At 37.8% G+C, this 61,214-nt stretch overlaps 1 pseudogene; it reads right to left on the minus strand.

Moving 5' to 3' along the window:
• Positions 1-8,960: 8,960 nt before the first annotated feature.
• LOC114639278 lies at positions 8,961-59,020 on the minus strand (annotated as a pseudogene).
• Positions 59,021-61,214: the final 2,194 nt, after the last annotated feature.

A 61,214-nucleotide genomic window follows, 5' to 3' on the forward strand; every position in this document is an offset into this window, starting at 1 on the left:
AAAGGTATAAAAGGCTTCTTAATAATCTTACTAAAACACACTGTCTGAATAAGAAAAACAATGTTATAATTTTTAATGACTTTTTAAAAAAGACTTGCACTTACACAGAATGATATGGTAGTTAGAAATAGATGGAAACTCAAGTATCCATATGTCAGCAGGTATCCCTGGCATGAAGCTGAAAAGATTTCAGTATGAAAACATGATTTTTTAACTAAAGGAAATAATCTAAATTTCATATGTAAAGTTAAATAAACTACCTGGAAAGGATATGCTAAAGAGTGACTAGCCTATAAGATATTAAGTTTATCATAAAACCATGTTAATAAAAAGATGACATACATAGCAAGCAGACTTATATTTATGAGAAAAATATAAACAAGGACATGCAATAAGTTAAACAAAAACAATGTAAAGTAATAGAGAAATGATGAGTTATAAAGTAAATGCAGTTTTAAAGTGTAACACAATGATAAGAAAAATTTTGTACAAGTATAACTTTCTCACTAGGATAAGCCTTCTCCTGTGAATAAAAGACATAATTGTGGTCTTTATTTTTGTTTTTATAACCGAGAGCCACTTGAATGTGGAGAATATTTCTCAGTGAAAGTGTATGTTACACCCGTGCATGTTATTAATGCTTCCTCTTCTGTTAAGTATTTGAATCAGTTGATTTCTGGCTCTTGGAATGCTACTTATTATAATCTTACTTGGCAACTCTTTAATAAGATCGTATTAGTTAATAATACTAGAGTTGATCCTATTGATGGGTCATTTATTTTGAGCATGTTTCATCAAGTGGGAATGCTGGTGAAAGAATGGGCTGGAGTTATTTCCTTGGCAGTTTTTAACCTAATTTTGCTGATGCTTGTTTTTGGGTGTCTGTGCCACCTTCAGGCATGACAGGTACAATCTCAAGCTGTTGTGCGAGGATTGGTGCTTTTACATGGTCGAGAGGATCCCTCTGCCCAAGTGTGGCTGACCATGTTACAAAAAACGTAAATATTCACCTAGGTCCGAGCTGCAGCCAGGACTGCAAGGGACTTTCCCTGAGAGACATGCCTGGCTGCATAGGGGTTGGTGTTGATACTGTTCCCTTCCTCAGGAAAAAGACACCTGGATGGTTATGACCATACCACCTCACTTTATAATGGCAGGGGGCTGGGGGTTATTACAATATCCCCATTTTTCACTGAGGGTCTGGTCTCTGTCTCTGCTCAGCCTCTAATTAAAAGAAAAAGGGTGAATTGTGAGTCACCATCCTCTGCATCTGCACTGCTATGCCCTCCCCGTCTCTATGCACCCCCCCCACAAAAAAAAAAAAGACTGCTCAAGGAGAAATCAAAACTTAGGTGATAGGCTGCTGAGTATATCTCCTTGTTCCTGTTTTTGTTCCTGATTGGTGGAGAGTATAAAAGGGAGCTACGCAGTTGAAAATATAGCATTTGGTTTTTTTAAAAAAAAGAAAGAAAGTCTTAAATATTTTAAGAAAGATTATCATGCAATAATCTTGTTTTTATATTTAAAATCATGAAAAGAAAAAGAATAAGGATATCTGAATATAAAGGATCAGTTACAGAACAACTCACAAATCATATTGCAAGAGAAACTGTTGTCTGTTTATGAAAAATGCTTCCATGCCTGGCTCTTAGTACTTGGCACACTGAGCCAAGGAGGGTCTCAAGTTCCAGGCCAGTCTGTGATCCATTCTTGGCTGTTATTTCAAAGAGAAAAATCAAACAAAACAAAATGGAAGTAAAACAAAAAAACACTAGATCTGCAAATGCTAAATATGAGACAATGTGAAGATGTGTAATAAAAAGAGTAATTTATCATACATATCTAACATAAGAATTCATGGGTCCAAGAGTTTCATGAATGAGTCAGTCATCTTGTGAGTAATAACCATGTACTTGAAAAGAGGAGGGAAAACTCATAGCACCATAAAATCAAATTAGAACAGAGAGTAAAAATAGGAAATCATCAGACATTAACATGAGTGGGGGAAAATGTGGTGACAAATATTTTGCAAAGTCACAATAAATTTTCAGAAGATGTCATACCAAAGGAAAAATGCCAACAGTGAGAAACTTAGCTTATACTCTCTGAACCAGCTCATCAAGTTTGACCTCATCAGTAAGTCACAAATTGACAGAACAAGCTCTGTGAGTCTCTACTCTAAATAGAGAGAATCCATGGAGAAACAACAGTCAGGACAAAAAGTGGAGCAAAAATTACCAACTCAGCCTTCTTTGAGGTGTCAAACTATTAAAAAAAAACTGCACTGGTTTAGAAAGCTCCTACAGGTTCAAGTAAGCTGCGTCATGAAAACTCAATAAAAATCCTTTTTAATGTAATCACATCAAAAGGCATTGTAACTGATAGAATGCAAATGAGTTCAAAATTAGCTTTGTAATTTTATGATATTCATGTTAGTTTCATGATATTGGGGAATTTCCCATGTCTATATATGATATTCATATTTCAGGAAAACATGATAAGTATATAAAAATTCCAAGGTCTTTTGAAACACATTTTTGTAACTCTTTAACCTTTTTTAAGTGAAAACGGAAAATCTGAAGCACCTTGAAAGACAAAAGACAATGTTCATTTTTATCTACAGATTTGTTGACTTAGATAATCAAGTAAAGGAAATATAGTCAAAGCCAAAACACCAATTAGCTGAGCATATGGCCCATGGAAGTACTGGCCACGATGGTACTAGAAAATGTCTAAAAATATGTGATGAAATGGAACAGGCAAAAATTCATGAATTTGCAGTTCCTCATCTAGGTAATAGGATGAAAATGTTAAGCAACATGTAGATTTGTATCACCTTACTAGCTAGTAGCCAGGGAATTCAATTCTGATCTCCAGTGCTGATCCCTACTGTGTAACTAGTGCCTCTGATTGCCTTGTAGAGCCTCAGGTTCCCCTTTTGCAATGTGGGAAAAGAGCAGCTGCTTCCTGGAGAGCAGCAATGAGGACAGAAATTTGTTTACTTTAGGGTATAAAAAGGTTGCTTTGACACAAGAAGTTAAGACAGCTACTTTTCTTCATCATTTAGCAAAAAAAAATGTGTCCAGTATACAAGAAGATTTAGATAAGCGTTTGAAACAATGAATTGATGCTTTTTATCCTATTCAAATTACTAGAAGGAGGTTCAGAGTTTAAGTGTAAGGAGTCATCTCAAGTGTCATGCCTAATACCATTGGATTTGTGTTACTTCTAAAATTTACAAGGATAGTCATTATAATTAGGAAAAAGTTTAAAGACATTTGCAGTGTAGTTGGCATAATTCTAACACCTCTTTGGATGTCTTATCTTTGCATTGTGAGATTATGAATTTAAAGAATGGTGCTCTGCTGAGCATTGATGTGATAGATACAGCTGATAAAATTACCCATGGCCTGAGGTCAGTATTTCTATTTTGATCAAGCTACAAGAATAGCATATATAGCTTGATCATGCTAGCCCTTTTTGTCCTGGAAACAGTTTTACTCCTGCCCATCATGTTAAAGCTTGTCTTTAACAACATCAACATGTTGGCAGCCAAAGTACATGGCTTGAGAACATGAAAATGGACCCCCAGACAGAGTTATTACATTAACAAGCTGGCAAGCCAAGGACAGAGCCTTAACAACCTAAGACATAAGTGCACTGCTTTAGGTAATGCATATTCCATTACAGGTAAGAAAGGAATTCTTGTTCGAATGACCTAAGACAGGCTCAGGCTTGTTTATGACCTAAGACAGGCTCAGCCTTGTTTATGAAACAAAAAAGGGGGAGAGGCTGAGAGCTTTTGGGGCTGCTTGGCAAGAATCTGGCATGGCCAAGGACAAGGAAATGGGCTGCTTGGCAGGAATATGACATTGGACAAGAACAAGGAAGTGGGCTTCAGACAGGAAGCTGACATTAGGCTAGAACAAAGAAATAATTTCAGGAAGAAATCTAAATCTTAGGCTAGAACAAAGAAGTAATTCCAGACAGGAATCTAAATTTTAGTCTTGAACAAGGAAGTAGGCTTCAGACATGAAAATGACTCTAGGCTAGGAGAAGGAAATTGGATCAGATATTTTGGTCATCCTGATAAGCCCTTAGAAACAGTGATCACAGGAGTATTCAAGGAATTTTGTTTATTGCCTTCCTTATTCTTTGACTATTTGTGTTTATTGTCTTGCTTGTTCCTTGATTATTTTCATCTATTGTATTGCTAATTCCTCAAACTAGAACTGACTTTAATACTTGCATGTAATTAGAATGGTATAAAAACAAAAAGGAGGAGGAGGATGGGATGAGGTGTTCTAGGGATGGGAAATGTGGAAAGAGGATGGCATCTGAAATGTAAATAAATAAAATACCCAATTAAAAACAGAAAGAAAAAGCAGTAAGCTCACTTAATTCTTTTATATCAAGCCTGTACCAATCAATTGTAAAGTGTTTGACATGGAAACCTACTTCAGAAGATTAATAAACAAACAACATGCTTGAAAAAAAAAGAAAGGTGCATAAAACAAACAGATCCAAGGAGTTTATTGTATCCCTGTCATTAAGGAAAGAATGTTGTTTCCAAGGGAAAGCCAAACTGTACTGTACATATAACTTGGATTTTAAAATTTGACTTTCATGATAGTATTAACTACAAAAATGAAGATGAAAAAATCACTCAAATAAACTAGGATTGTGACATTTATAGGAAGTATCAGTTTCTCAATATAAACTCTACTTGTTATTTACTTGTATTCTGATGAACACTTCAACACAAGTGTTTGCATGTTTGTTCTTTGAGCTAAAGAATCACCTTTCTCTCTCTCTCTCTCTCTCTCTCTCTCTCTCTCTCTCTCTCTCTCTTTACACACACACACACACACACACACACCCTTGTCAAGGTCCTATTCGGGACTTCCGGTCTGGGCCCTGGGCCCAAGCATAGAGCAGATCACAGGCGGCAGCTCTGTACCCAACCACAGAAAACCCAGAGGAGGAGGGCCTCCCAGGAGATTTAACTCAGGCAGCGTCTCAGGTAAGGAAACAGCAACACCCACCCCAAACAGGGGGTAACTGGGACCCACTGGGACCCAGGAATTCACTCCTGGCCCGGAGCGTGGGTTCCTTCTGGTCTGGGCCCGAGCGCTCAGCAGATCCCAGGAGACAGCTCTGCACCCAATCTCTCAGAACCCAGAGAAAGCGGGTCTCCCAGGAGCTCTACCCCAAGCAGTATCTTAGGCAAGGAGGTGGCAACACTTGCTCCAAACAGGGAGTGACTGGGACCCACTGGGACCTAGGAATTCACTCCTGGCCCCTAGCATGGGTTCCTTCCTGTCTCCACCTGAGCACTGAGCAGATCTTGGGCCTCAGCTCTAACCCCAGCAGCAAAACCCATCCCAAAGAGTTCTGACACAACCTAGATAATAGGAAAGACAGGCTCCAGTCAGGGAAAGCACAGATAGCACAAAGGAGATCCAGATGGCGACAGGCAAGTGCAAGAACGTAAGCATCAGCTACCCAAGGTACTTGCCATCATCAGAACCTAGTTCTCCCATGTTAGAAAGTCCTGAACTCCCCATATCACCAGGAAAGCAAGAACCAGTCTAAAATCACTTCTAATGATGATGATAGAGGACTTTAAGAAGGACATAAATAACACTCTCAAAGAACTTGAGGAGAACACAGGTAAACGGGTAGAAGCCCTTAAAGAGGAAACATAAAAATCACTTAAAGAATTACAAGAAACCACAAACAAACAGGTAAAGGAATTGAACAAAACCATCCAGGACATAAAAAAGGAAGTAGAAACAATAAAGAAGTCACAAAGGGAGACTACCCTGGAGATAGAAAACCTAAGAAAGAAATCAGGAGTCATAGACAAAAGCATCACCAACAGAATACAAGAGATAGAAGAAAGAATCTCAGGTACAGAAGATACCTTAGAAAATATTGACACAACTGTCAAAGAAAACACAAAATGCAAAAAGGTCTTAACACAAAACATCCAGGAAATCCAGGACACAATGAGAAGACCAAACCTAAGGATAATAGGTATAGAAGAGAGTGAAGATTCCCAACTTAAAGTGCCAATAAATATCTTCAACAAAATTATAAGAAAACTTCCCTAACCTAAGGAATGAGATACCCATAATCATAAAAGAAGCCTACAGAACGCAAATAGACTAGGTCAAGTTCCTAATCAGATCACGCTGGCCTCTAACTCGATATATAGTTGAAGATGACTTAGACCTCTTGATTCCCCTGCCTCTTTCTCTGAGTACTGAGATTACATGTCTTTCCTTCAAACTTGCCTAATGCAGTACTGGTGGATTGTGTGGGCTTCATGATAAGTAAGCTCTACCAATCTAGCTACACCTCCAATTAAAACCTAATGTATGAGTATATACAAAATGAATTTTTGCATACTTATTTTAATTATTGACTTTATGTTATCATCTTATTTATTCTGACAAGATGTCTGTCTCTCAACAATGTACTAAAGTTTGAACACTTGTTAGTTTATTGATGTAGAACAGAATGCATTTTCTAGAACAAACTCTTCATTCCAAAACAATTGTTTTAGGTGGTACAAATTCTAAGTGTTTTTATTAACATGAAAAAAGTAAAGATTTTGACTCAGTATTCAAGTTGACTTAATGATGGAGAATTGATAGGCACATTTATGGGTACAGGCTCCACCCCACAGTTACATACCAACAGCTAGGTAGACCTGACCCACTATAAAAGGGCCTGCTTGCCCCCTCTTCGCTGTCTTGCCCTCTTGGTCTTTTGCTCTTCCTTTCTTGCTCCTGCTCTGTCTCCTTGCCCCTTCCCAATTCCCTTTCCCCTTTCTCTTCACATGCTCATGGCCAAATATATATATATTAAAGGTAGAGAATAAGATGAAATGTGTTTGGGAGAAAGAAAATTTTTTTCCTTAAATGTACATTTGAAACCCAGAGGAATCCCATCCTCTGGAATAGGTAGTAAGTGGGAACTCTAGGCAGATGTACTTATCTGGAAGGAGCCTATTTGGTCCGTGAGAGGTAGATCTGAGTGGGTTTCCTGTAGCTTATAAGTTTACAGAAGATATAACAATATGAGTTAACAACATGAACAGTTTTTAACCTGAGCCTTTTGTGAAGCAGAAGGAACAAGAATTTGTGATTAAAAAGTTGGACTGTATAGTGGAATGTTTCATTAGAGTTGGGCAAATTTATAAGAACTTAAACAATGTTAGGACAGTGGCATAGTAAGAAGAGGAAACATGAAGCATTAATTGTTGGAAACTGAGTTTAGGTAAGGAAGCAACAGATTACATCTGTGAAAGCATTTTCTAGCTATCAAGTTACAGTTACCTTAGCTGTTAATGTAGTCAGAAATATGAGAAAGAATAAACAATAGATATGGTACAGAAAAGTTAACAAACTCTGTAAAAGAGGCGTAACTGTAGATGAACTGCACAAACAAATACCATGCACTCATTATCTTGTGAATAATTATCTAAAGTGGTGAATATGTGCCAAGTGCAACCTTTGATAAAGGAGGGTTTGATGTGATGAAATGCATTTAACTAATTTTGTTAAGTTTTAAAAGCTTTATTACCCTTAATCTTTGATTCTAGAATTGGAAAATGAAGCAGGAATTTCAATTTACATTAAAATCTTCAATAGTGTGTTCATATACTCTTGAGGCTTTCAGCTCACAAATTCCATGCTCTCAGCCAAGACCAACACCGTCAATGAAAACTAATTTGATATAAAAAGCTCTAATTGTGTTGCAATTAAAATCCATCATTACTTTACATATTAGGAAGGGAAAGTCTTCAAGATCTCCTTGTCAGCATGTGAGTTCTATAAGATTTTTGCATTAAATTTTTTTCAGTTGGAGTTCTCCTAATATTTAAATACAAAAAGCAAGTGCTGACTTCTTTTTTATATACATGTCAGTCTAAGAGCCAAAATGTGCAGAGGAAGTGAGTGCCTGCCCTGTCCAGAGTCCCCAGCTGGCTAAAGCTACAGCCAGCCTCACTTTTCTCCAGCATTCATAGGGATTCCTGGTGACTGTTTTGTATGGCCACTGTAATGGATTTTGTCAGTCCCACACTGTTGTGTTTTATAAAGGGAAGAACCAGGATATGTTTTGTAGAGCCAGCTATGGTGCGGTGGGATGGGTGCCCATGCTGAGGCATCCCTTCCTCTTAAGGTTCCAGCCATATGATTGGTTTAGTATAGAGTAAGGTTTATTTTGGGCATGGGAAGGGGAGTTGAGAAGGGATGGGAAGGAAGTAGAGGCAGAGAAAGACAGGGGGGGTGGGAGGGGAGTAAAAGGGAGGGGGAAAGAGGAGAGACAAGCAATATGTGGAGGGAGAGGGGGGAGGGAAGAAAGGAAGAAAGGGGTCAGCCAAGGAGAAGAGAATCAGAGAGGATAAGACAGTGAGGAGAGGGAAAACAGCCCCTTTTATAGTAGTAAGCTAGGCCAACCTGGCTGTTGCCAGGGAACTGTTAGGCGGAGCCTAGAAGGAATGTTAACACATGCTAACTCTTTACACGTCTTAGACATTTCCATTCCTTAAAAAATAGTCCTTAATCTTCAGTGATGTTTAATTTTTTCCCACAATGGGCATAGAAGTACTTCCTTGGGAGCAATTTACTAATGGTATAGAGTGGAATAGCCTCCACATGGCTGTACTCCAGCATCGAAATGAGAGCAGGAAGTAGGTGGCGGCATAATGAAGGACACAGGTGCACCTGGGGTCTCTCCATAAGAAACAAAGTTCTCACCAGGTTCAAATAGATCGAGGAGAAAGAGGAGGAGGAGGAGGAGGAGGAGGAGGAGGAGGAGGAGGAGGAGGAGGAGGAGAGGCCAACAACGACGACAAGGAGGACGAGGAGGACGAGGAGGAAAAGGATGGAAGAGAAGAAAGGAGGAAAAGAAGGAGAAGTTCAAACAATCAGCACTTCAAACACAAATTAATTCCAAAGTTCTCCCACCAGGACAAATACTCCAGTAACAATGTAGATCTTTCCAGGAAGTGGGGGTAAAGCCCCAGCATTCCTCCTGACAGCCCTAAAAGTAACTTCCATTGCTGCAGCTGCTGTAGTTGCTCTATTTGCAACTTTTGTGTCTCAAAGACAAGAGGAAGAACCAGGATCATGATGGAAATGGTCCCAATCCACAAAGCTGAGCTGCTCTAGAAAATTTGTACATCTTCTGAGTCACAAAGAGAGATCAAAGGTGGCTCCTGTGTCTGACCAAACCCTCTCAGGAAACATCTCTGTCAGACCCCAGAGTCTTTCCGACATGCTCTTAACTTGTTCATCATCTTCCTCCTCTTCCAGCTCCTCCTTGGCCTTGTCCACCTTGACTTTTGGGACTAATTTTTGAGGGGACAAAGGCTCCCCAGCACCGGCTGAAGCAATGGTGGCAGCCCTGGCTATAGGACTACATTAGATTATTTTAACATTTGATAGACTAATAAGACTTTCCTCACTCCCCAAAAACATAATATGTAATTTTTGCTGTAATTTAACATCACCTTGTGGAGGGCTTGTGAAACCGACCAGCATGGCACTCAATTTGTATAGTGAAGAAAATGACAGCAGTGCCTCAATCTCCTACATATCCCCTCACTTGCTGCAGGGTTATTGCAGATTATATTATGTAATTTTCCACCTATTAATGCAATTATTGGAGGCTATTTGTCACATTTATAAATAAGGACACTGTCAGTGAAGTTATATAATTTAGGAAAGGTTACATATCTAACACACACCTTCTATGATGCCTTATACTGCCCCACTTTGTATTTATATGGCTTTCTTCCTCATTTCTTATGCCTCTCAAGCCTCATCCACTGAATGCAGTTAGGGGTTGCATTCTTGTCTAGAGTAGAGGGTATCAAACTGCCACATTCTTGGGTTTCATCTAGAGAGCTGCTTTCACTGTAGATTCTGATTCTTATAGTCGTTCTGCCTTCAGATATTCCATTTTTCTGTATAAGCTCCCTGGCAATGGCCTTCTGCTGCCTCAGGGATTGCCTTTCAGCTGAGAGGCATTGCTGTCTTCTTGCCTCCCTTTGGAATACTCTAGCTCTAAGCAAAAGCTTTTTGAGACAGTCATATGTAAATCCTCCCCCCACCCCCGGAAATGTTCACACTGCAACCTCCTCCTCAGGTTTGCTCTGAACTGTGCTACTTTTGTGATAAAGGATAACAATGTCCGAATACAGTTTTTCTTCTTTTACTACACAGTTAAGGCATACTTACTATTAACAAAAAGTAATGACCAACAACAGTGAACTATAAATGATAAAATATTTTGATGATTATATTTGAAAGACAATTATAATCCAAAACAAGGGAATCTCAAAAAAAATCACTTGATTTTTTTTTTGTTCCAGAATTTCAAGGAACGTGTCATGTAACAGTTTTTAAAGGATTAAATTATTTTCTTCTTCAAGTTTATTTATTATGTGTGTATAAGAGAAATCAGAGAGAGAGAGAGAGAGGGAGAGAGAGAGAGAGAGAGGCAGAAGGAGGATGAGACAGATAGAGAAAGAGATACAGAAAGACAGACACATACATATGCAAGTGCACGAGCGCGTGCACACACACACAGACACAGAGACAGAGACAGAGGGGGTGGAGAGGGAGACTATTCTTGGGATGTAGACAAATATGTTGGGGATTGGTTCTAATGCTTTGTCTTAATTTGGCTCCCAAAATCATATGGGAATTTGCATGTCCAGATGATGAAAGGTCCCTGTTACCAATTAGTTTGTGATTGATCAACAAAGAGCCATCAGTCAATGGTTGGGTAGGGTGAAAAAGGAGTGACTTTTAGGACTACTAGGCAAGAAACGCAGAGGAGAGAAGGGGGAATTCTGCCATGAGAGGGGCAAAGGACTGACCACACACTGAAGGAGACAAGGGAGAAATGTCTGAAAAGTAGGTACAAAGAGAAAGTGGCTCCAGGGGAGGGCTGCCCAGAAGGAAGCAGTGCAGCAAAGATAAAACACAGATTTATAAAGTGTTAGCTCAGAAATACTAAATGCTGGAGGGGAATGTGTCCTATCCTCAGTCAAGTTCAGGAAGTGCCCAACCATTGAGGTAGTAAGGCATATTAAAAATACCACTGTGTGTGTGTCTTTAATTCATGAATCCAGAGCTCTTGGGAAGGTACAGAGTGCAAGAGACCCACTGAGAACTGAGTGCTGATAAACAAATCACTGGTACACAAACATCAACTCATCCAAAATAGGGAACTAATGACCAATATATAGATAGCACCCCAACTTCATACACAATGACTTTTATTGGTGGTACTTACAGGGGAATGAATAAGAGGCTACTTACAGAAGCAGAAATGGCTCAAAAACAGCTATTTCACAAAATCCCACCCCTACATGGATGACCACTCACATGAGTTAGAAACCTAGAGCACAGAGGACAGCCTACAGGCAGCTCAACAAATTGGAAGATAACTTTTTCTTGTGACTTGGTTGGTCTGAGACTTGTATAAACGACTTGCCTGCTTTCTGCTTTTTAAGGAACTACTTGGTTAGTCTAAGAGTCTTCTTTGAATCTTAGCTTGTTTGAGAGTGAATCTTAGCTGTCTTTGTATTTACATAGTGTAGGGAGGAAGGGGTCTTGTGAATGTAGTCATTTTTAGGAACTTTCTAAAGCTTTGGTAAATTTACCTCTTGTCACACTAACCTACTCACAAAACTTTTGACCCAAAATTTGTCTTGTCCACGGGAAATACAGGGATAAAAATATAGCAGAGACTGAGAAAATAGCCATCTATAACTGGCCCAACTTGAGACCCACACTATACATGCATGAACAAATCCTTGACACTGTTAATAATACTCTGATATGCTTGCAGACAGAGGCCTACTTCTCCTCTGAGAGGCTCTACCCAGGAGCTGACTGAAAACGATGCAGAGTTCCATAGCCAAACATTGGACAGAGCTCCAGAAGTCTTATGGAAGAGTTGACTGGGAGAAATGAGGGTCCCGGAGGCAACAGGAACTCCACAGGAAGACCAACAGAGTGAACTAACCTGGACATTGGTGGCTTTTAGAGACTGAACCACTAACCATCAGAACATACACAGGCTGGACCTAGGACCCTCGTATATGTGTAGTAAATGTGCAGCTTGGTCTTCCTTTGAGTTCCCCAGCAACTGAAGCAGTCATTTCCTGAATCTGTTGCCTGCCTGTGGATCCATTCCCTTAATTTGGCTGATTTGTCTAACCTGACTGAGAGAAAATGTGCCTAGCCCTGCAGAGACTTGGTGTGCCAGAGTGGAGGAATACCCAGGGAATGCCTCCACCCTCTCAGAGGAGAAAGGAAGGAAAATGGGGGGGGGGAAACTGTGTGTATGGGGATCTGGAAGAGGGAGGACAATGATCAGGGTGTAAAGTGAATAAATAAATAAATTAACAGGAAAAAAAATCATCTACTGTCTTAATGGGTTTCACTGAAGGACGGAACACATCCCCATTGTGCCACTTCCTTATAAAACAGCCTGTCCTAAAATATCCCATTTGATTTCACCTCTGTTTTACATCCTACATCAGTTGGGGGGTCTGAGGGGGACAAATACATGCTATGATGGACATGTGGAAGTCTGAGGACAACATGTGGGAATTGGTTCTCTTCTTCCGCCATACATGTTCTAAGTATAGAATACAGGTTGTCTGTCTTGGTGGTAAACATCAACATACATATATAACATCATAAAACCACCAGAGGAAGCTGCTATTAGTCGTATAAATCTTTAATCTATTGTTTATCTTGCCTTTGTGTGCCCCAGTTTTCTCATTTGTGTAAAAATTCAAGTAGGGTAGGATGACAGCTCTTACTTAGATAGAGTAGAGATCATCTATGTTCACTCCTCTATCCCAGGGTTTTGAATTCTGTACAACAATGTCTCTCTGCAGGTCTCAGGAGCTTACTGAGGAGTAAGGTAAATAAAAGAGTAGATATCTAAACTTCTACTGTCTCAAATAGATTAGCCTTAAAGAAATCTTCAGACTGCAACAATGCCTCTGGAGGGATTCCCTGTTGTTTATGGACTGAAGGTCAGGCATGTCTTTACAAAGGAGTTCACTAACTCATTGGCTTAAGTTTTGCAGAAGAGAATGTAAAATGTACAATATACCGTGACAATCCATTCCTTCTGCAAAATAAGAGGCCCTAGATAGTTGTGTTCTTCTTTCGCTTTATTTAAATAGCAATTTAGTATAAGTAACAAACTTTCTCTTTTGTTTTTCTGTCAGCAGGTATTTTTCTTAAGTACCATTAGTCTCTGCTTAATAAGAATGCCACTTTCATATGTGCATTGTGCCAGCCTAGCATAGCCCACAGAGAATGCAAGTGCACTGAACTAGGAAGGAGTGGGTGGAGAACCATAGCTGTGCAGATTGTACCTCCCTTCCTTTTTGTCTGTCTATTCTTTTTCTATTTTTAAAAATTCCCCCATCACTTCCTTCCTTCCGTCTTTCCTACTCTTTCCCGCCTTTGGAGAATGGTCCTCAGAATTCTCTCCCACAAATTGACTACCTGATCCTATAATATTGAGAGTCCTTCTACTGGAGAACTGTTGCACCTAAATAATCATATTCACACCTGCAAGTTCCTCTACAGAAGTACTGTTAACAAGTGTTTTCAGAACACTAAAGACATCTTCACAATGCCACACAAAAGTGTATACTTCTCTTTCCTTCTGTCAGGTTCAGTATTGAGACTTTGCCAGCTCTTATGCTTTTCAAGGACTTGACTTCTTATTTCTAATGCCATCTGCATTAGCAGAAAAGGGCATATTTATCAACAAAGTCTTTGTTCTCCTGGTACTAAAGAGGTATCTGTTCCTTTAGTCTACCTTCCAAGGAACCAGAGGGACCTGAAAGTCTTGACTTTTATTTCACTGTGTTCTTCACTGAGAAACTGTAACATATTGCTCTGCAAGAGATGGTATCAGTCAATCACACATTTCTGAAAATGTGCAACATAATAGACTTATGGGACAGTAATAATAAGCCTGGCTTATTTTCTCAAAATCATACCTTACAGGAGAAAGAGAGTGCCAACTACTCAGTCTAAAGCCAGACTATGAAAATTTAACATCCACCACTGATCGTCACTGTATAAACCTGTAGGACTTTTGACAAACTATGCCATTTCATTGTGCCTAACATCCCACTACTCCAACGTTACATCAGGCTTAAATGGTTCACATGTAAGTTGACATATTTTACTGTTAGTCTACTCCCTCACTTATAATTCTGTTATATTTGTTAATTTATTGGAAAGAGAAATAAACATCCAACTCATGTATTGTGAGTTGAGGTTTGTTTTTCTTTTTTGTTTGTTTTGTTTTTGTCTTGTTCAGCCAATTTAATCAGAACAGTTGCCCCGTTGCTTCATAGGTTCATAGGTTCATAGGTTCATAAGTTCATTGTTAGTTTGCTCTCTTGGTGAGAGGTTGCTGCAGTGCTACAGCTGAGCCTGAAGAACATCGTCATAATTTACCTTGTTTTCATTGTTTACTTTCCTTAAGAGACAATTGGTGGCCATCATGCTCACAAGCTGAGGACCACTGAGAATGAAATTCTCAGAACACTCAACTTCTGTTTTATACATCATCAGGAGGGAGTTTTGTTAAAGGTCATCATACTAAGAAGCTATCCAAACTTGGGTTTTCTGTATTTTGTCTCATCCTCTGAGTTTCATAACTATGTTTCTAATGAATTGTTTACCTTGTTAAAAAAATAAGAAATTTAATCTCTTCAAATCTAGAAATCACTCACATGTCTGAGTACCATGAGAGACCTTGAAATATTCCATGAGGAATTATATTACACTACCAGTGCAGATGGTCTTTGAGAGTTTCTAATCCTGGAGCTACATGGGTACTGGAGATAAGATGCACAAGACAAAATTAAGGCTACTTTATTTATATGTCAAAATGAGGGTGTTCTTTTCTTAAAGAGTTCCCGGGGAGAAGGAGTTCAACATCTTATTTTTACTTCAGTCATGTTTTCTAGTCTGTTCATAGTGAGACTGTTGATGAGTTTGGCCGCTGAATCATGGACTTTTCCTGTTTTCCTTCCTTAAAAACAAGCTAAGAGAGATATCACCAAGCAAGTCAGGAGCTAGTCATTTGGAAGAGGTGCTCAGCAGCATCTGGTTCTATCTGCACCTTCCAGGACTACACGAAGCAGGGAGCACATGGTGGCCATGGAATACTTTCACCAGAGATATATTCCCAGACAATCTATAAGGGTACTCAGACTGCCCTTAGGGAATCAATTGGGAAGCCAGAAACAAAGACGACCGCTACATACCAGCCCATTGAGAAAGACTTCCTTCCCATGACATGGACTTTCATCCCAGCATGGAAAGATGGCCCTCCCTCTCTCCCTCCCTCCCTCCCTCCCTCCCTCCCTCCCATTTTACCTCTTCCATCGTACATTCAATTAAATAAATAAATAAATAAATAAACAAGCTAAGAGCATAAATTTGTCAGTCTTTAGAGTATGATGCACCCAAGGTTAGACCTGATGTTCTCTCCAATCTCCAAATAAACATCAAAATGCCAAAATAGGCTTTCATTCTTAGATGAGGGTAAGTTTGTCTCACCTCATACTTACTTTTTGAGGTTAGAAAACTTTTGGATGAAGGCATCCAAAAGCTTTGGTTGGAGCCTTAGTTTTCAAACTTATAGCTTGACAATTATAACAAATGACTACAAAAATGCTGTGATCTGTGTAAGGAAGGCACTAGTCCTGGGACTGTGAGGAGTCAGTGGCTGTCACTCATGACAGGAGTGTGGATTCAGGGTGGGAAATGATGCTAAAGTCAAATGTTCACATTCACATGTGGAGAACTTTATGTTCTCACAGACTATTTGGAGTTCCTGATCTGTTACTAGTTATAAGGGAAACTATAATGCTTAATACTTCTTCCTATTTCTACCAATGACTCCTGTCAGCTTCACTCTTCCAAGTTTATTTTTTTCTGGTTTGAATAACTTCCTGAGGCTTATGGTAAGAAGAGTCTCTGAATTTCTATACAGAGACAATTTGTGCCCTTTTAAAATAAAAAAGTCAAAATACAGTATGCATATTGTCAGTTTTCTTTCTTCTTTGGTACAAAGCCTTGTTGAAAATTCTATTGATTGTCTAATTTTATTTCACTACTGTGTCAAAATTGTTGTTTCCTATTTCATCAAAAAAAATTTTGCTTTAACTTTCAGTAATTATATTACAATAAATCTATCATTTAACAATAATGGAGACATGTTTTGAGAAATGCCTCAAAAGTAGAAATATATCATAGAGTACTTTTTCTCAAAACAAGATGGTATAGCTTCCTGCACAACTAGGCCATATAGTACAGCTTAGTATATGGTTAAGCTGCAGAGTACAGCCTACTTCATAGCAACACACGGTGCATGTTTATAGCCTAGGGAATTATACACATAATGTAGTAGTTTATTGGCATTATCAGCTATTAGTCATTGTTCAAAATTATGTGTGTGCTGTACAATTTTACAACAGGAAATGCAATTGTTTTGTTTTTACCAGTATCACCATAAACAAGAGAATTCATTGTGATGTCATGCTATAATGGCTATGTCAATAGACAATAGAAAGTTTACTGCTGCCATATAATTTTATGAGATCACTCTCATATATGCGCCTGTCCTACAATACATGATTATATATCATGACAGTGGGTATTTGTAGGTATTTATTTTCAACACACACATGTTGAAATTTCAGAACTTTATCCTGGTTACTCATTCCTTCTCTGCATTGGCAGACATAATTTAATGCAGAAATAAATTTTCTGAATACCTGATCTAGCTACTTATTGATGGATTGATCGAATAACACGTGTGTTGATTAAGTTAATAAATTTCACTAATTGTTTATTTTATTGAATATTTTATTTACATTTCAGATGTTATCTCCTTCCCCCATTTCCCTCCACCCAGAAACCCCCTATCCCATACCCCCTCCTCCTGCTTCTATGAGGATGTGCCCTCACCCACCCACCCACTCCCACCTCCCCACCCTTGAATTCCCCCACACTGGGGCATCCAGCCTTCACAGGACCAAGGACCTCCTTTCCCACCTATGTCCCAGAAGGCCATCCTCCCCTACATACACATTTGGAGTCATGAGTCCCTCCCTATTTGCTCCCAGACTGGTGGTTTAGACCCTGGGCACTCAGGTTGGTATTGTTGCTTTCCCCGTAGGGCTGGAAACCCCTTCAGCTCCTTCAGTCTTCTCTCTAACTCCTCCATTTGGAACACCATGATCAGTCCAGTGGTTAGCTGCACGCATTTGAAACTTCTTTTTAAATATTATTTAAAAATAAATTTGAAAAGTTTTTAAAATTTTTATTTGTGTGTGTGTGTGTGTGTGTGTGTGTGTGCGTGTTTGCATATGTATGCTCATGAGTGTGTGGATTTCTGTGAAGGTCAGAAAACAGTCTCTCTGTAGGTGGAGTTATGAAAGACTGTGAACCACTGGATTTGTTTGGCCCTTAGAAAGCATTAAGAATTCATAACCATGCCATTTCTCCAGCCCTAGTTATCTGAAACATTTAACTCTTGCTGACAACAGCAATAACTTAATTATTTACAGAGAAGGAACGTGAGGTTCAAGGGTAGATTAAGACTCCCTCAAGTCTCCCCATTCCATGTATTTTACTACTTTTACAGTCTCATTGCTTTCTTATAGATCATTATTTTTTAGGTAAAACTGGAAATTCATCTCCCTGTACACTAGCTTAAGAAAGGTGTATGTAGACATCATATATATAAAATTGCATTTTCTTCTGCTTATGTCTCATATGATCTTTCATCAATTTTAATTATTTTTTAATAAACACCCCATTCTAGAAACAAATTCAAACGTCTTTCCCATATAACATCGAACATGAAGCATATGGCAATTGACCACCTAACAAATGCTAGGCCCTGCACTAGTCTTTAACAGACTGTTTCAGCAATAGCCACATCAACTGTTCACCTTGACAACTTTTACATTAACACTTCATTTCTTCATTAGTTGAAGGTGTCAAATTGCTTTCCATGGTCACATAATTTAGTGAAAATCCAAATGCAAAATCAGACCTGAGTTCAAAGCAATGCAACTCTGAAATCTTGAGCTCCCTCACTGGTTTGGAATGCAATGGACCAGACTTGTGACATTCTGCTTAAACCCTACATTTTTCTATTCGAAATTTTCTTTTTGTGCTTTATCTCTTCAATAACTGCTATGGGTGCATTTTTATCAAAAGAAATCATTTTTCTTTCTTCCTTTCTTTTTTCTTTTTAAAATTTTTTTCTTCTTTTGTCCTCCTCTTTCTACTCTTCTTCCTTGTCCTCCTCCTCCACCTCTTCTTTTTCATCATCGTTAGATTTTGAAGAGAGGGTTTCTCTGTGTAGTAGTCCTAGATGTCCTGTAACTCACTCTGTACACTAGGTTGACCTCAAACGTTCAGAAATTCACCTCCCTCTGCTTCCTATGTGCTGAGATTAAAGGCTTACACCACCAAACTTCAGTTTAAATAAAATTTTTGAGGCACTAACATCTTTGTACAACTGTGAAAACTTTTCTTATCGTGTATGCTGCATAAAACACTTAACTGTAGTAGGCAGTCAAATGTTTGGCTTTGAATCAGCAACATTTCCCTTTGACAATGATTTAAAGCTTTTATTTCAAGAATATGAATGGCGCATATTTATATACTAGCCAGTTCTGAGTCATTACTTTGAGACTCAGAGAACCAGATTTTCACAGAGAAATTTTATGGAACTGCAGGTATTTTGGAGGGTAGTAAAATATATGAATGTGTGAATTAGCATTTGAGCTGCAGGGGAGAGTCCAGTAGAATGTAAAAAGCAAGAAAAAAATGATACAAGAAGGAACTGGGACAAGTACCTGTGGTTCAGGGAGTATAAGGGAACAATTTTATTAGCTACTTGAGTTTCTCAGTATATCCATTGATTTCTCATGAGACATATATATATATTTTATACATCATATACATCATATACATATATATATATGCATGCATATCTTGCAGGTAAAACATCATTATAGCTCAAGTGTTTACTTTTTGCATTTAGTGCCACGCTTAGTACCTTCCTGTACCTGAGACACTTAGGGTGAAAACTCTATGTGGGGCCAGCTCAACTTCTCCATGTACAATGTTTCTTTGGTGTTGTCTTCAGCAATGGGGCCTTGATGTTAATTTGTGGAAAGCAACCTATAATCTTGGCAAAATTTACACAATGTAGTATTTTTCAGTTATTGTTTTTTAAATTATGAAATTTGCAAATCAATGGATAGAACTAGAAAAAAATCATCTTAAGTGAGGCAACTCAGACCTAGAAATACTAAGTGAGGATGTATTTGTTTATATGTTGATGTCAGCACTTAAGTCAATGATAACCAACTATAATCCATAGAACCTCAGATCTTAGGTATAGAGTAAGGGACCAGGGGCACAAATAGATACCCCTAAGAAAGGGAGATAGAATAGATACTTGTGGATGGATGGAGAGTGAGGGTGGGCTGGGACAGGAGGATCAAGTTGGGAGCGAGAGACATAGCAGAGAATCTAGGGAGAGACAGCTAAATTTAGAAGCCATTTGAGGGGTATTATGGGAATCTAATGCAACATAAGCTTCCAAAATACTGACATATATAAAGGCAATTTAAATGAAATCTCCAAATAGTGGGGTAGACAGAGTTTCTCTTGGCCATCTCATGTCACCAAATAAAGCTTCCAGTACTGGGACTAAGTGGCATCTAGTTTATTTGTTGCCAAAAGGGTCTCATGGGAATCCACAAACAACCAAAACTCTTTAAAAAGAAAAAAAAAGAAAAGAAAATCTAAACAAAATACATAATAGGTTGCCATCTTTGTCTTGTATGTGCTATGCTAGAAAGATGAATGAACAAGTTTGGTCTCTTCAGAATGTCACAATTTATTAAGTGTTAAAATATTCATAAGGCTCAATGGTTTCAATGGCAAGATTAGTTTGAAGGTCTTTCCACAGAGGTCAATGCTACTTGATTCCATCTCCTTACTAAATGATATTAACATTTACTTGGCTAGAGAGTTTTTCAGTCTCACATTTTGATTGCAGATAGTTCACTTTAAATAGAGCATACTGCAGAAACTAGAATTTATGGACTTGAGGGTTTGGGTTTGTTTGTTTGTTTTTTGAGTTTATTTTTTATTATGATGAACTGTATGAAAAACATAGATAACCAGAAGCTTGGAAAACATAAGAGCTAGTAACAGTCAAAGAACCCTAAGGAGACCATGAGAAACATCCAAAAATTATTCTGTTCTTCACAAAATATATGAGAGTAAAAATTGGAGGCTAGTATTGTGCCAGTAATAATCATTTCTCCAGGGATCCTACTCTCTATTGTAAAGGTTAATACAATTAGAATCAGAATCACATATCTACATATTCTTAGAAAACTACAAGATTGTGTAAAAGAACATTGTAGGAACATCTAATAACATCAAGGGATAGGCAGGGATGAGTTAAGAAAATGCTGGACATGGACTGGAAGTATGCAGTATCCCTATATTCTATAAGAGTACAGGAGAGGAGTGGTAAGTGTGTACAAGTTCCACTCTAAAGGCACAGAGGTGAATTCTGTCAAGCATCTGAGGTTACGGGAGAATGGATTGGCACTCAGATAGCTTTAAAGTGACAGGTGAAATATTTGCATGAGAAGAAATAATTTTGAAACATAATGAGTCTGAGATACATGGAGAGAATATCTAAGCCACTGAAACCGAACAGGGATGAGCTATCCATTAGCTAATTCTAAAATTTCTAAAGCAATTTGTTCTTGCTGATGGAATGTGAACTGCTACTGATCTGCGCTGAAGTCATCCATGACCTGAACACACACACTGTGCCTCTGAGGAAGTTAAATCCTCATGCTATTCAGTCATGTAGCAAATCTGGAGAATTGCTTATAAACTGTAAAACCTAAGTGTTTCTCGTGCAAGCTGTTCTGAGACCTGGCACTCTGACCCCACACTAACTAATATTTAAAAGTTAATCCCTCCAGATACAAAGGAGGGCAATATGTAAGGATAAAAATTTCTGAAAAGAATTGAAGATGATTTACGCACATATATTTTAAAAGAGGAGAGTTAGTCCAAATAGATTTGCTCACTTCCTTTTCCAACAAGTTTGATTCCCACACCAATATTCTTTTACTTTCTTTTGAATTTTCAATTTTTCTTTTACAGAATTTAATAGCATCTCTAGAGGATCTATTATATGATGCCCAAGGTGTTAAGCATTGAACTTACAAATGTCAATCAACCACATTTCTTTGACTTTGTATAACTTGCCATCTAATAGGAGAGCTATATAAATGAATAATCTTAATATAATATGCATTAAATATGCCTATTAGATATGAATTATTTCTGAAAGAACACATAGTTATACACTCACCTACCCATATGTCATGCCTGTCAGTACATATATATTTTATCTATTATTTAGTTATTAATTTTTTATGATGCTAGTGATTGGACCCAGGGTTGAGTGTATATTACTTTAATATGGCAAAATAAATGTATACTCAAAAGACACATGTGCCTTGTACTTTTAATAAGTTTTATCTTAGCAATATAGTGTCCCTCCAAACTGGCTTTCTGTAGATCATACTTTTGGAAAAGCAGTTTTAGATCAAAAGTCCCGTGGTGGGGCTGGGAGATGCTTTGGGTAGTAAACTTCAGCATTGTAAGCCAGAGGGCATGATTTTGATTCCTAGACCCAACAAAAAAGAATCTGAATGAGGTAGTATATGCTTATTGTCCAAACACTAGTAAGGCAGAGACAGGCACATGCCTGGAACCACTACTATCAACATAGGCAGCTGATGGGGATGAATGTATATTTTGTCTTACTCCTGAAAGCAAAATCCACATATGGTATCACACAATCCACTGTAGTGAGTTCTGTGGCCAATGTATTATTATCTATTTGTATTTTTGAAACATTTCATGTTGCTCACTCCTGAGTATTTAAATCCAATATGTTGGTAAAGTAGTTCTCAGTTCTTCCAGCACATACATGCAGATACTCAGGAACTCAAACACAATCTCTAAGCTGAAGTATCAGCTCACAAACATACTACTTCATTTTCTCTTTACTCTATTTTTTAAGAAATGGAAGTTCCTTCTTAGCTGTGGCATTGTTAATCATATTTTCAAACATATACTTCAAGAAAAGGGTGAAAATGACATAATTATAATTTAATGAAAAATGTATATTAAAAAAGTAATCATCAGTTACCATTTTCAGGTTTTCATTATAATAAAACCCAATTACTATGTTTTCTAGATAGTGTATTTTATCAATTCTGAAATGATTTTGCAAGAAAATTAAGTCATTCATATTACTGAAATAGGATACTCTTTAATAGTCTAAATTTCCATCCCTCTATGTCAGCATTAAAAGCTGAATTCGACCTGAATTTTGGCATTTTTTAGTTTTCGGTTTGCTCTTTTCAATTTGAACCATGAGGCCTGAAAATTAAGGACTGTGAGGTCCAATTCAGGAGACATTCCTGGACTGCAGCCTGTTTTAGCCAAACAGCCAAAATCATTCACCCACATCATTTATATGACAGCTTTTTTCTACAAGAGTTGATTGTCCTCAGGGAAACTGTAAGGCTCCAAACAACCTGAAGTGTTTACTATCTGACCTTCAACAAAAATTAGTGTTTCCACTCTCTCCAAAACCTTGGCCAATTTTACATTTTGTTTTTAGAAAATACCTATGTAGTGTACCCAGCCACCAAAACAAGCAAAGATATTTATTGATGATTATTCTTTACTGTGTTTCAGACAGAATCTAAAACATGCATTAAAACAAGTTGTCAGGAGCAATAATCCCTTCCATCTTTCCAAGAAAAGTCTGAACTGCAGGTGGCCCTAAAAATGTGTCACACACAACAGGAAGCAAGCCAAAGAGAAAAAAGTTTTAAGATCTGCTTTTAGAATTTGTGGGCAATCATAAATTACTGACAATAAACAGTCAGGGTTTAAATGTACGCACATTGTTAAAGCAGGTAACATATTATTTCCTTCACATAAGCAGGTTGGTTTTCTCCCATAAGAGATAGCCCATTGGAACATCACTGAAAACATCTTATCTGACACATGTTTTATTAGTAATCTTAAATTGCATTTTATAATCTTATCCAATCTATTTTGAGCAATCATATAATGTAAATCTGAATGAGGCAAGCCATTTTATAATCAGCTATATATATCTAGGTATACAAAGCCATGAAAATACATATAACAATAAGCAATGTGTGTAACAATGTACACAAAATCTTGCTCATTATTTATCTCTCTTACCTTGTTAATATGTACTTTTTGGGCATCGTGCCCTTTGTCTACATGATTACTTGAATGAGCAGATTCCAACTCAGATTAGCCTATGTGCTTTCTTATAAGTTGGATAAACTCATGGGTTTTTACTTCTGATTATATCCATTGAGTAGACATGACTGATAAAATTTAAACTTAGAGCCTTAAACTACAAGAATTGTTAGAGAATAGAAATTGTTAGAACAGTTAGAGAGCACTCTCTATGGATTGCTCAATAAGGGAATCTGCCTCTACTCTAAATTGTATTTTGAAAGACTCTAAGTAGAGAAAATATTTCAGAATTTGTTGATTGACTAAATCAAACTACCACTGCTGGAAATTGCTGCTACAACATCCAGGAGGAATCCTATCCTGGGATTCTTCCTATGAATGAAAGCATTATCAACCTTGAGCTGCCCTAGGAATTGGTCATTGGTGAAAACTAAGAGCTGTCATAAAAGAAATCTCTAGTAAATTTCTTTTAATTTGCTCCTTCCCTTGACACTTGCCATTCTATACAAAAACTATATTGATTCCTCTCAAATTTCTACTATTTATTCTCTTGCATGTTGCATCTATAAAACACAAGGTATGTAATTACTACTCCACTGAGGACATGCATCCATCCTTTTGATACTTATGAAAAAATTGACATTTTACATGTAATATATAAAATACAATATATAATATTTATTTTATATACTAGTATATATTATGTATGTATATACAAAAGATATATATATATATATATATATAAAATAAAAATATCTTTACCTATAAGTGGGAAATGTGCTATGGAAGCATTTGATTATGTGCTATATTTATAATTTCCTCTTAGCACATAAAATTTTAAATATGAAATTTTGTCCTTTATCTTCCACTTATGGCAAATAATTTTTTAAGAGTTATCTTATATGGATACATACAATTATACAGCAAAATTTACATTCTGTCAAGGAAGGATGATACTTCTTGACAAAGAACAAAATGGTTCTACAGAGGTTTTACTATAATTTCTATTCATAATATGTGTTACTCTCTTCTTCTAAAAATTAATTTGTAAGATAATAGCTCAAAAGTGTTGTGGACAACGTAATAAACAGAAAGTGTGTCTTCTTTGCATTCAACATAACTAGAAAGTATTTTGATTTTTTAAATTTTGTAATGTCTTATTTTCATCAGGTATCTAATATTTCACACTTTTACATTGATTTTATTAATCTATAAATAATATATAATCAGCATTTTATAGTTTTGATATTCAAACGTCTTTGTTCATTGATATATCCTTGGTTTTTTCACTAATTTATGGTTGTGAACATCTGCCTGCATATATGTGTACACTTATCAGCCAACAAAAGTATTATTCTTACCAGACATATATCTTAAAATTATATGAATATGTTTCCTCAATTCTAACTAAAATTTATTAATGATGGTGGGGATAAAAATCTGGCTTATTTTTTTAAAAATATTTACTAAGAACCAACATCATGCCACATGTTTTACAAACAAGTATTTTCTTTGTCCTGTGATAAAGCTACATCCAGCTAAATATATAGAATGCAGAAAAGCTCATGAATCACCGTGTATTTGAAGCACCTCTGCTACTGATCAGCACAACTTAATACCACATTGCACTGAGGAACACTGGTTGTCTCACCTTGACAATGGCTCATTGATAACTTTACCTCACTACTGCTGCCTAACATCACATGAAACTATTGTGTCAGGCTATATGCCTGGGGACAGATCCAAACTCAGAATAAATGTGTCTACTGAATGTGCATCATGTTTGCATCATCATAAAGTTAACAAATTTTTAAGTTGAACCATAATAAGTCATGGACATTCTATATTATCTTTCTATTTCTTTAACAGTAATACCTAATTATTTATTTTTCCATATTTGTGTGTGATAAAATCGAAATTGATGGAGCTTGTGTCATTTATTCAATGTCATTTACCTGGAAAAGAGCACTAGGATTTCAATCAAGGTCAATCATACTCCGAACTACTACAGTATATTATTTTATTCAATTATAACACTGTAGGCTTAGATTTTTTTCTAAACTTACTTTACTTAGTGTTCTTGAACACTTCAACCTTCCTTCCAGCCCACCAACTGGAAGCATGGGAGAAAGAAGATTAATAGGGAAAGGAGGTGTGGACCTGTTCGGAAGTAGTTCTATGGGGCAATTTCAGTCTTTGTTGTCAGGATACCAGCAGTCCAATCCAATAGAAAACACCAATCACAAATCAGTGGCAGTGGCTTGATCCAGCAGAAACTACAAGGCTCTGCCCAATTGTCACGAATCAGCGGAAGCAGTCAGGATCAGCCAGAATACCACAAGAAGTCCTTTGATGTATTTCTCTTTACAAAGTGAAGATCAAGGAAGACTGGGGAAGAAGTGAGATTGATGATGTATTGTATGGCCAGTGAAGACCATCACAATGCATGAGCGATCTCTCATTGTTTATGGGGTTCCATTTATACTCTTCAAATATCGCATGCCCTCTCAAGCAACCATGCCAGCAAAACATCACATGCCATCTCATATAACTGCTTCAGCAAAACATCCTTTCACAGGACAGCTTCCAGAAAAACATCACCTGACATAACTGAATTCCCAAAGAAACCAGAAACTTCCACTCCAAAACACACTTAAATTTACAACATTTTTTTCTATATTTTCAGACACTACCTGTTCCATAATGGCCATGAGGCCCATAATCACTCTCCATCACAATCATCACAAACCATCATTAGCATCCATTACTGGTAAGTAACAATGCTCTTTTCTACATCTGAGGTGCACTGTCTTTTACTCACATTTACCAGTCACTATTTCAAGTATCTATTGGAAGTCATAGAACATATAAAAAAAGCACATATTCCTCAACTTAAGGAGGGACCATAGCCAAGGAACATTGTACCATAATCTCTAAAGACAAAATTCTGAGTACTACAATTCTAAGTGTAGAATGTAATTCCAACATCCTAATGAGTGGGATTATGGTAGAGCAAAAATCTTTAATATTGAGTCTGGAAAGGAGGAGCATGAAGAGAACTTGGGTTTGATTCCTAGCACCCACATGGCAGATCCATTTTCAGGGTAGCTAATCCCTTCTGGCCTCCTCAGGCAACAGGCACACTAATGGTACACAGAGTATACACAGGCCAAGCAGTCATACAAATAAAATAAAAATAAGTAACTTTTTAAAAAAATCATTAATGTTTGAAATCCTCAAAAAATGAAACTGCTGAAATAGAACTCTAGCAAAGATAATTTTAAAATTCATCAAAAGACATTTATTTGCATTTAAAGGAATTCATTCGAGAAACATTGAATCATGACAGAAGACCTCATAGGCCATTTGAGACAATCAGCTTAGTGATGACAGCATACATATTTGGAAGAGTAAAAACATAACAATACTGACAGTTATATGAACAAAACATTTATGAGCAAATAAATTATATTAGTAAAAAAAAATGTCCAAAACCAGAATGCATAAACATATCAATGTGCTTGATTGCTCGGCAACATGCAGTTTTGTAACTGTGGTCATCTGAAATACAGTATCAATATATCTCTGTCTTTGACATGATCAGAAAACAAAGCAGGCAACCAACATTTCCCCAAAGGCTGAGACCTTAAGACATCTACTGAACCATTTACAAGCACTCATATACACAAGGCCATTGGAAGACATTCCATTGAACTGAGACACAGTGTTTGCACACAAGGTCAGTACTGTGATGATGAACTTTTGAGGAGTTGAATTTGCAGAAAACACACAGATGTGTTAGACTACTCTGTGAGGCTTTAGACAATTCATATTTGAAATAGTAGGAATGATAAAAAGATTTAAAAAATACATAGCAGAAAACTATGAAACAATACTGACAAGTTAAGACAGTGTAGAAAAATGTAAATATTCTTTCAACACATAAGAAAAGCACATTATAAGAGTAAGATATAGTGGATTTTATGAAGTTATCCCAATGGACTTAGCCAACCTTCATAATGAGGTTCATAACTCTGTGGGGTGCTGGGTTGGGAGAAGCAGCTGGGAACCTGGTTGAGCGAGTCTTGAACCCTGGACCATTATCTGGACAGCAGGTGTTTGGCTTTTGCCCCCAGGCCCTGGTTCTTTTCATTCAGCTTCAGCCCTCCACAGCCCCTCCCAAAGAGAGGTCTGCGACCGTCAGGTCAGTCATGAGGAACAGTGCCTCACGCTCTCCCACATGTAGATGAGGTTTCTCCAAGCTCTCAGGCCAAGCCAATAGGCGTTATCTGCTGCCAGACCCTAACCCACCCTGAAACTGTATATAAGGGCTCTATTCTGGAGAAGTAAAAGTGAGTTCGAGAATCATCCTGGTGTCTGAGAGTCTCTGAAGCAAGAGCTGTAACACTAGAGCTGTAACACTTGGGAAGAGATCTGCTCTCCTTGAACTTTCCGGCTGGCTCAGCACTGAGAGACAGGTGCAGCATCTGGGAGTGACCAAGCAGCGGTAGCGGAGACTTGGGCAGAGGCAGCAGTGTGGGCAGGCAGTCTCCCCTCCCTGCTCAAGCTCTGTACCCTTTGGCCAAGACCTTTCACACCAGACTTGGCCGGAGATCAATGGACATTGGAGACGCAGGCAGAGGCAGTGGCAGAGATGGTAGCAGACCCTCCCTGCTCTCACTCTGCCCTGAGCCAGGAGATCATCGTAGGACACCCTCCAGAACCGGGGACCCACATATCTCCATTTTGATGTCATGCACTTAAAACAGTAGCTTCTCTTCTTCTAGATTATGGCGTTCCTTATAGAGAGCGATGACATTTATGATGTAGTACTTCTATTGCTGTTTGTGGAGTTCTGTGCTTCGATGTGCAGTAACGGCATCCTGCTTAATTTCCCCATTTTTTATGCCACATCTATGTTACTTTGGGTACTGATAGTCTGTATCCTCAGTTCTTGTTTACAGACTATGAATCTAGCAAAAAGAATGCCAGTGACAGAACAAAAGCCTCAGGCTCAGTTTGTCCACACTGAGTGTAATAAATCTAGAACTGCTTCATAACTTTACTGCCTTATTTGGACCATTGCTGTTTTAAGTCATTAGAAATCCCTGAAATCTCATCAGCTGGATTCAGTGTCTACATAGAACAAAACAAGAGGTTTTTCACTGTTATGAGTTGGCCAAGCACTTTCCTAGATCTGTTTTCAATACCTCCTATGTGGCCTTTGCTTTTTTTTTTCCCTCAGTGTCCATTGTTTTTTTTTTCTTTTTTTATTGGCTATTTTATTTACATTTCAGATGTTATCCTCTTACCCCATCCCCCCTCCTCCTACCCAGGAACCCCCTATCCCATCCACCCTCCTCCTGCTTCCATGAGGATGTGTCCCCACCTACACCCCCTTTCCCAACTCCCCACCCTCGAATTCCCCCACACACGGCGCCCACCCTTCATGGGACCAAGGATCTCCTCTCCCACCTATACTGGACAGGACCATCCTCCCTTGCATATCCAGCTGGAGCCATCAGTCCCTCCCTAAGTGCTCCCAGGCTGGTGGTTTAGACCCTGAGGGCTCTGGTTGGTTGGTATTGTTGCTCTCCCCATGAGGTCACAAACCCTTTCAACTCCTTCTGTCTTCACTCTAACTCCTCCATTGGGAACCCCAGGAACAGTTCAATGGTTAGCTGTGAGCATCTGCCTCTGAATATGTCAGACTCTTGTGGACCTCTAAGGAGACAGTTATATCAGGCTCCTGTCATCACGCACTTCCTGACTTCAACATCAGTCTCTACCTTTGGTGACTGCACATGAGATGGATACCCAGGAGGAATGGTCTCCAGACGGCCCCTCCTTCAGTTTCTGTCCTACACTTTGTCTCCATATTTGCTCCCTTGAGTATTTTGTTACTCCTTCTAAGAAGGACCGGAGCACCCCCACTTGGTCCTCATGACCTTTATGTGGTTTGGGAGTTGAATCTTGGGTATTTCAAGCTTCTGGGCTAAAATTCAATAATCAGTGAGTGAATACCATGTGTGTTCTTTTGTGATTGGGTTACCTCACTCAGGATGATTTTTTTTAAGGTGCTGGGGGTGAAACCCAGGGCAAGTCTTCTACCTCTCACAAACAACTTCTATGGGACTCCTATTTTGGAGGATAGACAGGATTTACTGAGGCTTTCATTGTTTCAATTTCAGAACTTGAACGGGTTAAGATTTCAATGTTCAAGATGATTGCCTTGGGGACTGTCTTTTGGGATCCGGAGAAATGTATTAACTATTGAGATTAACATTAAATTCAGGCAACTATTCTCTGTTTTCCTTGAATATTTTTATTAGAATTTATACATTAGAAAGAAAAAAATGAATGATCATAATTTTTCCATGCTCTTAAGACTAGTAATGAGTAGGAAGAAATGAACTTGAAAAGCAACCAGAAACAAAAGGCAGTTGAAAGATGATCATCACATACCTGCTGGCAGGCATGTGCTCCATGACCATGTGATAGACACATTCATTCCTCAAGTCTCAAAACAACATAATATTTTCTATCATATGTATGCTTCTATACTAAGATACGATTGTTGAGTTTGCTTTTAGACAATATAAACTGCATGACATAAGACAAATTTGTGGCTGGACCATGTTGTTTTTTATCCTAATGTAAGAAACAGTTGTATAGAAATTTCACGTCAAATTTCTCAAGGCCCCAATGAAAAGTAAATAATTCTCCTGAATTTTGTTCTTGTCAACATCTTAATTCTGTTAGATCATTAAGGATTTTTGAAGAATTTGATTGACAGATAAGAATGAATACTGTTAAATTCTAATGGATAATCTCCAATTATAGCTCTATGTTTTTGAAATATGCAATTAAATAACTTCTGAGGAAAATACATTATGTACCCATCTGTTTAGAAGCAATCCTTTTTACAATCTTATTATCCCCCCAAAAATCCAGTATGTTGTACTTGGAATAACTGTAGTGCTAGATAAAAATTTCTCCACTCAGACAAAACAAAAAATAAAATAAACAATAGAATCTCAGAAATTAAACCTCAATGATAGTCCATCTAAGGCTTTTATTGCTTCTTCCCCCAATGATATTCTACAAATATTATTCTACAAGTATAATATAAATATTGATGGAATATTTTACAAACTTCAGAAAGATATTGAATGCTCTTGCTTGCTTAAAGCAAAATGAAGAAACCCCTTTTAATGAATGACAAGTGGAAGTTTTATTGGGTCAATTTTAATTGTTTAATAGCTTCATATATTCATGTAACAAATTTAGCCATTTTCAGGCTCAATCTCATCTCTTGTGCCCCATTTCCTGATTGATCCTCTCCTACAATTCACCTACCATGTGTTTTTATGTCTCCCTTTGAGTGTGACCCACTGATCTTAATTAGAGTTGATTTCATGAGTGGCTTGGAGTATGAAGAACGTATCTGTGGCTACATCATTGAAAACATTGGCACATTCCCTTTGCAGTTAGCTGATGATAGTCTTTCAGGGAGGACTGAGACTTCATCGGCCCCATACCCATCCAGGATGAAATATTAAGGGCCCAGTCTTGTCCAGGACTCATGGGGACCACCAGTTGTAGTGAGTTTATGAATGTAGTGACTATAACATATCTGGAAAATGTCTTTTTTTTGACATCTCGGACCATAGGGCTCACATAGTCTTTGTACTTCCTCTTCCATGGTGTTTCCAGAGCCTTACAAAGGAAGATGTAGCTGTCACCTTTAGAGACATGCATTCCATTTTTAAAACGGAATATGGTTTTGCTAGTTTAAAAGTGATCTTTTATTTTTTTACATTCCTCAAAATGCTTATCCAAACATGAGTTTCTGTCTTGTTTTCAGAAAAAAGACCTAAAATTGTATTCAATGTAGATGGAAAATAAAACGAGCTGGTCATAATATAAGGACAGTATTGATAGAATTTATAATTTTTTTTATTAACTAACCTGTACTTTACTGTGAGAGGCTTCCCTCTCATCTTATACACTGGAGCACTAACAGGAAATAACCTGCCAATACTATATCACTGCATCTTGTGTGCCTCTGCTCCTGGTACTAAAACCCAGGCAGGCCTAGAGCATGAATTTTTCTAAGTCCATTAACTCTAGAACCTGCTGTACGCTAGCCAAGGTGCCAGTTCTCTGAAGAAGACAGCAATGGGATACCGAGTCAGGGGTAGGAGAGGGGAGCAAAGCTGCTTTATTTTAGGTGAGTCTTCTGTCTTTAACTCTTTCCTATTCTAAGATCAGAACCTGCTGGCTTCTGGTGATTAACACCTGCTGTTGAGCCACAGGAGATTAAGTAAAGGAATTAGCTTATTCTAGCTCTTTGTTTTTTAACTCAGGAGCCTCTTGCTGATCAGGTAAGAGGTTCAAAGTTTGTTAACTCTATGTGAATCAGGAAGAAAAGAAAAGCAAAGAAAGAGAGAGAAAAAGGAGAGTCATGAACACAGAAAGGAACACACACTTTGGATGTGGTGGAAATGGTTGCACTCAAACTATATTATTGCTTTCAGCCTTTTATAGCTTTTAGACTAAAAGTATGTAAGAATTTCTATGTAAGAAAGAATTACCTCAAGGATAAAATGTTACATAAAATGGACGTTATTTAGAATGTCTATAGTTCAAAGCAGTGTTTCATTCTATACACTCATTATAAGTTCAAAGCAATGGTTTCATATGGCTTTGCTTCATTGTAGTGTATACCCGTGGCTTCATCCTTGGACCTGACTGAATAGTTTTCCTTGATCACACATCTGTCTCAAGCCTGTTTCTCATCTCAGTGCAATTAGCCTGTGGCACATGAAGGTTTATAGAGCTCTATTTGTAGCTTTCGTACTATAGAGGGCTTGAAATTACTTGCAAAATTTTAGGAATTCTATAAAATTATTGTAAGGAATTAGGAAATCTTTAATGTGTCTACACAGCTTTACTACATGAGAGTTCATCTTTATATTGATCTGCAAAAATATCTGCCTAATAGAGTGGGCTAATGCCCAGGAATAATTAGGCTATGTATTAGTGACAGGAAAGGCATATCTGCAGCAAGAAGAAATTCTGGGATGAAATCTCTGAAGGCCCTACAATTCAGAATTAACACATTGCAGCCTTTCCATACACTGGGCCATCTCCAGAAAATTTATTTGCTAACCTTAATCTCTCCTACATGGCTTCTGACAAGAACCTTCATAATACTAGTTCTAGAATACAATTTCTCATATTATAGTAACCCCTAACCATAAAATTAATTTTGTAAAATTAAACACATCATACGTGTAATTTTGGTACTGTTATGACTTATAATGATGTGTTTCCCAATGGCCTAGGTGACCATTGCAAAAGGGTCATTTAACCCACACGTTGAGAATCACTGCTCTAGAAGTTCTAGATTCTAGCTTAAAACAACAATGAATAAGTCACTGGTGATTACAAATCACCCAAATTTAATAGCTTGAAATGAAAACCATTTATTATCTGTTCATAGCTCTGAGTATCACAAAATCACCACTGATTATATTGGATATTTTTCTTGTTGCTGTGTCAAAACACCTCATACAAGCAGCTTAATGTGAAGACAAGTTTGTGTTAGCTCACATTTCAATAGTTTCAGACCACAGTCCTTTCCTCTATTGATTCTGCACTTACTAACAGAAGAGTCCAGGCCAGGAAGACACTATGAGAATAAAGGCTGATTACCTAGGAAGAGTGAATAGAAACTGAGTATGTCACAAAAGACAGATACAACTTTCAAAAGTGCATGGTTTGTGGCTACTTCTTCCAAAAAGGGCCCACCCCCCAAGACAGCCAGACACAGCAAGAGATCAAGCATTTTAGCATATGAGCCTAAGCAGATATTTCGTGTTTCCACAGTTACAGTGGCCCAGAAAGACAATCTTAATTTGAGTTATTTTATTGGGCTACTATTTAGCTGTCAGCTGTGGTAGGAGGTTCACAGATAGGTTATTCTCTATAAGACCATTCATCACAGCTGCTTGTGGGTCTTTACCTGGTGTCACTTGGATTTTCCCAGGAAAATATTCGAAGAAAAAACAAGCCAGAAACCACTGAGCCCTGTAACACATCCATGGAGGCAACCTATAATCCCCATGCCACTCATGTTCAGACCAGTCTCATGAATCTGAGAGGAAAAAGGAGAGATGCAAATTTAGAGCTGGGAATCAGGCTTAGGTGTAGGGATGGCTCTTTAAGCTACCTATCTTCCTTCCTTCCTTCCTTCCTTCCTCCCTCCCTCCCTTCCTTCCTTCCTTCCTTCCTTCCTTCCTTCCTTCCTTCCTTCCTTCCTCCCTTCCTTCCTTTCTTTCTTGGATATTTTATTTATTTCCATCTCAAAGTTTCCCCCTTTTCCTGTTTTCCCTCTGCACACCGCCTATCCCATCCCTCCCTGCTTCTATGAGGCTGTTCACCCACTTCCCTACACACTCCCAGCTCACAGCCTTAGCATTTCCTTATCCTGGGGCCTTGAGCCTTCACAAGAACAAGGGCCTCCCCTCCTTTTGATGCTAGATAAGGCCATCCTCTGCTACATATGCAGTTGGAGCCATGAGTCCCTCCACGTGTACTCTTTGGTTGGTGGTTTACTCCTTAGGAACTCTGGAGGGGTCTGGTTGGTTAACATTGTTGTTCTTCCTATGAGGTTGCAAACATCTTCAGCTCCTTCAGTCCTTCCCCTAACTCCTCCACTGGGGTCCCTATGCACACATGGTTGGCTGGATGCATCTGCATCTGTATTGGTCAGGCTTTGGCAGAATCTCTCAGGAGACAGCTATATCAGGTTCCTTTCAGAAAGTACTTCTTGGCATCAGCAATAATGTTTGGGTTTGGTGTCTGCATATGGGATGGAGAGGTGGGGCAATCTCTGGATAACCTTTCCTTCAGTCTCTGCTCTACTCTTTGTCCCTGTATTTGCTTTAGACTCCAACAATTCTGAGTTAAAATTTTGGAGATGAGTGGGTGGCCCCATCCCTCAACCAGGGGCCATGCCTAACCTCTGGATAGGGTAACTACAGGTTCTCTCTCGCCTTTGTTGAGTATTTAAGCTGATGTCACCCTCACTGGATCCTGGGAGCCTCTTGCTTTCCTGGCATCTGTGACTTTCTGTTGGCTACCACCAGTTCCCTATCCCCCATTTTTACATGTCTCTGTTCAATTTCCTGACCCTCTGTATATCTCTCCCTCTCCTCCCACACCTGATCCTGCCACCTTTTTTTTCTTTTCCCTTCCTCTCTTCCTTCTAAGTCCTGTCCACCCTCTACCTCCTGTGACTACTTTGTTCCATCTTCTAAGTAGGACTGAGGCATACATACTTTGGGCTTCTTTCTTCTTGACCTTCATAGGGTCTGTAAGTTGTGTCATTGGTATTCTGAGGTTTTTTTCCTAATATACTCTTATTAGTGCGTTCATACCGTGTGTGTTCTTTTGTGACTGGGTTACCTCATTCACGATATTTTCTCTTTACATCCATTTGCCTGCTAATTTCATAATTGTCGTTGTTTTTAATAGCTGACTAGTACTTCACTGTGTGATATACATATACATATACATATACATATACATATATACATATACATATACATACATATATATGTCACATTTTCTGTATCCATTCCTCTATTGAGGGATATCTGGGTTGTTTCCAGCTATTATAAATAAGGCTGCTATGTACATCGTGGAGTATATGTCCTTGTTATATGTTGGAACATCTTTTGGGTATATGCCCAGGAGTGGGATGGCTGGGTCCTCAGGTAGTACTATGTCAAGTTTTCAGAGGAACCATCAGACTGATTTCTAGAGTGGTTTTACCAGATTTCAATACCACCAGCAATGGAGGAGTGTTCCTCTTTCTCCACATCCTTGCCAGCATCTTTTGTCACCTGAGTTTTTGATCTTATTCATTCTGACTGGTATGAGGTAGAATCTGAGGGTTGTTTTGATTTGCATTTCCCTGATGACTAAGGTGGTTTAATATTTCATTAGGTGCTTCTTGGACATTTGAGATTCTTCAGTTAAGAATGCTATGTTTAGCTCTGTACCCCATGTTTAATAAGGTTATTTGTTTCTCTGGAGTCTAACTTCTTGAATTCTTTGCATATATTAGATATTAGCCCTCTATTGGATAAAGGATTGGTGAAGAACTTTTCACAATCTGTTGGTTGTCGTTTTGTCCAATTGACAGTGTCCTTTGTATCATAGAAGCTTTGCTATTTTATGAGGTCCCATTTATTGATTTTTGATCTTAGAGCATAAGCCTGTTCTGTTCAGGAAAATTTCCCCTGTACACATATGTTCGAGGTTTTTCTGCATTTTCTCTTCTATTAGTTTCAGTTTATCTGGTTTTATATGGAGATCCTTGATCCACTTGTACTTGAGCTTTTTACAAGGACATAAGAATGGATCTATTCTTCTATAGTTGAATCTGCACTATTTGTTGAAAATGCTGTCTTTTTTCCACTGGATACTTTTAGCTTCTTTGTCAAAGATCAAGTGGCCATAGGCATGTGGGTTCATTTCTGGGTCTTCAATTCTATTGATCTACCTGCCTGTCTCTATACATTTATTTTTTTTTCTTCTCTTTTCATTCTATACTTTATCTATTTACATTTCAGATGTTTTTCCCTTTCCTCATCCCCTTCATTAACTCCATCCCATCCCTCCTCCTCCTTTTTTGCTTTTATACCATTTTAATTACATGCAAGTATTAAGGTCAGTTCTAGGTTGGGGAACTAGTAATACAATAGATGCAAAAAGTTAAGGAACAAGCAAGACAATAAATCCAGATAGTCAAAGAATAAGTAGGACAATAAACTGAGTTCCATGATCATTATTTCTAAGGGCTTATCAGGATGACCAAAATATCTGAGTCTACTTCCCTGTTCTAGCCCAAAGTCATCTTCATGCTTGAAACCTATTTCTTTGTTTTAGCTTAAGATTTAGATTCCTGCCTGTAATTACTTCTTTGTTCTAGCCTAGGATTTAGATTCCTGCCTGAAATTACTTTGTTCTAGCCTAGTAGCAGATTCCTCTTGCAGTCCATTTTCTCGTCCTTGGCCAATGTCAGATTCCTGCCAGGCAACCCCCAAAGCTCTCTACATCTCTCCCTTTTTTCATTGCAGAAACCAGACTGAGCCTGTTTTAGGTGATTCTGACAAGAATGCCTTCCTTACCCGTTGTGGAATATGCATCATCAAAATCAATGCACTTCTGTCTTAGGTTGGTAAGGCTCTGTACAGAATCTTACTTGTCTTTGGCTTGCCAGCCTGTTTAATTAATAACACTATCTGGGGTCCATTTTCAGTTTCAGGTCATGTCTGAAACTTTGTCTGTCAACCTGTTGATGTAGATAGAGACAAGCTTTAACATGATGGGCAGGAATAAAAGTATAAAGTGCCTTCTCTTGGGAATAATTTTTACTTTTTCTAGAGCCTTACAAAAGTAGGCAGAAAGTGGTCTATTCTAGATTCTGGACAAAAGGTACACCTAAAATCCTTATTAAGATGAGAGCTTGTATCTTGGTCTTCACTGGTTCAGCTGAAGAAAAGTGGGACTCTATAGTTAAATTAAGAATGTCTGAGAGCTGCATGCTACACTCTTTAGTGCACCCATTATCTACCTAGATATTCTCCTACCATATGTTTCATTTTTCTGAGAATTGTAGTGTTATAACTTAAGCTTTATTTTTCCTAGCAATACTGAGATATGACCATTGTTTAGAAGCTATTTCTTAAATTCACAGCCTTGTTTCATTGCTTTCTAATGCCTTTGTAAAAACAATCCTTTTCAGAATATGTTTCTTATTCCAGATTTTACTACATGCAGAAAGAATAAATTGGATGGTAACTCCAAGGCACTGAATGAGAATTTTCTTAGCCCCATGTTCATTCAACTTGTTATGAACACTATGTACTTTGCTTATTAGTATAAGCAATAATATGACAGAAATGGAAGGAATTTCTCTCACAACGTAAAGGCATTTCCAATCCCCTATTTTGCAAAATGATTTACTTTCTCCTTCTTTTTAGTTTTTCTGGTGTGTATGCTAGTGTACATTAGTTTGTGTGTGTGTGTATGTGTGTGTGCACGTGCATGTGTGCATGTCCATATGCATGTGCACATGTATGTTTGGGTCTCTCTGTGTGCTTTTGTGTATGTGTCTATGTGTATGCAAAAAGGTAAAGGTTGACATTTGGTATTTTCCTCAGTCATTTTCACCTTGTTTTTTAAGACAAGATCTCTCATTGAATCTGGAGCTTCCAGATTTGCCTGATTGGCTAATTTTCGGTCTCAAGGATACTCCTGTCTCTGAATGTTTAGCTCCAAGTTTGCAAGTATGTGCCATCATGTGTAACTCTTTCAGAAGAGATATTCTTCATATTAGTTAATTTTTTTTTTTAAGGACCATGGTGTTCCTACAAACTTGTCTAGAAATTCTTGAAGCTTTTTTTTTTTTTAAGCAGTTCTATTACAGTGCTTCTAATAAAGAATGTAGGATAGCTCTGGAGTAGAATGCTTCCCTAATAAATACAAACCTAGGCTCAATCTATAGCAAAACACAATGCACAAAATCCTCCTAGCTTCTGGCCAACACTTTGTTCCAACATCACTCCCATCATCTAAAAGTGTTGTATATTCCAGTGTTCAAATTGCATCAAAGGCCTTACAATGGCTCAATAAAGCACAACAGGAAGTTATGTCCTGAATACATGTATTTGATATCACAACACCCCACTTTTCTCCTCAAAACCTGTCTTAATACCTACCAACCAATTACTTTAACTGCTTACATATGAAAGTTTGTTAAATTGTACCTTTTCTAAGACTTAAGAACTTAGAAGTTCTTCTGGACGTAATGATTCCTCTGAAGGTCTTGCTTCCTAGATGCTTCAATTGTATGGCAGAAAACTTAATTACTCATTAGATGTACCTCTCTGCACATTTTTTCAAAGCATCCACATAACTTAGAAGCAGATTTGCATGAAGTGAGTAAGACAGGTAATACATGGGCTAGGGGGTTGTTGAAGACACGGTAATTTCTAGAATAGCCTTTGAAAATATCATGAGTCAAGTAGGCTTTTCTAGGTGCCCAAATATTTGGTGACCTGTTTTTTAAGGAATGCTTTTTGGAAGAGGTCAAGTTTGAATTAATTGACTGTAAGTGGATATCAATCACTTACAAGTTCTGAATAATCTTTGACCTGATGTAGACCATGAAAGTACAAACCGATTGCTCTTCACCCTATTTTCTGCCTATATATCTTGAGGGCACATCATATATGTAGTATATCTCTAGGATTCTAATGTGGTAAGATAATATTAGAAATGGCACAAAGTGATGTTAACAATATTCCATTCATCACTCACACCAAACTTACCAAAATAAGGAACAGAGGGCAGGAGCCATGTGAGACCATCTTGAAATTTAACACAACAATTTAATGTTACCTGAATTTATATTTCTTATGTCAATCTTTTCCTCAAAATGCATGCAGACTTATAATCCCAATTTCATATCTAATATCTATTCTTAAATATAAATGAACATTTCAAGTATAACAGTGTTCTTGACTCACTGAACTCACTACTGTCTGCTCTGTTAATTAGACAGTAATTTCAATGACTGGTAATCCTGATTGTTCCACCACACTGGACAAATTTTAGTTCTTTTATTGTATATCCCAGCTTTGATCTATGAGTTTGTCAAACTCTACATTTTAAAACATTCTGATATAAATAATCTTTATGATACACAGGCAAAGTACTTATTATTGAACTTCAAGTCCACTATCATCTTATGCAAATAGAACCAGAGGATCTTATTCACGCTCTTCATTTTTGCAACCAGAAAGAATGTGGTACATTTGCAAGCAAAATTTGGAAAGCAATGCTGTTAATATTTTAACACATTCCTTTTATAGGTACATACAAAGAATGGTTAATGGCTGGCATGTGGTTTGAGGGAAGATGCTGATTTTTGTACCTTGTAAGATGTTTTAAATGTGATCCTAGATCTATCCAGTGAAGGAATAGACCCTTTAAAATAGAATTTTTTCCTTTTGCTTTCCTTTAATCCCTCTTGAACCCTTTGTCAACTACTGTTTGACAGTTTTAATGGGAAGGTGCCAGCATTTATCAAATTAAAATGCACATACAAATGCATTTTAATGTGCAATGTACACTAAAAAACCTCCCTTTGAAATTATATGACCTGACTCTACAATGCAGTTTAAGCATTAAGACATTTTATCACAACAGAATTACCAACTGTAATTTGTTTATTTCTTTTTTCCACTATCAATTAGTCTTAGGCAAGACCAGCAAGTACATTTTTTTTGTTTTATTAATGGTCCAGTTGAAAAATAATTATTGAGATGAGTATGATTTGGGCCTCTGAGTTTTCAATGAACAAAATAAACAGGATAGAAAATATCTACATGTGCAACGTGGGGTTTGCATAAAGTCCTCCTTGGGGGCTGTTAATGTAATTGCAATTTGATAAGGCCCCTTAAGAGAAGTGAACATGTATACTTCAAGAGATAGACTAAACCTGCCAAGGATACTACAGAATCAATATGAGAAAGAATATTGCCTTATTTCAATTTCTTTTAAAGTTTTCCCTCTAGGTAACTTAGGATGGCACATTTTCTATCTACAGATGTATAAAATTTTCTCTAAAATGAGTAATCTTAGAACAACGCTTATTATCATCTCTTTCTCTGGACCAGGATAAAAGAATACAATATATGTCTGGCACTACTGTTGTGGCATTATCAGCCATCTGTTGGCCTACCCTGTAGTCACACAGCACTGGAGGGCATACTGGGTATATTTCAAGCTCATTCTGGTGAATCAGGTTACTCTCAGTAAAATGCCTTTCCCCATTATTACGTAGGTTTCTTCATAGAGCTATTTTTAATGCAGCACCTGGCTTCTTACAGAGAAAGTGTATATGATGAATGTTGGGTGTGCATATGGAGAGAAAAGTGAGAAGTGGAGCAGAGATCAAAATACAAGGATACACTGTGATCTTGTCATAAGTAAGCTCACAAATGGTCTTGGCACTATAGGTATTGCACTTTATTCACTTATTCATTGGAAGTGTATAAATGAGTGTCCTGCCAGGTGTGGTAGCAAATGCCTTTAATATCAATGAGACAGAGTCATGTGGTTCCCTGTGAGTTCAAGACCAACTTATTCTACATAAGAGACTGTTGAAAAAGTTATCATGGCTGGAGAAATAGCTCAGTTGTTGAGACATCTATACTGCCATTGCAAAGACCAGAATTTTGTTCCCAGTGCCCAAATCAGATATCACACAATCACTGTGCTTTTAGAGGATCCAGAGGAACAGGTGTGGGTGCCTGCATTCACATGAACAATATCACACAGAGAGAAACATACCTGAACATGCTTAACAATAACATCTTCCTAAAGAAAATGTGAGTCTCCAGCTACAACTACAGTCCACACTGAAGCTGAGTAGAGTAAAACTCTGTCTCTTGAGGAAAAATTGTTAAATTATTAGTGACTGACAGGACACTTAAAACCATCTCCATGATGTCATCCATCACAGTTCATTTCTGATTCCTGCACAGCCCCATAACCTGTTCATCAAACATTCTCAGGACAGGAATTTGACAAAGAAGACCCTGGCTGAAATTCAGTCTCACAGAAACTAAAGCGAGTATGAGGCTGTGAACTTCATTTAATATTCATTTATTTTTATTTTATATATATCACTGTTTTACCTGCACACATATATGTCCATCACATTCATTGCTGGTTCCTGAAGAGGTCAGAAGAGGGCATCGAATACTGTGGAACTGGAGTTTACAGATGGAAGTATCATGTAGGTGCTGTGCACCTAGTCCAGGTCCTTTTGAAGATCAGCAAGTGCCTCTTAACTGCTGAGTTATCTCCTCAGCACCAAACATTGTAATAGTGATTTTCTTGTGTTTTTTTCATGACAAGCTCTAGAGCTAGACTCTAGTTTGCATCTTGGAACTTCTTGCAGTTCCTGTGAAATTAAAAATGAAAACAAACAAACAAAAAAAAACTAATGAAACATGCAGACAAGTGAAACAAAACTTTATGATCCTTAAGTTTTAAATCTGAAAACTACAGATCCAAACATCATGTGGGAAGGTTGTTTAAAGAACTGTATGTTTTATTATCAAATGCATAGAATATGGTTTTCTAGATTCAGATGCAATAACCACATAAATATGATAATAATTCTTTAAAATAATATTTCTTTACTATGATTATTACTTATATTGAAATTATACCTCCTGCTAGGGCCAATGATATATACAATGATATGTCTAAACAATAGGTATTTATTCCACAGGCATCAATTTTGTTGAGTTCTGCTATATGTGCTGTATGCTTTATAATGAACAATGTTGGTAAACACGGTAGCTTTTGGGGACTTCTCTATTTTGAGGCCTCCTGTTTGTCATTTACTGTCTTCTCCATTGCTTTAATAAGAAAGGCTTAGAAGGGCCAATAACTGTGGTTGTAGCTTAGCACTTGTCTGGCGTGCAGGAGACTCTGAGCTTTATTTCTACCATTGGAAAAAGAAGAAAGACAGCACTAGAGAGCTCTTGAGAGTGACTCTGAGGAGGCAGAGCAGTTGCTACTAAGAGTGTGCCAGTGTCACCAACAGCTCTTTGTGCTATAATGCTCTATATGGTCCCAAAGGGCAGCAAGTCTGGGCTTTGATAAATAGTATTGTTAGCCTTACTTTCCTTTCAGAACATGGAGAAACTAAAAAGAGGAAGTGCTAAGTCACATTCTCAAGTCCTTAAGGGCTTTTAGTGAGGTCTGACAATGTTACTTTTATCTTTTAAGATATATTAGTCACTTTCATCCCTGTGACAAAATAACCTCCCAAAACAAGTTAAACTTGAAAGGATGTCTTTGCAACAGGCTCAAAGTATACATTCAATCCATGTATAATTAGCTGCATCACTTCTGGGCCCGTGCACAGTATGCTAGAACATCATGGCACAGAGCATGCATTGGGCCAAATGGCTCACCTCATAATGGATAAGATGAAGAGATACAGATAGGACTGAATCAGGGACAAGATACATCATTCAAAGACCTACTTTCTTTAGTAAATCCCTACCTCCTAATTTCCACCATGTCCTATGAGAGCTGTTGAATTCTTAATCCATTAACATATTAATCTACTGAGTAATACAGAACATAAATTATACAATCATCTCTCAATGATGAGATTCATCAGATTCAGTTGGGAACCAAGACGATATCACACACTATAATTATTGTCAAGAACTCTTGTTAAGACAACCACTCTATCTTCTTTTCCACTTATCACATTTAAATCAGCTTTTTATACTAAAGGGAGACTGCTAAGTGACAAACTTGATGGTCAAAATTCAATATAAATGGATTCCCAAGATGCGTGTAAAAAAAATTGTAATTCCAAACCACAGTGTACAAATATCTTTCAGATTCAGCCTTAACAACTAAGTTGCAAAATAAACTTGCTTCTATATGGCAACCTTCTTACCTCCATCTACATTTTTACTATTCTAGACTGGTATATCTGTAGTGAGATATACTGTGTATACTCCCCACCCCTTACTCATGTGTCATGTGAATTGTGACCAAAAATGACATTTCTAAAAACAGACAAAATACTTCAATTCTTTCTTTTGTAATGTCTCTAGCAGCTCATTCTCCGTCTGCATTCCTCAATGTTATTTTTAAGGTCCACCACTGTCTAGTTTCATTCAATACTTTTAAAAGTCTTGCCATTATCATTCTTGTGTTTTTAAGTTTATGTGCTTTTACACTCTGCTCTTCCAGAGTACCCAAGCTCAATTCCCAGCACCAATGGCAAGTGGCTCACAACCAACTGTAACTTCAACACCATAGAATCTGACACTCCCTTTTGCCCCCCAAAGGCAACTGTACACACTTGATATAATTGCACACAGATACAAATAAATGCATACAGACTAAAAAATTAAAATTAAAAACTCAAATTTTCTTTTCTTCCTGTATTCTTTGATTCCTACACTATGGTAGTCTACAATGGCATATATATATATATATATATATATATATATATATATATATATATATCACATCACAGAAAGGTTTGTTGAGAAAAAGTATGTCTATGAGCATGAATCCATAGTTTAAACTTAATACTCCATCCTAGATTTTTAGTACATTAAACTGGAGTGAAAAAAAAACCAGCATTTTTTTTTAACACTGAAGCCAGTGGCCTCAAAGTACTTTAGAATTTTGTTTCATTGATAGACAATATGTAAATATCCACTAAACATAAGGCAAATATTTCCCAGTCTCAGATCAAAGCTGTGAATTAATGGCTCGAAATCTGAGAGAAGTGGCTTCCTAAATGGTAAATGCTCCATTTCTTTTTTCTCCAGCTTGATCAACTGATGGTTGAGCAGCATAATTAATAGCTGCTATTTTTGTAATGCATGTGAAAAGCAATATTTTGTCTAGCTCAGTTGGTGGCATTCAGCTACAAAAACACCACTTGCTTGGCATTATCCTGACACCAGTCAATGAAGCCATCAGGCAAATGAAACTGCTTCTGTGATAAAGCAGCACAGTAATTGAAAATTGTTGTTATTTTTTTCCTCCCCCAGGAAAACCTGAATCTTTCATTTCAATCTTTTTTATATCACCAGAAAGAAATGAATATTTATAAAACAAGAAAGAAGGGCACAGCCTGGGTGTTATTATTCTCAGAGAACTATATATAATGAAGAAGAATAGTAAAACAACAAATCAAATAGAAACCCAGTTGCTTCAGGAACATGGCTGGATAGGCCTTTTGTCAGCTCTAAAACAAATGTGCGGCAAGGATGTCAGAGAGAAATGTATACTGGTATACATAGCAGTACACTACACAGACATGTGCTCTATTATATTAGAGCCCTGAAGTTACTGGGGCTGGGTGATGAGGACTTTCTGATCCAGCCTGAGGTCTGGATTAATGGTCTCAAGTTGTCGATCAATTGGGCATAACCTTGGCCCAGAGAATGGGATCGATGTTACCCTAAAGGATTTAGAAACACAATTATGAATCAAGACAGTGAAGGGAGAGAAAGGAGATATGTACCGTTGTTTTCTCGCTACAATAACAATGGATCATTAAAACAATATCAGAGTAAGAATTTACAAGTTTGTAAAAATAAATTAGAATACAGTTAGAAAAGCAAAAATGAAAATATTGAAGAACTTTTAGATGATATAATCTGAAAATATCTAACTACTAAAAGATTAACAAAAGGTTTATTGACAATTAGAAAAATGCAAATGAAAACCAAGATTAGTGCGAACATAGAAACACCTGATGTCAGACTACAGCAAAGATGCTCCTGGAAAAAGACACAATTTTAAGGGAGTTCTGCTTAACACTCTCAGAGAAAAAGTGGAAGAAATTAGAAATGAGAAATCTAGTAAATTCTGTTTTAAAGCAATTACTTAAAAGGCTAAAATTTAAGCTCTGGAAATTTGCAAAATGATTCCAAGTTTAAAATATTGGAACCAAAAAAAAAAGGATATAACACAACCAGAAGGGGATATTAAATCCAATTAGTAACTTAATCTACAAACTTGAAAAAAATTTCATGATGTGGAAAAGTAATGAGAAGTAAAGTAAAGACTTGGAAGCCACACAGAGCACGTTCTGTCTTTATCCTGTGTTAATCTCACATATCTAAGATGCTCATACTTCAATAAACATTGTGACTGAGATAAAATCAATCCATACAAAACTGATTGTGCAGAAAGCAGATTAAAAAAACATTTTTTTGATTTTCTATTGAACCATTTCTACCCTTTCCTTTCCTCTGTTCAATTCCTCCTGTACTCCTGCCTCTTCAATTCACAACCACTTCTTTAATTATCATTCTTTTACACACACACACACACACACACACACACACTCTCATTCACTCACTGGATTCTTCTAACCTTGCTCATATGAATGAGAGTTTAGAACTGACCATTTGACATTAATAACCTATCAATGAGCTTATTCCTGGAGAAAACTGACTTTCCTTTTCTCAACATCCATTGACTCTTCATCTGAGGTGAGGGTTTGTGAAATTTCCCTTATCCATGTTGACATTATTTTGCCCTTGTTTATACGTGGATGTTGGTGAGATCTCATGGATAGCCATGTCTAGAAGAAACTAACTTGCAGCTGATATTTTTTTGAGATTTAATTTTACCCAACATTCTAGCATTACTATATTGTTTACTTGGCTTTGTTTGCTAATGCACTGTCACTGTAGGAAGACTTCACAGTTTGAATGTGAATGTAAGATCTGGTTTGATTTAAATAACATTTCAGACTGCAAATGCAAACAATTTTTTTGCACCTCAACCAAAATCTTAGATTGCTTTCTAATAAAGTATGACTTCCATATTCCAATTGTTGAATTACATAGCTTTGCTGCATCATCATCATCATCATCATCATCATCATTTACTTAGAAAGAAGCCAAATATGGTGGTATGGAATCTGAAGGAATTAAGTCCAGCCTCAGTTATATGAGTCAAAGGCAGCCTAGACTAACACCCTGTTTGAAAGAGAGAGAGACTGCTAGAGAAACAAAGAAAGAGGGAAATTAAGAGAGAGGGAGAAAAAGAGAGTGGTATGGAGGAAGGAAGGGAGAGGAGAGGAGGGAGAGAGGGGGAGGGAGGGAGGGGGAGAGAGAGAGAGAGAGAGAGAGAGAGAGAGAGAGAGAGAGAGAGAGAGAGAGAGAGGGAGGGAGAGAGGATTACAGGAACACTGAATGCTCATTAAGGGTCCAACATGGAGACCTACGGGGACCTACATTGGGCAGGTCATTACTTCACCCTTGATACTGAGGATGGCTGATCTACTAAAATCCTACTGAAGAGATAGGAAGAATAATTATCCTTAGTGAGATAATATAGTTTTTCTTCTCATAGTTTCTACCCACCATCTGTTTCTTAAGTTTGTCAGCTTTTCCAAATTACTCAAAAAAAAAAAAATAAGTTATCATTCCTGCTCTTTATATTTATTTCCTCAGCACCCAACCCCCCTAACACTGAGCTTTTCTCATTTTCTAAATGGCCCCTCTCTACCCTGTGGCTGTTTGTCCACCTTATGGCTAACCTCTACGGCTGCTTAACTAAGATGGCATGATCTTTTTATTTTGCATATCCTTCCTCAAGGCAGCTGCCCAGATTTACAGCCACACTAGGAACTTCTTTTTCTTTTCTTTTCTTTTCTTTTCTTTTCTTTTCTTTTCTTTTCTTTTCTCTTTTCTTTCTTTCCTTCTTTATTTATTTGAATAAAATTGCCTTTGAGCTTGTTTTGAGTCAGTTCTGAAAATATTTTGTTAATGAGACTGACAAACCTAAGGGGACCCCAGTTTTTTCAGTTACTTATGCCAACTCTGCCCAGACTCCTCAGCATCTCTGGTAACATTAGAAAATGCTACAAACTCAGATGAGAGCAATCTTAATGTAAACTAATCTATAATTTGACTTCTTTTACAGTTATCAGGTCTTGTAGTCTAGACAATGGGTAACTTGTTTCCTATTCTACACTGCATACAGAGGAAATTTTGTGATATTTATTTCCCAGCATCATACAACAAGAACAAAAATCGGTTTCTTACTAGCCTGTGAGTCGCTGAATCAGATTTACCTGTTAAGTCTGTGGCAGATTAAGCTACTTTTTCCACTTGAAAATACATGCTAAAGTTTAATTACAGATTTTTTATTGGATATTTTACTTATTTACATTTCAGATGCCTTCCCCTTTCCCCATTTCCCCTCCCTAGAAACCCCCTATCACATCCCCCTTCCTCCTTTTTGATTCTATACCATTTTAGTTACATGAAAGTATTAACATCAGTTCTAGGTTGAGGAACGAGCAATATAATAGATGCAAATAGTCAAGGAACAAGAAAGACAATAAACACAAATAGTCAAAGAACAAGCAAGGCAATAAACAAAGTCCTGTGATCACTGTTTCTAAGGGCTTATCAGGATTACCAAAATATCTGAGCCAACTTCTCTGTCCTAGCTCAAAGTCATTTTCATGTCTGAAGACTGCATCCTTGTTCTCACCTAAAATTTAGATTCCTCCTGAAACTACTTCTTTGTTCTAGTCTAATGTCAGATTCCTGCCTGAAGCCTACTTCCTTGTCCTTGGCCAATGTCATATTCCTGCCAAGCAGTCTATTTCCTTCTCCTTGTCCCATGTCAGATTCTTGTCAAGCAGCCCCCCAAACTCTCCGACTTTCCCCTTTTTTATTTCATAAATAAGACTGAGCCTGTCTTACGTTATCTGTGGCAGATTAAGTTACTTCTTCCACTTGAAAATACATGGTAAAGTTTAATTACAGATCTCCTCTTCCCCCTGCCCCCACCTTGGGGCATTATAGCTCACTTCCCTTTACTGTTGAAAATTGAATGTACAAAAGTCTGTTTTTCCATTCACCAGTTAAGAGATGTCTTTGTTGTTTTGAGGTGTAGCACAATTATAAATACAACAGTTAGTAGAAGTTGTTGTCTATAATCTTGTGCATGTTCCTCCTTTCTTGAATGATGTTCTAGGATTCATAGGTCATGGTCATAGGTTATAAGTCATAGGTCATAGGCCAGCAGCGCTGGGAATTTAACCATTCTCTCTCAAAATCCAGCTCACTCTAATAGTAACTCATAAAGATGTGAGGCCTTTGTGAGGTAATTAAGTCCATAAGGGGTCCTTATTTATGAATGAGGGTTTAGCCTTTCTTACTATCACCTGATATAAGAAGAATCTTTTGGTTTTGTCTTCAACTTCCAAACATCTAAAATTAAGAAATAAATTCCTGTTCTTCATAAATTACCAAGTTTCAGACATTCTGTTATTGCAAGACAAATGAATAGAGACAGTTATCAGCTCTTTCTCATAGTGACTACTATTCGTATTTATACTAGCAATTAGCAAGCATCCCTTCAGTCGTTCTTTCTTGATTGTTTGGACTGCTAGAGATTTGGGTTTTAGTCAGTCTGATGGGTATGTAGTATTACTTACTTGTTTTACCTTTTAATTTTCTTAATAGCACACATAAAATCTTCTCAGATTTTTATTTACTCTGGTGAGCTTACCAGAGGCCAATTCATGAGAGGCATGGTCCACAGGATAGTTCTACTGAAAAATCCTGGGGCTTTTGGATTAATCTGTGGCATTATGAGATGTATTTATGTCATTTGAACAATTACAGGATAGATTATACTTTTTTTTTGTTTTCTTGCCTAATATATGAGTATTGGTATCTACTTTTTCTATGAGGAATCATGCTTACCAGAGTCCCAGAGATAGTAGCTATTTAATCTTTTAAAGCAGCTGAACCTCTCCTTGCCTCACAGGTAGCCTATGTTAGGGATGTCATTACTATGACCTAACATTAATATTATGAAGTTATTAAATGGGTGACTTATTTTTCTTGTTGAGTTATAAGAATGAGTTTAAGAATATACATATTTTGACATGCATCTTTTTTTGGCTATATATATTCTAGAAAAATCTTTGTGAGTCTGTACATGTCTTTTCATTCTCTTAAGAGTGACTTTCTTAGTGTAGAAATACTGAATTTTAATAAATCCCAATTCATTGATGTTTTATTTCATGAAGCATGCATTTGATTTTAAACTGAACACTCATTCTCAAACCCAAGGTCACACAGTTTCTCTGATAACTTCTGTATATAGCGATTAGCATTTAGAACTATATTTTCAGTTCATTTTGGCAGAAGACATTATGTCAAAATTAAAAGTTTATTGTTGTTGATTCCTCCCAGGGACATCAAAGACGTTATGAACAATTAATAAGCACACAGTTCTTTCTATACTGAATCACTCTTGCTCTTTCATTGAAGATTTGATGGCTGCATTTTCGTGTGTCCTTCAGAGCTCTCTGGTTTCTTCTATCATGTGTGTCTATACTTTTATCAGACAACTCTGTCTTGGTTATGATAATTGCAGGGGAAGTCTTGAAATCAGGCAACAAAATTCCTTCAACCTTTTTATTTCACTTACTGAGATAATTGAGAAGACTCAAGGGGTAAAATCAAGTGCCATGCAGTACTGCTGATCAGAATTCAATCCCTGAGACCATTGTGGAAGAAAGAACTAGTTTCTAGAGACTGTTCACTGAGATGATAGCACATGTATGATACATTTATGTATAAACATAGGCATCATGTGCATCATACACACACACATGCACACACAATGATTCTAAAAAGTCTAAATCCTTGTGAAAAGAGGCAATCAGTTTTACCTCAGTTTTTGAAATGCAGACACAGGATCAGTTGATAATTTATAAGATTACTAGCTATTAACTTGTATTTTTAAGTTATAATAGCTTTTGTGACACTAGAACCAAAAATCCTATTTCAACTTAGAAGTATCTTTTGGATCCCTGCTACCCTGCTCATGTCACATGTTGTTGCTCTTCAGAAAGATGACAGTGAAGCCATAATTCGACCCTCTTTATTCCAAAGTCAAGATGGCAACCAGTCACATGCTGCTTATCCAGTGTGCATAGTCTGTTCCTGTCCACAAGGGAGGCTGGTTGTTCATCACCACCATTTGCCATCTTAGCTGCTGGAGCTGGTGTTGCCACTGCCACCATTGCTACCAGGTCCACACACAACAGGAGGGAGGTGAAGATGGAAGTGGGGGAAGGAGGGACTAGGCAGTGCCTGGAACCCTGTGCTCAGTGCAGAGAACGAATAGTTTATCCCTACTGTAACCTTGGATGAGACATCTCTGTATCAGAGGTTCCCCCCTCCAAACAAGGGCTAACTCTGACATGGCTGAGACACAGAAGAGAGAGACTGGAAGGTCTTGGACCCTGATAGGCAGTAGCTGGGGATGGGTATTCATTGAGTCTGGAGAAGTGATGTATCCAGCTGAGATGGATAAAGGGACAGAAGTGGTCCCCACATGGCCAGGAAAGACCAGAACTAGGGCCATCGAGTTGAGAACAACTTCTCCAGGGTTTCAGCACCATCTGATAGTTATTTCTTTGCTCATGAAATGAGCCAATTCAAGCCAGAAACCAGATTCGACTATATTAAAGGCAGGTTTACTGAGAAACTACTCTAGGGGCAGTTTACTGGCCCCAAAGATTAAGACAGGGAAATCACCATGGGTTGGGGGAGGAGAAAGACAGAAAGGGTATATAGCAGAGAAAGAGAGAGAGAGAGAGAGAGAGAGAGAGAGAGAGAGAGAGAAACAGAGAGACAGAGAGACAGAGAGACAGAGAGACAGAGATATATAGAGAGAGGAGAAGAGAGAGGCACCAAATACGTGGATATATATCCTATATCTATATAGGATAGTATATAGAGCCTCTGGTAGTAAGGTAGTCCAGCCCCTGGGCTGGAAAGTTTAGGGTTGGGGGCAGTATATGCGGGAGAGAGACTGAAGGATGCTGGAAAACCTGGAGGCCAGGTCTGCTTTGGTATGTAAAATATGAACCTCAGTCCCTTGTCTCAAATCCAAAATGGAAAACTTCCTAAAACATCTTTGTACAAATTGATACTGATAGATACTGTATTTGGTTCATATCACAGAATACAGCCTGTAATGGTTGCTATTGTGTTTCTGTGATAAAACTCCATGACTAATCGTGACTTACATAAGAAAGAGCTTATTTTGGTTCCAAGGGTAGTGTTCATAATGGCAGGGTAGGCCCAAGAGACAGCTGGCAGCCTGAAGCATTACACAAAGCAGAGAGCAAACAGGAACTGGGACAAGGATAATAACTGTCAAAGCCCTCCTCCAGTAACAGAATGCCTGTAGCAAAGCCCAACAACTTAATAGTTCACCAACCTGCTGAAACAGCACCACAAACTGGGATCAAGTATTCAAACACCTGAGACCATGTGAGCCATTCTCATTCAACCTAAGAAGCGTTACTTCTCCCTTTCTTCTCCATCTTTCCTCATTTGTCTCAACACGCTACCTACAGATAGCTTTGTTTCAACTTTCATTTCGTATACACAAACACAATTTTATATATCTACACAAAATCTAGGATGAGAAAAAGGTGCTATGTATCTGAGTTCGGCTTAATTCATTAATATGACAATCCTGAGTTTTATCCCTTTTGTCCTTGGGCTGCCTCTACTTTTTCCCCAATCACCTTGTTTGGGGTTATAAGAAAGTAGAGTAGCAGATGCTGAAACTGGTTATATTTTTTAGCAAGAGAATAAGAAAGTCTTTTCACATGCAGAAACCTTTGTTGTTGTGTAGAATTATCTGGGCTTATTTGACAGTTTATTCATCGCTTTTTCCTAACAAATCTAGGAAAGTACCCTTTTCAGATTTCCAGGCAGTGCTGGTGGGTTGCCTGGGGATAAATACAACCAAAAACTAAGCTTTTCCTCAGACCACAGTCTCCAATATGTCACTCACTGTCACCTGAGTTAATACTCATCACCCAGCAAGTCATTAACATGACATTCTCCTACCATGAGTCTTGGTGTCAGCAGCTTTATTTTTGTATCATGAGATGCCCAGCATTTCTCTGTGTGAGACTATCTCCATACACTTTAAAGTACTAACTTCTCTAAAGCATCTCTTCTTTAATGAGTTTCTAGGAACATGATTGTTTTCTAGTTTGCCGAGGTTTTTTTTTTTTCCTTTTTTCCCCCTGTAAATATGGAAGCTCCTCACATGTCAGAACTGAACCCCAAAGCCACCAGAAAAAAAATAATTTTCAATAAGTCTATTATGGAAGCTATTTATATAGATTTACTCTAGAAGTTAAAAAAAATCAAACATTCATGTTTCAAATAATTTATATTCTGCTCCTTGATTTGAGCTGTGATATCTCAGCAAAACAGTAACAAATCCTTTCAGGAGACTGGCCATCATCCATATACTGACTACTAAAAGCTGTCCTGATATTGTTAGGAGGTAGTATTTTTATTTCTGCCATCTCAGGAAAGAGATCCACTCTGCTGGCAGGATCAAAACTGAGTTCATGTTACCAGGCCCTGGAACCCAAGTCCTGTCCTGCCTCTTCAGATGTTTCAGGTTTGTCTGTTAACCACTAAAGGATGTAAAGAGGGAAGATGCTGTTATCCTGTTATCTAAACTAAAGGCACACAAGTCATCAATGTGCTGCCTGGTTTGACTTAATAGACTACGTGCAGCTTGCCCACACCTTTGCTTCTTTATCTCTCTAGATTCCAGTTCAGTGTCCCAGAAAGGACCTCACTGTAATATCTGACTCAAGAATCCTGAAACCAAGTGACCTGATAAGGCCCAGTCACCGATGCAGACTTCCTAGTTTAACCAATTGTGTCAAAGTATAATTGGTCAGTGTAACAGTCCACTCCAATTCCCCTCGCTTTGTGTTCCCATCCTACAACAATGTTGTACAATCATTTTTCAGAGACAGGGTTCAGATCCTGAACTGGCCACTTCCCTGTGCTCACAGAAAATAATGCTTGCATATTTTATCTTCTGGTGAGATTTCTTGGCTTCAACCCAGAAAACAAAAATACCACTTGAAACAGCGAAGTAAATGTCTCCAGTCTTTTGTCTGGCTTTGAATCTTGTTGCTTTGATATATTTTACAGTAACTGAAAGGACAGAGATAGATTTGTGTTCTGGCTTTCCCATTTATGCAAAGACACATATGTATCATCAGCTATGCTTTAAATTTTTTTTAAAAAATTAAACTTCATATTAGAAAAAAGTAATCTTAGGTTATATAGAGCCTGAGTCACATTGTGATTTGAGAAAAATATTAAACATAAGAGTTCCATCCTAATGCAGGTGGTTTAAAGGATAAGTTTTTTTATCACCTGGAATTGTAGAATCTCATGCAAATCTGGAATGCTCTTCTACTGACCTGTGCATTCCCAACAGTTACAGAATGATGGAAGAGACTCTCCCACCACAAACACTTCTCTTTTCCAACAGCTAGTTCTCAAATAGACTTGTTCTAGTCAAGATGAAGGACTGATATTCCATAACCTCAGTCTCTGGTTTAGAAAGAGGGCCATGATAACACTTTTTTCCAAAATGGTTCTTTTCAGGGTTTAACTCTTCCTTTTTCTAATGTAGGATTATATTCCAAGAACAAGTTCATCTGCTCATGGGAAAGAAGTCAATTACTCAATTAGTATGGGTAGGATAATTTTAGGAGAGATAAAGCTAGCCTCGTTGGTCCTGGGATTCCAATCATACCCTTATGTGTCCTTGGCAGAGTGCCACCTTCTGGGTTTGTCAGCAATGGTATATACTGTCCACTGAGCTGTTTGCTTTCTCTTTCCTCTCTAATCTATAATTATCCCCCTAGAAGCAATATCTTCCCAGCAATAAATTTACATTATGAATCAGACTCCAATTGGGAGCACCATTCATAAAGATTCTCCTCCTGTTTGACTCTAAGAAGCATGTACTTGACCTACATGTGACAGGGAGGATTCATTTAATTATATCTTCCCTGGTGTGCATCACTAATTATATACCAGGATGAGTCCTTATTGGCTCACAGGAGTCTACTAACAGGTCTATAAGAGAAGATACATTTCATAATAAAGAAACCCTCATTATTTTGTTTCAATAAAAATGGAAAAAATTTAAGACAAAAAATCCCCCTATTATGTACAATAAAAGTCTGAGAAGTTTTATAACTTTTATTTAAATTAGCATTTAATTTAATATTCCAGATGTAAAAAGACACAGAATGAGTTGAAAGAAAATGTTCGATATAAGAATGACAAAACCAGGTATAACTGAAGCATGCTCTAATATATAGGCAAAGGACATTGTGGAGGGGACAGAAGCACAGTGTTTATAAACACTGTTATTGTTACTCAAGAAAGAACATACATACATGCCTCCCATTTTCAGCCTCAGCAGACACACTTTTTTTTCTAGTTTCACAAGAAGAGAGTACATGAAAGTTCACACCTCCACTTTGCTCCCCACAAACATCTGGTCCCCCACACTGGGGCTTTCCTATTGATGATCTTTATACAACCTTCCTGAAGCTTCATCTCTACATTTGAAACTGAGATGCTATTCTCCTTTTTCATGAACCAATGCCATTGATTTTCTTTCTATCTTTTGGTTCTTTTGAGAACATATTACTGGCTTTTTTTCCAATTTTTTAAAAATCAGAAAAATTGGGTACCCTTCTTAACTTCTCCAGCTCTTTCCTTCTGTAAATCAAAATCTGTGCAACGTGTTTTTTGCTTACACTAGCATTCTTTTTCCTTCTCCTCTGCTCCCTAAAATCTGTGCAGCTACACACTCACAGTCACACTCACCCTCCTCTGAAATATTTCATGTCAATGTTATCAATGCTTTCCATTTTGCTAATACGCTTTTGTTTAATTTTTCATTTATTCGTATGGGTGAAACATGCAATCCATGGAGCCTGTATAGAGGAGAGAGAAGTCTTCTTTAACTCTTTTTGTGTACATACACACAAACACACACATGTTTACATATACACATGTTTACATATATGTGTATGTAAGCATACATATATATATTCTATGAAATTGTCAGGACACTGCCAAGAATGTTACCTGAAGTTCATAATATTTTTCAGAGTGAAAATACCTGCATTAGTACCTAGTAAACTTGTAAGTTTGATTAAAGCACCATATGAAAATATTTTCAATTTTAATTATATCGTTAAGTGTAAAATATTCCTCTTATTATTTCAAAAGGTGATTACACTCTTGCCTTCAGTCAGGATTGCTTTCTTCAAAAAATCCAGTACAGTGTTGACATAAATTATTATTGTGGATAGTTTCTTGAATTATAATGCCTATTTCTCAGTATTTTTTAACTCATTCTTTGATCAAGCATGAAAATTAATCTAGTAAACATAGCAATGACATCTAAAGTTTTTCCTTTCCTTGCAGCAATATTGGCTTACAATTATAATTTTAGTACTTTGGGTGGATAGAAGAAGATGATTTTTAAAATTTTACCTGGGATACAAAGTGAAACTTTGTCTAAAAAATAAACAAACAAAAAAGACAAAATAAACAAACAAAATAAACAAAGACACACAAAACCAAATGCCCCCCAAACTCCCCCCACACAAAAACCAAGCAAGCAAGAAAATGTCTCTAAAATCTGAATTAATACAATGTGTGATTATAGAATTTCAAATTATTTTTGGATCATCATTAAAGTTTTACAGTTACTCTAAATTTGTGTATATAATAGATGCAGTTCTCTGCCGTCAAGATTTAATTTGAATTGTTACAAGTTTTTAGATAATATGAGTACAGTTATGAGTTATATGTGACCTGTGCCAGTTCCAAATATTGTTTTAATCCAAAGGCTCCTTAATTAGGTCTTAGCTGGTTTCCATCTCTTATAATACCCAATCTTACCCAACCAATTATCTTGACTCAAATGTAGGACATCTTAACATGCATTTCCAAAAATATAAAAAAATTTTAAATGTTCCCTGTTCAACAGTAGTTCATTCCAGACATCCTCTGATGTTATTTACAAAATCAAAGGTTATTAGAATCTCAGTAACATTTTTGTTTGTTTGTTTATAGCATCTATCAAACCTTGGAAAAATCTGACACTATTACTGTTAAATCTTCTTTTGTTACTCGAACCAATGAGTAAGACATGCCTCCTTTTTTTGGAACATTGCTAGTATCTGGTCCGGTAGGGAATCAACATCACATGTTAATCAAATTGGCACTGGAAATAATCTGTGTAAATTGTGGTCTATTAGCACTTCAGATGAAGTTAGGAAAGACACTATTACTCTGTCCATTTGTACCCTAGAAATGGTAAAGGTATTTTCTTTATCTTAAATCAATTCTGATGGGAATTGACAAAATATTTTATCATTTAATGGGTTGTTGATGTTATTTTCATGACACCCATGCTTTAAGAAATTTTTTTCTTCTTTTCCTGGCTTATAAGACACTTTTTGTCTTAAATGAATGCTGATTTTTTTCACCACTTCTAAGATACAATAGTTTTGCTTACAAAGCTTCTATAAAACTCCCTCTTTAATTTTTAAGAATCATATGATTTTATACATGGGAGTGTTTTGCCTTCATGTATGGATGTGCAGCTTATGTATGCCTAGCACCCTCAGAGGCCGTGAGAAAGCATCAGGCTCTCTGGAACTGGAATTACAGGTGGTTATTAACCGTTGTGTAGGTGCTGGAATTTGAACCCACATTTTATGGATTAGTTAACTACTGAGTCTCTTTGTTATCAGAATTGAGGGGAGTGTATTCATCATCACCAGATGATACAGGGAAAACTGGTCGCCTCTTGAGGGCCTTAGTTTTATTAATAAAATTATTTACAAATGAACTCAAATGGAAACTCAAAGAAACTTTTATTAGAGTTTCAAAAGAATTAAAACAACAAACAAACAAACACAAGACAAAGCAGACAAACTGCAAACTTTAGCAGTTGTCCAGAGGAGAATGCAGTGGAGAAATAAGAAAGTCATGCCAGTAGAGAGAAGGCAGCGTAGAAGAGTAAGGCCTAAAATTCCAGGAAAACACAGGTGTTAAGAAAAGCATTCTTAGACAAAAAGAAGAAAGAAGGAATTATGCCTTTTTGAGCAATATAGAAAGGTAGACAAATTGAAGATGTATCATGGCTGCAGCCATGTAAAATATCATGCTAAGGTTGGGAATTCTGGGAATGTAAATTATAGCATCATCTCAATAAAAGACTAATTTTTTCTGCCCGTCACTGCAGGAGGGCCGGAGGAAAGCTCATCATCCTAGTGCTGATACCATGGGCAGGTAATTGACCTGGCCCAGCTGGAATATCAGGTCTCTATCCAGGCTAGAGACTGCATTCTCTTGACTGAGATTTTTCTCTAAGGAGCCTTGTTTACCTTGCTAACACATTGATATATTTAAATGGGTTTATTTTTCTAATGTGAAACTTATTTCATTCTGACATAGGACTGTGTAGTTAGATTTTTAAGCATATAACTATGATGAAAGTACATTGATAGACTAACTGTCAAAATGTATGTGCATTCTTTAAATAAACAGTATTTGTTATTTTTTCTCATATAAAATGCTAAATAACATTTGATTTTTTATATCTTAGGATTTTATATCTTGAAATAAAAAAAAAACATTAATCTTGGATTTTTTTATTTTCTCCTGTTTTCACCTGATTGAATATTCTAGCAAAGATTGAAAAATGATCCTTTCTTATTTATTTGTGTGAATTTATGTGTTATTTTATGTTGTTGTTGATTTCTAAATGATTTCCATAAAGCCCATTTATTTGATATTGCAAATGAATAGTAATTATACTTGTTTATAACTACAGTATACTTTAAGGTATCTTTTTTTAAAAGTATGTTCTTTCATGTCATCAACATTAGTAAGTCAAATCTCAATGTTTTCAGATTCCACATAGCACGACTTATAGCTCTGAGCTCACTGAGAAGGCATAAACAGCAAGAGCTAAAATTACGAGCAGAATAAACAGTTTAAAATATTTACAAAGGTGAGACGGTAAAAGACCCAGGGGGAGTAATGAGAATGGTTCCAATCCAAGCAGCTGCTACTATGTAGAAGTGGAAGTAGAGGGGCTGGAAGGGGTTCCTTGAAGGCCCAGTCTTTCTCATTTCCGGTGAATATAATTTGGGAGGTTAGGCTATGAGAACATCAGTAATTACTAAAGCCGCTCCATACCACTGAGTTCCAGGCCCTTTATCTCACGAACTTGAAACATAATTTGAAAGATGAGTCTCAGAAGGAAGTTTATTGTGGGTGAGAGCTGAAGCGAAGGGAAGCAAGCAGAGCTCCTCTATACCGGGAGGAGTTCCCAAGGATAGGCTGTCACCAAAGGTGCCCACCTAGGCATTAGACGGTTTTACGAAGAGTGCCACGAGGCACAGGTAGAGGAGGTCGCCCAGAGGCCTGACGGCTACTACTATGTGCAAGTATGTGGTGGACAAACGGAAGAGAAGAGAGGCAGAACAGTTTGGGCATTATGAAGAGAGTTGGAACTAGAGACACAAGTGTGGAGAAGAACAGGGTATTGTAAGTAGACAGCCCTGCCACTTGAGGCCATGGAGAAGTCAGAAGTGGTGCTGTCACTGAGGGCCATATCTGGGTCAGTGGCCGTACAGCACAGGGGCCAGGTGTTGAAATCCGTGGGTCACGTTACCACTATTGATCATATCACTGATCTGCGCAGCTACCTGGGACCATATAGATGTCCAGTGAGGAGAGCTAGCCCTGCTCCTCACTGGCTGTGGTACTCTGGAGAGCTGGCTCCACATCTCACTAGAGGCAGAATTCAGGAGAGCTGGTCCTGTACCTAGACTGAACAGCATAGTAGAGCTGTTCCTCGTTGAATGTGTACAGTAGAGCCAGTTCAGAGGCTGCGAGCAAGAGAAAGTTGGCCCTGACATTCATCTGGCATGAGGTGGAGTGAGCATGGGGTGATGCTCTCTCCGCTCCCCCGTCACCACCTTCCATAGTTGGGAGAGCTGACCAGTAAGAGCTAGCCCCGAGATCATGAGCGTGCGAGAGGTATCTCTGTCCCTAACTGGCTGTAGCACTCAGGAGAACAGGTCTTGTGCATTGCCTGGGGAACACTGTGGCGCTAACCCTGAGGCTGTGAGAGCCTGAAAGTTGATCCTGGCCCTAGACCTGCTGGAGCACAAGGGAGATGCGTCAGAAGGTGTCGGTGGAGGTAAGCTGGCCTCGAGGGCATGAGATCTGGAGAACTGACTGCCTCCTGCAAGTGGCATTATTGGGTAGCCTAGCCAGAACAGTACCGGAGAGTTGACCCAGGGGATGTGAATTTGGGAAAATTGTCAGGCTGATCAACTCAGCTACCATCAAGGCCAAGATCTAGGGTTTAGAGTTGGAGTGTGTGAAATGTTAAGTCCTGCTGATCCAAAGCTATTGGACCTCCATGACACAAGGCAACAACAGAATAACGAGTAGTTGTCCCTGGGAAAATCCAGTATTGATTATGACAAGAATCTAGTGTTTTGGTGAGGTTTTGCTACACTGCTTTGTGCTCCTTGCCGGCCTCGATTCCAGCCACCTGCCTAGGGAATGAAAGACACACACACTTTAGCTTATTTTTAAGATGCCTTACTAGCTCGGTGGCTGGGCACTTCTAAGCCTCACAGAGCTAGCATGTCCTTCCCTCTTGTACTCCTGGGTCAATATCCTGTATCTACTTTTAACTTTCCTGCCCTGTTACCATCTGTGAAGCCCATTGGTCTTTGCTACCCAAGATGCTTCTGGGCTGCTTTTGCAGGAGTCACTTTCCTTTTACTCCTACATTTCAGATGATCTCAGCTCTGAAGCTCTAAATCTGTTCTGTCCGTCTCTCCGGAGTTATGGAGATTCTCTTATCCTACATCTTAGTCCTTGCAACTCTAAGGGTCACACCCTGTCTTCCTTTGCCCAGTCATTGGCTGTATGGCAATTCTTAATTGTCAATCAAATCCATCTGGGGGCAGGCTTCCTTTAGCATCTATCTGTGCAGGACACTGCAAACAGGTTATTTTTGATAACACAATTAGAGAGAGAACACCAGCCGCTACCATCTAGAAACCGTGAACCAGACCAATGACACAGTGTAATGAACATTTGCAAGTGAAGATGTGTAGACTGAGAAGTATACTGTGGGACACACTATGACACACTACAGTTTCCACGATGACATGTTTTCTCTGCTTGTTTTCTTTTCCTTTTTTAAAAATTTTGTTCATTTCCATTTTCTTTTTACTGGGAGGTTACAAGGGAGGAGGATGAATACGAGGAGGCAGGGATGTGAGTGGAGTTGGGGTGCATGATGTGCAACTCGAAAAATCAAGAGGAAGTTCAAAAAAGCAATAAAATACTTGCTCATTACTGGATTAAGGTAGGAGGGTGAAGTGAGCCATCCAACTGTCTCATCTAGGTATTCCTGCACAGCCCAGAGTTTCAGATATACATTCCAGATCACACAGAGGATCCAAGAAACTACATGCTTGCTGTGTAAAATAAGAAGAAAGGCACAAACCAGAACATAAACAAGTTTTTTTGTTGTTCTTTTTTGTTTGTTTGTTTGTTTTTCGTTTTCTTATTTCAAGCCTCTCACTTGGACAGAGCTGCTGATAGAACACAGGATATTTTTGGTTTCTAACAAGGACAGAACTGGTTATCAAGGACAAGAAGTACAAGTGCTTGTTTTTGAGCTCCGGACAAGAAACTGCCTGACTCATTTGTTTATTCTGCTTTCATAAGAATTAATATTCTAAGGTGGTGGTTATTAACAAAAAAATTGACATACATTGATAAAATAACCAAGGTCATGTATATCTACATACCATGAACCACAAATATTTAGTACTTGTGAACAAATAAAAATAATTCCAAACAAATAAGAAATATTTTCCTGTTTGAGGCATCAATTTAATAAGAAGTTTAGAGACTACATTATCACAAGGCATCCAGTTACTTGCATTCAGTTTATATACAGACAAAACCTAGGTGACATATAAAATTAACCATTACTCTCTACAGCAGCAACAGAGATCATAAACTCGGGGATAAACAATAATTTTATAATGGCTTGAGCACCTCCACCTCATCAGATTCCCATGTGTAGAACTTGCTGAATTGAAGCCACTGTAAGTGTACACACACACACACACACACATACACACAT

Source organism: Grammomys surdaster, unplaced genomic scaffold (genome assembly GCF_004785775.1).
Source record: "Grammomys surdaster isolate TR1022 unplaced genomic scaffold, NIH_TR_1.0 125692, whole genome shotgun sequence".
NCBI lineage: Eukaryota > Metazoa > Chordata > Mammalia > Rodentia > Muridae > Grammomys > Grammomys surdaster.